This window comes from Alnus glutinosa, chromosome 1, assembly GCF_958979055.1.
Source record: "Alnus glutinosa chromosome 1, dhAlnGlut1.1, whole genome shotgun sequence".
NCBI classification, from domain to species: domain Eukaryota; kingdom Viridiplantae; phylum Streptophyta; class Magnoliopsida; order Fagales; family Betulaceae; genus Alnus; species Alnus glutinosa.
The window spans coordinates 8181611-8251107 of record NC_084886.1 but is presented as its reverse complement, the minus strand read 5'-3'; the positions used below and the strand labels follow the sequence as shown (position 1 = coordinate 8251107).

Here is a 69497-nt window from a genome sequence, read left to right as displayed (position 1 = left end):
CAACAGCTCATGACCTTATTAAGACAGCAGTAAAACAAATCATGAATAGAGTGTGGAATGAGAAAATTCCAGAGGGTATCCGTAATATTGTTATTTTAGAGCAAACTACTTTTGTTCTATAGAGATGTAGTCTCTTAATTGTTCCTAGAGGTTCTCTCTAAGTTATTTTCCTATGGGGTTGAATCAATATCAAATTTTATGTAAATATATATATATATATATATATATATATATCGCCACAAATTGAAGTATTTAAGAAAATAAACCATTAAAAGAGAAAGGAAAAGAATAGATATATGCGCATAAATATTGTTCCAACCCGAATCTGAAAACTTTCAAATCTCAATATTCTTAATGAAAACAATATAAAAAGAGATGAAAAACTAATGGCCAACCTTGCTGAATGTTTATCTTTTTATACAACTTTTTTTCCTGGGAAAAAGAAAGCCAAATAATTATTTTGAAAGGTTAAATAATTTTCCACACTCAAGTTAATTACCTTAATTTGTGCAAGAAAAACATTAGACCCACATTCTTCTTATAACTCTTTTATAATTGCTGATACGTGTCAATATATGATTGACATAAGTCGTAAAGAAATTGTATTACTCTTTCCACAAGGGCACCCATACCCGTCAACGACTAATTAATTTTTTTTTTAACACCGTCCAATCACATATTGACATGTGTTAACAAATTCTAAAAACACTGTAAAGAAATTATATTACTCTTTCCGCGGGGGCACCCATACGTACCCGGCATCAATTGGTCCACCTCATAATGGCCAAATTTTAGAACCAAAAAAGTGAAAAATTGTTTGCAGGTTTTATTAAAAAAAAAAAAGAAAAAAAAAAAAGGAATAGTCATGTAAAATTAATAAATAATTTTTTTCTACTTGCACATTGACAATCTTGAGGCCCTATGATTGAAGCACAGCAATTTTTGTAGGGTCAACCCAAATGTCTGTATAACATGGAATATAATTAATTAATTTATTTATTTTGGTTACAATCAGGAATATATATAAGATGATAATGTAATTAATTTAGAAGGAAAAGACAGAGAGGTAGGTTTGGGTCGCTCTGCAAGGGCGCGCACCCATATATGCTTTCCGAATCAGACAATCATTTTATTGGCTTCTCATTGGTTCCATAAACAAAAAAGCTTGGTGTAAACTTTTTTTCCCTTGAAAGATGAATAGTTTATACTTTTTTTTTTCTTTTTTCTTTTTTTTTTTCTTTTTTTGGTGGATGAATCAAAAATTTTATAAGATCTGTAGTAGTATACACTAGCCAAAAAACCTCAAACAGAAGACATTATCCAGAACGATCTATACAATCATTATTACAGGAAAACAACAAACCTATTCTAATAACTTCTGTAAATTTCAACTAATTACAAGCTCTATACATTTATCTAGTTTCTTAAAAGATCCCTTAGCAAGGATTCGAGTACGAACTTTTCATGTAATCTGTTTAACTATAGACTTATCAGTTCTCAAAAAGCATTTCTTTGTTGTCAAAGATAATAAATGTATGCACCTAAATAAAGTTTATCAAGACTAGCCTGTAAACCTTTTTCCGGGAGTGTAGCAATGATCCAAGTCATAATTTTCTCTCATTCAGACGGAATGTCAGTGAAGAGGCACCCAGACATCAATATAGGGCTGATGTGATAATGGGGTGAGATGAGGCTAGGGTGTAATTTGTAACATTATTCTTATATGAAGTTAGTAAATTATTAAGACATGTATGGATGCAATCACGTAAAGTCTTACATGGATTATTTACTAAGTAAGATTTAAGCTTTATAATTAATTTTAGAGAGCTTTGACTATTTTTTTTTTTTAATTATTGGACTAATAATATAAATGTAACTAGCACTTTTTACTGAACTCATTACAGTGAAAACATGGATGTTTCTTTAATTTAAAACGATTAAACGAAGGTCGGAAAGAAGCAACACCCTCAAAGTGGTGATTTACTCCCCACTTTTCTTTTATTTGCTTCCTACTGTCTCTAAGCATAAGCGTGCTTCCATCCCCACCCTAGCTAGGTATGCCAAAAGTTTTCTAGCCTTTATGTTTTGGCATACCAAAAGCTTCTACTTCTTTTGGCATGCTCGTGTCATTACTTCTACGTATTCTTGTTGCATCACTTGAGCATGTCATTACTTCTATGTATTCTCGTTGCATCACATGAGCGTATTAAATTTCATAAGCGCAATGGACCTCCTGCAAAACAAAGAAAGTGATCACTAGAGCCTATCGGTCCTTCAGGAAATTGGGAACACTCTGATTATTAAGTTAGTCTTTTGTTTGAGAGAGTAATCGAATGAAGAGTTTGAGAGAGAAATAGAGTATCTATCTGTCTTGCCTTTTGGAGATCGCGAATCAGGCTTGGTGGATGCTTTGGCCCAATATTGAGTGAGTTGGGTATTCGGGTTGTTAGGCCCAACAATCGACGATGAACCTCTTGCAAAACAGGGAAAGCAGCCGTAAACGTAGTAAGATATACACTATTAAATACAACAAAAACAAAACTTTGACGGTCTCTCCATTTCAGTGTTCTAGAATTTAAAAAGACTGGAATCGAATCGAATTGGTGAAGTACTTATAGTAAGGGGATAGGCAATCTTCTGATATCTGAAATTATTAATTAAAATAGTCAATCCCCTATTTTATTCTTACACTAAAATATGCTTTGTAATCGCTAGAGAGTAAATTAAGTGTTAGTTGATGTATTTAGGGGGGGTGGATGTATGCATGAAACAGTAAAAAGGTGGGGACAGAGAGAGAATATATATGAAAGAAAAAAATAAACAACAGCGTATCTTTGAGTCAGCCACCTTAGGCACGCTGTCAATTTTCCACAATTATGACGATGATGTTGCAATTCATGTCTAGGAAGAAAAAAAAAGATGAGAGAGAGAGAGAGTGGATTTAGAACAAAGGAACAGAACATGGAACCTTCTCTAAGAACCACCACTATTGTTACTAGAACTAATGAGCCATGCACCCATCATCCTCCCTTTATAATAAAAAAATTGGTTTTAAAGAAAAGGGGGATGAAGGGTGCATTTCTAGCATTTTTCAAAACTAATAGCAGCCTTATTATTATTATTATTATTATAAATATATATATCAATAATTAATATATAGATATATTTATTTATTTATTTATGTATTTATCCTAAGTACATAGGATTATGGGAATGATAAATTGATATCCACTTGCTCTAAGCATAGGAATCCAATAAAATGAAAACTGCGTACCTAAAACGTAGGTGGGAATCAAACTTGCATTTGAGTACGAAATCAAAAAGAAAGGCTCTGTTTTAAATGGGTTTTGAAGAGTATATTTTTTAAAAAAATATACACATATTTTTTTAATGTGACGTAAAAGTGAATAATGTTATATATATATATATATATATGTTGAGTGTTTTATGTTTTGATTTATTGTTAATGTTTTTGTTTTGTAAATAAAAACCAAAAGCGGGAAACTCCGCTTACCCCGTAAATGTTATGGTCTTTGCAATGTTAACCTCTAATTATCGAAAGTTGCAACGTCTATATCCCATTTTTTAACTCATTTTAATTACACCCATACGGTTTAGGGTTTAGGGCCAAGCCCATGGCTGGCCGTGGATTAGCAAGGAACTTTTACTTTTTTTATTTTATTTAAAAAATGAGAGCATTTTGGACATTTTATCATTCCTATTAACAAGAGTGATATTGCATAGGCTAAAACATAAAATACCGATATTACAACTTTTGATAATTTGAAGTTAACATCGTAAAGTTTTTCCAGACAAATAACAGAAAACAAGAATTTTAACAAATCGGTGACTTGTGACGATCAATTATATAGGGAATAGCGAACCAACACCTTCATTAATTTTGAAAACTGGCCAAAAAAAGAAAAAGAAAAAAAAAAAAAGGATAAAGATAATGGGCTAATGTCAAACATTGATCTGGATAATGTGGGATAATTAATCACTACCGGTAATGGAATTTCCTTCTTGATTAGCAATGATGGTACATACTGTTTTATTTCTTAAATTTCCATTATTTTTTGTTCCCATTTCGGTTGGAGTGGAGCATACTATTATACAGTACAACTTTGACGTATTGCCACTATCCAACATTCAATTCCCTTAAGATGTCAATGCTTGGGTTTGTCCTTTTTTAGTGGCCATCTTGAGACTTTGAGCGATATTTTTTTGAACTGTAATTTGGCTAAGTATTGTTGGGGTCTTTCTCCTTGGTCTTTCAATATTTCATTTTTCTCTTCCAAGCCTATCTCTGAGTAGATTATGGCTATTATTTATCCCTCTAATAGGCTTGGCATTCCTATTGCTGAATTTATGAAGTTTCAACTTTTTGCAGCAACCGTTTTGAATCTCATTTGGCTGTCGAGAAACAAGGTTATACATGAAGCTATTCAGCCTAATGCAGCTAAAGTTTTTCAACAACTTCAGTTCACTTTGGACTCTCATTACTCGGCTTGGCAGGCCATTGCTCTTCTTTCTCTTTGGACTCTTCCTTGTTACGGGTTTCTCAAATGTAATTTTGATGTGGTAATTCGAGACAATTTCGCTTGACAACTACTGTTATTAGTAATTCTAATGGGAAATCATCCTACCTGTCACCCAAAAGCTTTCTAACACTGATGTTCTTATAGGATAAGCTTATGCTGCTCTTCTTACTACTCAATTGGCAGCTTCTGTAGGTATTGGGAATTTTCTTCTTGAAGGAGATGCTCTGCTTGTGATCCTTGATGTGAATCAGCCCCATATCTTTTCTTCTTGGCATTTTGCTCCCTATATTTCAGATATTAGATTAAAATTCTCTTTCTTTCAAAGCTGGAATGCTTCGAAAGTTTCTAGATGTGTGAATCTTCATGCACATGTTTTAGCTAAATGGGCCGCTACCCAACTTGTATTTGGTAGCATTCCCACAGGTTCTCCCATTCTTTCTTCCATCAGGATCAAGAATGGAATAGATCATCTCTCGTAACATTTTCCCTATTCAATTGAAAAAAAAAAAAAAAAATTCCCTAAAATTAAATCAATGGGAAATTGGCACTTATACCTCAATTGTGAGAGTAAGTTATATACTAGGTTCTTATTTCTTGACGAGATGGTATCTATCAATTCTTTGATTTTTTTTTTTTATTATTATATTTTATAACAATAGTTGATAAAAGGGTTGATGGACACGATCGCATCAACCTAGTAAAATGGGGAGGAGAATGTGATGAGGTGTACTCTATATAGCCTTTCTCCAATTTTATTGTCATTTCAAACTTTAAAAAGTTACAACTAACCTCTCAAACTATTAACTCATTTTATTAGGGTTTTTGGTTAAATTAGACATACACACGTGACCCAAAATAATGATAATGCCTTTGGGTTAGGTTAAAAAAGAAAATAAAATACTTGCAACAAAAAATTAAGGGCATTTTGGTATTTTCACACATCTCACGGGGCTATAATGGATATTTTGCGTGTTTTCCGTATGAGTTAACAAAAAATTATAACAGTGAAAGTTAATAGTTTGAGCGGTCAATTACAAATTTTTAAAGTTTGAAGGGACATAGAAAAATAGAAACGTAGGTAAGTTTTGTTTTGGGGGGGGGGGGGGGGGGGGTGTTGTTCAAGTAATGTAGTTTCCCCTTAAATCAAATTGTTCAAACAATGATGAATTACTAATGTCTAATGATTTGTAACATCGATATGTAGAGATCTTGGAATATATATACATATAATATACATTTGATTCCTACTTTACACGGCAAAACAAAGGCATGCATGGTTATTAAGTGAGTTATCCTATTTGAGTGGAAATCAGGCTGGTCTAATTAGAAGCCGTCTATGTGTTCTTATATCTTATTTAGCCAATAATTAAGCTTCTTTCAGAAATGAGCAGCCCTTGACTAACTAATAGGACATTGCTTAACAAGAGCCTAAAATGCCCTTGATCATGTGCTTTACTTATTGTGGAGCAGCAGGCTTTTTAATTTGGAAGTAAATTAAAGAGGCATAACCAAGAAAGTTGCTTAATATTGGCAAATTATGCCTCCTAAAAAAGCCATTTCTTTTTCATGCAGTATACAAGTAGGCTTGGCCCCACTCAAATCTACTTTAAATTCCCACAACCCCATTTGATCAAATCAAAATCCTCATTAAGAGAGCATGTTCGCAGAGAAGTGGTCACATCCGGTGCCGGTTAGGTGATTTCCGGCGAAGCTGACCACTACAGCTTTCAAGTGGGGCGAGCATAGGGCAGTAGTCGTATAAGTGCAAAGGATATTTTAGAATGTGCTGTCGAGCATCAGTACGAGCGCATGAATTGATTCTTCATCCTGCCTTTTCCCTCTCCATAAATAATGTCATCATGGGCTTCCATTGATACTCACTCACAAGGCTACACACATCATAAACAAGAACTCCCTTTTCTCTCGGAAAGCAATCCACAAAGAGAGATGGTGAAGTTCTCAAAGCAGTTTGAAGGTCAGCTTGTTCCTGAATGGAAAGAAGCTTTTGTTGATTATTGGCAACTCAAGAAAGACCTCAAACAAATCCATCTCCCTAACAGTGATACCACACCCACCACCACCAAGCAACAAAATAACTCCTTCTTGTCCTCCCTTAGGAACTTCTCTTTATTTGGCCATCAACATAGAAACCATGGAGCAATTCAAGTATTCTCTCTCTCTCTCTCTCTCTCTCTCCTTTTACGAACTGCATATACACTACTGTTTGTTTATTGTGAGATCATCATTAATATGTATATGGACTAATTAATGTGGTCTATCTCCTATCAGGTTCATAAGAAACTTGCATCATCGGCAAGTAGCGGAGACATGTATGAGACTGAACTCCTGGAGCAATTTGCTGATACTGATGCTACCAAAGAGTTCTTTCATTGCTTGGACTCCCAACTTAACAAAGTGAACCAGTTCTTCAAAACAAAGGAGAAAGAGTTCTTGGAAAGAGGGGAGTCCTTGAAGAAACAAATGGAGATTCTGATTGAGGTGACGACAGCATTCGAACAACAACGGGGCAAAGGAGCTATTGCCCAGGACTCCTCCGAGGATGCCTCTATTTCATGCACCATATCATGCGGTACATAAATCAACTCTGTCTCTTTCAACTGCAGTACTGATGACAATGATAAAAAGAAAAATGTGTTTCAACTTCGATTCATTCCTGTTATTTAGTAAGCATAAATCATGTCCATCTTTCAATTAAGTCCATATCATGCATATCATGGTATAGTCTATAGAAATGCATTCAAACACATACGCGTACGTATACATATCATAATATGCTCAACATAAGTTCTGTTGTGATCTATTTCATGATTTTTCACCCTTTTTCGCATCGAAACAATCTTGATGATCATATATAATTTGTACCTCAATTTTTCCTTACTTGGCTACAGAAGAGGAATCCGTGAAGGACAGAACAGAGCAAGAGCAGCAGCAAGAGAACAGAGCAGATGACATGGAAAGAAATGATATGCCATCTACAGACGACTCTCCTAGATCATTCAACTCGGGAAAATCGATGCTGATGAAAAGAGAAGATGGAAAAATGAGGACACTCTCGGGGCGTGCTTTTAATTGCCAAGGAAAGAGCTTGAGGATAAACATTCCTCTGACAACACCCTCTCGTACCTTCTCGGCAATTAGTTATTTAGTTTGGGAAGATTTGGTGAATCAGTCTTCAAAAAAGTGCGGTCAGGAAGGCAGTAAACTCCATGTTAATCGAACAAAGTTGCGTCATGCAGAGAAGATGATTAAGGGAGCTTTCATTGAGCTCTATAAAGGGTTAGGCTATCTCCAAAATTACAGGTATAATACTCTTTAACTCCGAGACCAAAATATCAAAAGGAAAAAGAAAAAAAAAAACACCATTGGATTTTCATTTCAGTGATTATCTTACATGTTCTCCACAATGATTGCAGGAACTTGAACATGCTCGCTTTTAGTAAGATTTTGAAGAAGTTTGACAAAGTAAGTGGGTGACTCTAATTTTTCGTTAAATCTTCCATTTTGATTGGCATATGTTAAAGAAATTAAAAGGGATTTACTTGGTTTTTTTCTTTTCAGGTCACCGGAAAACAAGTTCTTCCTATTTATCTTAAAGTAGTCGAGAGCTCCTATTTCAACAGCTCAGACAAGGTAAATCATCAAACCAAATAAAAAGGCACCAACTGATATGTCTTTTTCGTATCATGCTTTCTATGGTAAAGAACAAACTTGAATGATATTATGATTGGATCATGTTAAGGTGTTGGCCACCATCTATCATTATATTTCATCTGAAAAATTTGCCGACAATGACAAGTGGCCACTGATCCTATATTTCATGTCTGCACTTGCACACGAGGGATAGCCTCATAGATTCATCTAGATGGAACTTAGATATGCTTGTCTGACACTTACAAGCGTTTGAACAGAACTGTTTATAATTTTCTAAATAGTCCCAGAAATGACAGGTCATAAGCCTAGGAGATGAAGTTGAGGAGCTTTTTATCAAGCATTTTGCTGAAGAAGACCGACGAAAGGCCATGAAATACCTTAAGCCACAACAGCGTAAAGAGTCGCACTCTGTTACCTTCTTCATCGGTAAGTTAATTCCTAGCAAATTCTAAAATAACAAAAAAAAAAAAAAAAACATTTTGAAGTGACATTATTTGAGAAATCAACCATTCAAAGTATACATGGACCCACTAGTACTCCACTAAGCTTTGAAATGAAGAGCAGTGGCTGGTCTACTTTTTTGGGTGGGTGATAAAAGCACACACCCCATGCTACGCTGTTGTTATGTTGGAGACAAATTTGACTGTTCTTGAACCTTAAAAAGCTCATCAACACCTATAGGGCAGTACAACATAGTTTCCTGAGTGTGGTACCATGTTTGCTGCATGGACATCTCGAAATGAGAGTCAGTACACATGTATGACGTATGCTATTGACACTAGGACTCCATGACTTGCTATGAAACACCATTAACTTCCCTGTAATTTTTTCAAATGTATATTGTTGCCGTCCACCATAGCTTTGTACTATGGCCCTGGCCCCTGCCCACATAAAGTTTGTTAAAGATAAATCTTATTGTTTGTTCTAAATCAATATCTATTAGTATAAGATAAAATTGATACAATTTATTAATAAATCTCTTCAAATATAATATATTCAGGGCTATTCACTGGATGTTTCTTGGCGCTTTTTGCCGGATATGTTATCATGGCTCATGTTAATGATGTGTACAGAAGGCAGTCACAACCAGTTTACATGGAAACAGTCTATCCTGTACTCAGGCAAGTACCCCCCTACACAAGATTTTCTTAGAACACTGCATTATATGTGAAAGGCGGCTGACAGAACAAACTTACCACATTATTGCAGTATGTTCAGCCTACTGTTTTTGCACTTCTTTCTGTATGGCTGCAATGTTTTCGCGTGGAGAAAAGCGCGTATAAACTATAGCTTCATCTTCGAGCTATGCCCCACCAAGGAGCTTAAGTACAGAGATGTGTTCTTGATCTGTACGGCCTCAATGTCTGCTGTAATGGGGGTCATATTTGTTCATTTGGCACTAGTTACAAAAGGATATTCTAATGCCCAAGTCCGAGCTATCCCCGGTCTTCTCTTATTGGTAATTTCTTGATCTCAATGCAAAGAAGAAAAGACCTTTATCTGTTCAATATTTTTTGGTACGGATAACAGACCATTAATTTCAACATTTCCTGCATGTCAGATGTTCTTGCTGTTACTCGTGTGCCCCTTCAATATTGTCTATCGATCGACCCGTTACTGTTTCCTTCGTGTGATAAGGAACATCATTTCATCACCACTCTACAAGGTACTGCATACTCCAACATTTCATCATCACTATGTCACATAGATCGTTCTGAGAGGCTTATTCATCATGGAAATGGAATCAAATGCGGTCATGATAATTCCTATGAAGATTTTGTTCTGAAAATCATACTCTAATTCATTTATCTTATGGTCTGTAGGTTGTCATGCTGGACTTCTTCATGGCTGATCAACTTTGTAGTCAGGTTGGTTTCATTACTAAACAAGAGCAACAAAACTAGGGAATGTTAATTAGAAGATCTAAATGCTGATTAAGATACCCTGTATCTCAAAAATCTATAACGAAATGCCTTTATTATTTTTGAATAGGTTCCAATGCTCAGAAATCTTGAATATGTGGCGTGCTACTATATAACTGGGAGCTTTAAAACTGAGAACTATAATTATTGCATGAGGGCCAAGCATTACCAGGATCTTGCTTATGCAGTTTCCTTTCTACCATATTACTTGAGGGCAATGCAGGTACACTATTAACCACTCCAGTTCATTTCCTAAATTAATTGCTTGATTTTCACAAATTTTCTCACGTTATCTGTTTAGAATGATTTTTTTCTCCAAATTGTGTTGGAGGACAGCTGACATCTGTCCTTAGAGCAGGATCCACGTGAGAATGAAATGTTCTAAGGACAAATATCAGTTTAATAGACTAGATTGGAGGAAAGCTTTCTCCAAATGTAAATCTGCCATTTTCTTTTTTCTTTTTTAATTAAAGCATAATTGATAAAGATCCCACTTAATTGAAATTGCAGTGTGCTCGGCGATGGTTTGATGAGGGACAGACAAGCCACCTTGTCAACCTAGGCAAATATGTGTCGGCAATGTTAGCAGCCGGAGCCAAGGTGGCCTATGAGAAAGATAAAAATGTTGGATGGCTGTGTCTTGTTGTGGTCATGTCCAGTGCTGCAACAGTGTACCAATTGTACTGGGATTTTGTAAAGGACTGGGGTTTGCTACAAATGAATTCCAAGAACCCCTGGCTTAGGAATGAATTAATGCTTCAGAGAAAGATGATTTACTACTTGTCTATGGTATATACTGTGGCCCTTTTCTCTCTTTCTTAGCAAATTTTAGTAAAAGCCAATGCCCCATGAGCCATTGGCATACAGTTGCCACCTCCAATCAATTTGTCTATTTTAAGATTATGAAGATAAGACACTACAAGGTGGACAATGAACATATTCTTAACAAAAACACAGATAACGACGTTTTACAACTTAAAGTAAGATTCTCGATCTAGTCCATTGAAGACAAGATAAGAACGGAGAATTAAAGTAGATTTCTTTTTTGGGTTGCAACATTTGGCCCTTCCATTTTCAAAACAACAATTGAGTGATACTCTTTGGTATGTCATGCAGGGGTTAAACATGATTCTCAGGCTTGCTTGGTTGCAAACTGTTCTCCATTCAAGGTTTGTACATGTTGACTACGGAGTCACTGCCCTATTTTTAGCAGCCCTTGAAGTCACTAGAAGGGGGCTGTGGAATTTTTTCAGGTAATATGCAGATCCTTTCATTTCTATTTTTTCAGCATACCGTTTTGTGCACAATGATTTTAGGATTGAAATCATATATTATCCTTCTGCTCTAATGAAGAATTTGTTCCGATGGTTCAGGCTGGAGAATGAGCATCTAAATAATGCAGGCCATTTTAGAGCAGTTAAGACGGTACCACTTCCTTTTCATGAAGTGGACGAGGAAGACTGATGCCCATTGGCAACAGTTGCAATGGAATTTGATTCGGGATCATAAATGTTTTTCGGACAAACACATCCAAGAGCAACCTTGTTGTCCTCTCTCAAGTTGATGTTGAAAGACATGCATCAACATTCTTCATATTGTTCATTGGAATGTGGGAACAAGGACCAAGGTTCATACTTGTATACAAAATTTTTATTCAACAATGAAGAGAAAAGTAATGCAAAAGCACAGCTGTGTTAATATCTAGCTGATGCCTTATTACAAAGGATTGTCTCTCTTCTGCTGACATTCTGCCCTGCTTGAAACAGCCTTTCCTTCTGGGGACAAATTTGGCACCCTGCTAATACTGTTGTGCAACTAATTTGCATAAAAAATAAAAAATAAAAAAATTCCCCATGTAGATTGTTTTCTAATGGTTATACAGTATGCTGATAAAACATGAGCAGTGCAAAAAGAATCCAGACATGTTCCTATGAATAGACAAAAATTGTAACACCGGATTGTTCACTTCTTAAATGTCTTGTGCATGCAAAAAAAAAAAAAAAAAAATTACAAAATAAGCTCATTTTGAGATACCACTGACCACACCACAAAGAAGAAAGTAAAACATTCTGATTTGTTATGGAACCAAACAAATTAAGTAATAAAATTTGATGTCCATGTGATTTTTGAATACCAAATGTCCCCAGTGAATCAGATGAGTACTTTTGTGAATAACTATTACACTGCCACTTTGGATGTTCTTGGCCCCAATTTCATCAATAACCTCTTCAGGTCCCATTTCTTTGTAGACAAAATGCAGAAAGTAATCCAAAAGGAAAAAAAAAAAAAAGAGTACACAATTGATCATTTTCCACCATGATAACCTTGTCTCCTTTTGAATGGAGACTTTCTAAAACAGTTTAAACGAAGCCAATCAGCCAGTGAAAGAATGGGAACCAGGAAAGGAAAGAGAAAAAGAAAAAAGAGTCCAAACCACCTAATCAATAATCAGTCTCACTGATGCCGGCATGCATAGTGTACACTGCATTGTTAGTTATTATAATATTAATTAAATAATTAAATTTATTAATTAAAATTTTTAAATAAATGATAATTTAAACATGTTGTCAAAAATAAATAAAGGTTATGAGTTCGACCAAGTAAAAAACAAATATTTTCTATTTTTTAATGGTTGAACCCAAAAAAATCAACTTTAGTGACTTTACAATAAAGAGCTGCCCATGGCCATGGGGAAAGCGATGATCATAAAGAATTGCAGCACTATATGCACAAATGAGCTATAAGGCACCAATCCCTCCAAAACAAACAAAAAACTGTTAAAGGCACCAAATTTTCATAAATGCTTTTTGATAAAGATGGAAAGGATCATGACAATGGATATATAAACCCCTCAGTATGATCCAACCAAAAGGGTGTATGAAATGAATAAGTGATTATGGTAAACATACCAAAACTCTAGCATAGAACAAACCTTAATTATGTGACTTCCACCATAATCCACATCAAAGCATTGGTATAAACTATTTCAACAACAATATGTATGGTATGAAGTATTCCATTCAGAAAAGACTAAGATTGTTGTTATATACTACACTTTTATATTATTAATTCCTTCAACGGATAAAGAGTAATGCTATAAATATATTTTTATTCTAAAATATTGATGTGATAGTAATTATACGATAAAAATATAATTTTTAACATTACTCACGAGTAAATATACCGACCGGTCTAACACCTCCTAAACAATTAATTTCCCCACGTCAGGATGGAATTAATAGACCCAATTTAATCATCTTGTCCATTTTTCTTATGTTTCATAAAATAATTAACATAAATAACCGTACACTTTTAACACTGAAAGAAAGCCAAAAGGTGTATAAGCTAAAGGGAAAGTGTATCATAACTCCTTGAATCAGAGCGCGATTTGAAACTAGTCCCTCACTTTTTAAAAATAAATGTTGACTCCTTAATTTTTTCGTGAATTTGAAACGAGTCCCTCCGTCACTTTTCCATCAATTTTCGCAACTTCTGTTAATGGCACGTTAGCCTTTTTGCCTCATTACCTTAAAATATTATTATTTTTAATAATTTTAGTTAAAGAAAAATAAAAAATAAAAAGAAAAAAAGGAAGGGTTGGGGAGGGGTGGCCGGCACTACTTCTAGGGTGGCTCACAGGTTTTCTTTTTTCTTTCTAATTTTTTTTTTTTAAATAAAATTATTAAAAACATAATATTTTACTCCTTAATTTTTTCGTGAATTTGAAACGAGTCCCTCCATCACTTTTCCATCAATTTTCGCAACTTCTGTTAATGGCACGTTAGCCTTTTTGCCTCATTACCTTAAAATATTATTATTTTTAATAATTTTAGTTAAAGAAAAATAAAAAATAAAAAGAAAAAAAGGAAGGGTTGGGGAGGGGTGGCTGGCACTACTTCTAGGGTGGCTCACAGGTTTTCTTTTTTCTTTCTAATTTTTTTTTTTTAAAATAAAATTATTAAAAACATAATATTTTAAGATGATATAGCAAAAAGGCTGACGTGGCACTAACGAAAAGTACAAAAATAGATAAAAGGGTTATGGAAGAACTTATTTTAAATTAGCAAAAAAATTAAGGAGTCCAACATTAAATTTAAAAAAGTGAGCCACCAATTTCAAGAGTCCCGCTTCGACTCATTGAGCTATTATACGCTTTCCTAAGCTAAACTGCGGACCAAAATTGACTCACACCCCAGCTACTAAAACCAGACCTCCAATGGCGGTCACAACTGGGTGCCGTTTCTCTCCCGCCCTTCCTTCTCTCTCCTCTCCCACACAAAACCCTCATAAACCCATTACTTCCCTTATATGCCCCAGCTCCTTCAAATCCATTTTCGCTTCCAGGCCAAACCCTTCCATTATACTCTCCAGGTCACCAATCCCATACCCTTTCTGGGGTTTCCCTTTTCTGGGTTTCTTCCAATTTTTTTTCGTCTTCTTAGTTTTGGGATTTGTTTTTGTCGACTCCTAGTTTCTCTGAAGCTTTAGAGCGTACTATAAACTCTCCTGGTTTCTCTTTCTCAGGTCCAGAATTTCTCATTCCACAGTGGTGCCACTGAAGCGAGTCTACCGGCTGTTGGCAATTTCTGGATTGGTAGAAGATAGTTCCGAGACGCAACCAGAATCTGAACCGAATGTTTCGGGCACGGTATGGGAAATTCTCATCTTTTTGTATTCTGTTGCGCCATGTGATAATTCAATCAGTAGCTGAACTTCAAATTATGTGTATCTATTTGAAGGAGAATTTCATGATTTCAATAATTTAATTCGAGTTGACCGGAATTCTGAAATTAGTCATGGAATGGAGAATTGTTGTAGACAACATTTTAGATTTAATTTGAGAGTGAGAGTAGTGATGCATGTTTAGGGAGTCTGAAGCTGATTTGTACTGACTTGAAATGACTAGCACATGAACTCATGAACATACCCAGAATACGGGATTCAATTCATGGTGCACTGTTTCCCTGGGTGACTAAATTAAGAACCCTCACAAAGAATTTATTATTCCATTTTTGTTTTTGAAGGGGATCTTAAAAAGCAATAAACCCAACCTGTTGGGATATTAAATTCTGGTGGGGGAAAAAAAGATGCGACAACCATAACAAGTTAATAGATGAATGCAAATGGGAATTAAATGGTTTTGTGTCAGCATTGAGGTCGCCTGTCAGTTTTACAGCTGAGGAAGCAATTGCAACACCTCCAGTGAAGGTTTTTGCGGGAACGGCAGATTCTGTGAAGAAGGGTTTCCTTTGGAGGGGGATTCTCAACCTGAGCCCTGTAAAAGTTTCTACTCCTCATTCCTCGCTTTTAGAGTCGGTCGTCTTGTCATCGACTCGGGAGTTCAAGGATGATGGGGCAAATGGTTTGTCCCAATCTCAGAAGTGGCTTGTAGGGTTTGATCCGTTTGGGAAGGTAGTTGTATGGAAGCAGGATGATGAGATTTGGGATAGGGAGGCCGGTGGATACACGTACCCTCTAGGTGTTCTTCCTCCCAGCATGGCTTTGGATTGGGAGGTGGATAGTGCTAAGGGTGAGGATTCATCCTTGGCGACTCTGGATGCCTTGGAAGAGGAATTTCTTCGGGAAATTAAGGTTGCACGCCCGAAGTCTAAAGGCAGGAGGGAGATTTTGAATTTGGTTAGTTCCATCAACTACGGTGATGCAAGTGCGTCCTCTCGGCGTAGGAAGGGGAAGGCCTACATGCGGTAGCGGGGATTGCTTCTTGAAGGTTCGGGGTTGAGGGTTTTTGGTTTTTTGAGGGCTTGTTTTGGGTTCGTCTTTCTTTTTGTGGGTTGCTTTGGCTGTTCCTGTGTATACTTCTTGTGTACTTAGGGGCACCTTATGGATGGAGGGTTTTTTTTTTTTTTCGTCTCTAAGAAATTGCTTCAAACATCGGTTTCCGTGAAAGATGTAGCACTTAAAAAAGAAACTTATCCGAGCATTGCTTTTATTTAAGCCATAGATATGAGCTTTATGAACCTGTTGCAATCCTGCCTCATTCTTGGGTAACAGGGTAAGTGGCATATTGCATACCCATTTTCATTCCACATCTCACATTCATATTATAGATGACATAACATACTTTTGTAGTCTATTGCTCCATCTGATCTTTTAGTAAGTAGCTAAAGTTCAATAAATCAAGTGGGGGGGCTATGTTGTTTGGGATATTGGGGAAGATTTTTCAAATTGGAAAAGTTTATGATTTGATAATAATTGGAATTCGAATTGATCTCTTACCCAAAAAGAAAATAAGGAAATAAAGAAATTCAAATTGACTGGAATTCTGACATTAATCATGGAACAAAAGAAAAAACAGTTTCAGAACATATTTGAGATTCGATTTGAAAATAACAGTAGCGGTCCATGCAATGAGAGACTGAACAAATTATTATTTTTCTGAATTGACTAATGAATTTTTGAACTTATCCAAATTACAGGATTCAATTCATGGTGCATTTCTGTCCATGGTGACCAAGTTACACAACCAAAACAATTGTTTAAATATTATTTCGTTTTCTTATGTTGCTTTTTCTTTCTATACTGCATCTTAAAAGCAACGAATCATACCTGTTAGGATATTAGATTTTGGGGAGAAAAAAGTATAACAATCCAATAGATGAGCGTAAATGGGAATCAAGTGATTTTGTGTCTTTCCTGTGTTGATTTCAAAAGTGATATGCTTTTAAATGTACGGAAAACATGCATTTTTTTTCCTTCTCTAAGACAATTCTTAATATGGAACGATAGGATCTGATCTTTGCTTTTATGTAAGCAATAGATACAAACTCTATAAGCCTGTCATAATCATACCTCATTCTTGAGTAAGCCGCATACCCTGTACTCATTATGCATATTGCATCTTACAGCATACATGTTATAGATGACAGCATAATTCTCTAGGGTATTACAGTCCCCCCCCCCCCCCCCCCCCCCCCCCCCCCTCTCCCCCCAACCCCCACCTCTTTTATGTTGCTATAGAGATAAATTGTTCAGTTACATCATACATTCATACATATAATGTAGAGATACACTATGATAGGCGGTGTCACATCAAAGCGGATGGGGCATCATCCCTTTTTATGTGCAATGGTGATATCATTTGTAGATCTAATTATTCAAATAAATCATTTGAATTAGTTTAATAAATTCTATATCTTTACTCATATTTGTATGGGAAGGAGTAGGTCATATATGAGCAAAAAAAGCAACCTTTTTTCTAATAAAAGAAGTGTTGAATTTATGATTTCACTCTCTCATATGTCATCCAAGAAGTATTTAACCTATTGAGGTTCGTGACTATACATAAAATAAGGTGTAGCCCCATTAATCTTGATGGGGTGCCATCCTATCATTGTTTATCGTTAGTTTTTTTTATCAGGTGTCAGACTTCCTCACGTAACATCGATGCACTTTAAGAGAATATGACTCATTTTCAATCTCTAAATCATTTAAAATATTTGTTGGTTTTGAATATTTGGCTTATTGATGAATAATATGAATAAGCATATTGAAAAAGCGCCTGAATTTCCATTGAATATTGAGAATATAGAAAATAAAGTGAATACTGGAATACTTCAACAAACAACTCGAACACTGTATGTTTAATTTACTTTGGTTTTTTAATGTTGTTATGTGTAGGAGTTTCTGTTTCAGGTCTTTCCCTTGTTTGTTTAGTGTCATCTATGGACATTTACACCCCCCCCCCCCCCCCCCCCCCCCCAATCTCCCCCCCAAAAATAATAATAATAAAAAAATAATAATAATAACAATAATGATTGTGTAGCTGCTGCTCCACCACTAAAGCTACCAACCTTTTCACTTCTCTGTATCTCTCTCTCATAAGCTTTTGTTTTGAAGAACTTTGTTATTGGTAAGTTACACGGGACTTCACCCTCCACCCCATTTTTATGGAGAGAGGTGTGATTGGGCTTGTTTTAAAGAAATTAATTGCTCATATTAAAAACTGTGTGTTCCTTTTCTCTAATTTCATCATATGTTGCTGTTGCAAGAAACCAAGCGACATGCACTTTTTGATAGTCTTTTTACTATTTTTTAACCTGTCTTTGTTTCCTGCATGTCCTCTATGCAGGGTGCAAACATGGATATAAAACTTCCAAGAAGAAGTTTGCTTGTACAATTTACTTGTGATGTGTGCGGTGAAAGAACAAAGAGGCTCATAAATCGATTAGCCTATGAGCGGGGACTTATTTACATACAGGTACTTATCTTTTTTCCTTTTTATTGCTATCGTGATGGAATTCATGTGATATGTTTCTCGAAGATGGCAAATCTGTTGAATATTCGTTCCCTTGAATTGTTTCTTCAGGGCCATTTTATCATTGTGATACTTCTTTTTCTAATAGTATGTAATGGGAAAGTGGGTGTCTGTAGGGATAAAAATGTAAATTGGTATTTCTTATTGTTGGGGAAGTTGACAAATAAGATTGCGTGAAAGGCCATTGATGTCCTTCTGGTTGGCAGCTGCCAAAATTACTACAAATTTAACTTAGAAGTCAGGGTGTTGAAGTAATATCAAGCACTGGGAAGAAAGCTGCAGTTTTTATCACTTATTTTGAAGTAAACTTTTTCAGTAATATTTGGGGAATTAGTTCGTTTCCATAAAACTTATAGCTTATGAACATCAACTTGAATATGCATAAGAAGAAGTCAGATTTTTATTACAACAACTTGCATTCTTCCTAATCTTTCATTAATAGCTGAGGTGGCACTGTGGAATTTATTTCCAGTTGCAAAGTTTAACAATCCATCAAAGAACAAAGTCAAAGGTATTCACTTATTTACATAAAATCAATTTATAACGTTTTATGAAAACCTCTGCCATGAATTTTAAGGTTCTGTCTCCACTGGATGGTTTAAGTCCTATGTAGCTGGTTGATTAAGGATATTTTTGGCTTAACTAAATTTGCAGGCTAAACTAGTTGTGTTTTCAATGTGAAGTTGTTCCCAATTCTCAATTTCAAACATACGATTTTCCTATGTTCCTGTAACCAACTGGTAGTGCTTTTCATTAGTGTGCAGGGTGTCTCCGTCATCACAAATTAGTTGACAACCTTGGTCTCATGGTTGAGTATGACCTACGGGAGGATATCAATATGGACTCGAATACTGATAAAGTTTGATATGTGGTGATCAATTCAATATGTTATGAATTTTCTTTTGGATAGTTCCAAGTTTATGGTTGTAACTCAAAATCTGTCTTCATTAAACATTAACCATTCAAAAATTGGAACTACAAGAACCTTGCAATTTGGCTCAATCTCCTTATTATTCGTTCCTGTATCTAAGAAATTTTTGAATTGATCTTATCTTATACAATGAAATAATCATCTCTTCTCAGCACAACAAACAAATCAATGGCTCATTATATAAGATTTCTAGGAATTGTATCATGTAAGAGCCACCAGAATTGCAATTGCTACGCCAGTGCTCATCCACGTTCCAGACCTTCCTCCCTGCTGATGCAGTGCCTGTCCTCCATTCTGTGAGTTAAAGAAAAAAGTAAGGGTCACTAAAAACATTTAGATGTGACCAATTGCCTTGTGCCATATGCCTTATAGCCTAGCGGTACTTCTCTCATTTAGGTAAGAGGTTTAGGATTCTACCAGCATTGGGTACGGGATTTGTGGGGATAAGGGAGTCTTCTATCAATTTTGAAAATAGAAAAAAAAAATTAATAAAAAATAAAATAAAATAAAATAAAATAATAAAGAAAGAAAGAAAGAAAGAAAAAGGATGCAATATGCAACAACCCTGTTTATTCAGAATTTTATATTCCGTTTTAGAAATTAGTTCACCAGCAATTCAGGAAATATAGTAGTAAGAGCAATTCAACATATTAAAGGCAATTACCATATTTGGTGACGGTGCTGGTGTTGTTTCCTCCGATTCTTCCACAGTAGGAGGTGCTGGGGGGCTTGGAACAGTTGGTGCTGGTGCTGGTGCATGATGCTTCTTGTGCTTGTGCTTATGCCCGTGATGCCTCTTCTTCTTGTGTTTGGGGGAAGGTGGAGCAGGTGAGGGCGCTAAGGCCGGTGCTGGAACTGGCGCCTCTTTAACTGGTGCTGGTGCTGGTGTTGGTGGTGGTGGCACAGGTGCTGGTGCCGGTGCTGGTGGCTCCTTTGCAGGGGCTGGCGCTGGTGGTGCTTGGACTGGTGCTGGTGATATCTGTGGTGGTGGTAAAGCTGGTGCTAGGGGTGGTGGTGAAGTGGCTGGCGGTGGCGGCAATGCTGGTGGCTGTGACGGAGTTGAGACGGGTGTAATTTTTGGTGGTTGTGGTGGCGGAATTTGAGGGGGTGGGACAGTTGGACTTAAAGTTGGTGCAACTTTAGGAGGTGGTGCTGATATGGGAGTTGTGGCAGGTGGGGGGGTTGCTGCGTTTAGTGGCGGCTGTGTCGCTGCAGATGGTACGCTAGATGGAGGTGGTGTTTTAGTGGGCAACTTAGATGGTGTTGTAGGAGGTGGTGTTGCAGCTGGCAAAGTGGTTGGTGCGGATGGTGTGGTAGGAGGCGGTGTTGCAGTTGGCAAATTTGAGGGTGCAGCTGGGGTTGTAATCGGCAAGATAGACGGTGTGGCCCCTGGTGCTTGTGCATTGGTAAGGAATTGTGGAAAGCTAAGACAAACTAGAAAGAAAATGCACAACATTGTAGCCATTTCTGTGGGTGATGAGAATTGATAGGAAACAATGGTGGTTTTATATAAATGACAGAGAGGGAGTTGTGGGAGTACAAGCAGGTTGGGTGTAATGTTGGAGGGAGAGATGTCCTCGTGTGATTGCTACGTCCCTTCTAATGATTTAAGCAAACAAGGTTGTTAGTAGCTTTTCAGTCAAATCTTTTCTGTCATCGCTACTGTTCTGTTTCTTTGTTGTCATTATTATCATTTTGAGTGTGACAGACATTGGGCAGCCCCATATTTTCCAGGGGACAGAATGTTATATTTGTAGGAGCAATGGAGGTGAAAATTTTCTGGCCCTTCATCGGTGAGAAAATTAATGGGTACTTGGTTTATCACCGACCATCCAGCCATTACACTGATTAACAGAATTTTCTTTCTTGGGGACTACATACTTTTCCGGCTAGAACACAAAATTCTTACCAAGGCTAAGTGCCAAGAAACTCTTACCAACCGTTTCATCTGTATATATCACCATATCGATCCCAACATCTGACCTAAACGTGGGTAACAAGTCACCATCCCATTTAAGGTGTAAATCAAGGCTCCGGGGCTCCTTCCCATCGGAAACCAGCATGGCATTAGTTTACTTCTCTAATTCTTTCATTTCAAGTATATGGAAGTACATCCTTCTGTTGCTTTTTTTGCTTTCTCTTGGGTGATCACTCGGGTTAAGCAACTCTAACGCTGAAAACTACGCTACCCAATCATGTGCAAAAGGAACCCGAGAAATCAATGTTGTTTCCTTCATCCAATTCTATCTGTCACCCAATGTCTGTTTTTTTTTTTCAATTTCGTAGTTGTCTAGCCATTCAAGATCAGATAAAATCAAATTGCAGTCTAGGGATTAAATCAACTCACAAGATATATTAACTTTATTTCATTTGAAGGATGGCCATCTTTTTCAATAAAATTTATACAGCTCGAAGAAATACAGGTTTCAGTATCATCCTTACAAACAGAAAATATGGAAGATATCATGCATCTTTGTAAGGAATTTTGGAGGATGGTGTGAAACAGGAAGACATGCAAGTTGGGGAGCTGGCTCTTCTTTCTCTTCTGGCTCTTCTTTCTTCCTTCGCCTCAGCTGGAAGAATTGCCGCATTGCATCTGCACAGTCGGAAGCTAGCACCCCTCGACGAATTGTCATTTTCGGGTGGAATGGGTGGACAGGAGCAGCTGGCTTATCTGACAATTCCAAGCCATTCCCACCTTCCCCTTCATCAGGGAAAAGTCTGCCAAAAACAAGTTACACGTGAAAATTTATTTTCAAGGACATTATTTTCTTCCCAACAGTTGTCAATCAAAATTATATTTTTGGTCCACCAACTCTATATTCTATATAATATTGTATTATTTTCTTCACTACAATATTGTTCCATTCTATTGTGGTCCCTGCAAGAATGTCTCATTCCAATCTTAAGCCACAAGCAGGACGGATGCACATAAGAAAGTAAAAATTTACATCAATGTTGCGCATAAGATGATGTCTGTAAAGTGCCTCTCAATGACATGAAAGATGTTTCTGTGGCTACAACATAGACAGATATATACCATCCCTAAAACTTAGAAAGAACAAAAAAAAAAAGGGCAAGTATATCCCCTAATTCCTAATCATAAATACAATATTTTAGTCCCAGAACAAGTAGGGATTCATAACATACCCAGTTTTAATTTAGGCTTCAGACATACTTCGCATTCCAGTTCAACAAAACGAATAGGCTAGAAGTAACTGGTTCAGTGATTCATAACATGCCCAGTTTTAATTTAGGCTTCAGACATACGTCACATTCCATGTGCGGTACATAGAGAGTGACCAACCTCTCATTTGAAATTGGAGGACTATATATCTGTTAGGTACAACAACAAATAAATCTTTTCTTGTGGATTGTGGAGGATTTGATTGTAGAAGACATGAGTCTGCTTATTCGTAGGTGTAGTATGACCTTAAGGTAAACTATCAATGAAGAACTACTTTCATTCAATTTTTGATACTATGGTGTTTTGTCCACGCCCTCAACATGAAATTGGAAATTCTGAGTTGGTTTCAGAAAAAAGATTCAGTGGTCCAGATAAACTAACTGGAAAAAAAGCTGCAAATTCTTTTGATTCAAACCATTAGAAGCTTTAATTATAATAAGATCTTATTACATGAGATTGCAACATCCAAAGGCTGACTAATTTAACCATCGTTTGACAAGCATGGGACAAAACAAGCAGCAACAGCATGTAAATTGCATACCTAATCCAGCTGCCATCAGCTCCCAGAAGCTTATTAGGAGCTCCCCATACGAGAGTGTTAATTCTTGCTTGTAGTATTGCTCCAGCACACATGGGACATGGTTCAAGTGTTACATAAAGCGTTGTCTCCTGAGAGTGGGAAACATTATTAAGTTGAAGCATGGTGCCATCAAATAGATTCACAGGGAAACATCAATTCTTATAACTTTGTTCTAGTTTTAGTTATTTTTAGTCTTATAACTAAAACTAACAAATAGATATTAAGTCTTCTAGAGAGACTAGATCATACAGTGGCCCCATATGGTTCATGCCACTGGCATCAAATTCTTGATAACTTGGTTACTGGAATGGTAGATTTTAAAACAGTTCAAAAACCAAAGTATTAGATAGTGATAAGTGTAATGACCAGTATGGCCATCATTTTCTTATTTATTTTAGAGTTTTTTTTTTTCCTTTTCCTTTTTCTTTCTTCTTCTTCTTCTTCTGGTGCTGGGAAAACAAGCAGTCATCGTGAGGGTAATTAACAACTACACATTGCTTATAGAACTACTTTTTAGTTCAAGTTTACTGGATGACCTATGAAGGCAATTTCACTTTGGTATCAAACACGATCCAAAAATACATCATTTTTGAAAGATAGCAACTGATTGAGAGCATCACTTTCTTCTTATATTCCAGAAATGGACCAATGGTAAGCGAAGAAGCCTGTTCAAAACTATAATACTATGGGGGAAAATGTACTTAATAAAGTGAACCACAATGAAAGAGTATCATTTCAACAGAGGTTTCAAATTCGGCCATAGAGAACAGCATCTTCCAATAAGAGGCATGAGTGCTCACTGAGAATCATCAACTGGCCTTTTAGGCATCCAGCAAAAGCTCTTCTCATAATCTCAGGTCCTTGGAAGTGAAAGAAGACTTAAACAACCTTTGGCCTGGGCATTAGCAGCTTGCTGATATAGTTATTGAGAAGACACAGTTGCTTACTATAAATCTTGTTGTCCATTTTTTATTTTTCATTTTTTGATAAATAAGACTACCAATCATCCTTACAATCAATTGGCATAGCTTAAAATCAATTCTCACCAATTCTTCAAACAATTAGTTATTTCTGATGTTATACTTATATTTCGCATTCTATATCCTTGCCATCATCCATAGCATTTCAGATGCAAGTTTATGTTTTTTACTTTATATTATAGAGCAAGTATGATTCAAGTGTAATGCAAAGTTTCCTAGCCATTATATATTAACCCATCAACGAACCACCATTTTTCTCATATTGCCCAGATTAGCAGTAGCCCTGATTTGCACTCTAATCAGCAGTGTAAAGAAATTAAATATGCCATCCAGATCTTTCAATGTAAAAGTAGCATTTAATTCCAAGAGCTTGGTTCTATTCCACAAGAGAGATGGATAAAGCATACATGCCAACATTGAATATCTCTCAGCACTCAATTAAAAGACGATGCTGTATCACCCATTGGTGCAAAGTGTGGGGGTTTAAATCTTAGACACATCGGCATTTCATCATATATAAATTAATATGAGAATTAAATTTTAGATAAGAAACATTAAAACAGGTTTCTAAAAATTAGGAAATTACCGCAAGCCTCCAAGTCCGAAGCAAGTTTGAAGCCTCACGTATGCAAATCATTTCTGCATGGGCAGTGGAGTCCCGTAACTGTTCCACTCTGAAATACATGTGTCCATATAAATACCCAAAAGAAAACATCTAACCAAACAATACATACGTAAGCTCATAAACCTTACAGGTTGCATCCACGAGCAATAATCTTCCCATGATGCACAAGTACAGCCCCAACAGGCACCTCCCAAGAATCAGCTGCCTTCTTGGCTTCCAACAGTGCCTCCTTCATAAACATTTCATCAATTCTTCGCAGCTCACTTTCAAGTTTATATGCTTCTTCCCATTCATCAAATCTATCTTTTGGGACTTGCTTGTTCCGCTGAAGCTTCCTTTGTTTCAATTTCCCACCCTTTACGTCAGTCCCTGAGATTTCAGTCAATCTTGCACTAACTGGTTCCTCCATCTGCTCCATTGAGCCACTTCCAGATGCAGCAGTTTCACCGGCTCTTGAAGACTCTTCTACAATGGAAGAGCTTCTTATTCCTTTAGAAGGTGATGGTAATGATAATCCCATTATTTCCATGCCAGAACGGGTATCATGAAAACCTTTTGCATCACCACCAAAACTCAGATTTTCCTCCCCAGAAGCCAAGGAAATGCCTTTTGATGCTGACCCACTTTCTGATATGCTTAATAAAAATGATGTATCTGCTTCAAGATAACTTATTTCATCTGTCAATCTTAATGTGTCAGAAACTTCTCCCTGACTTTGACTGGAACTTTTCCTGTGTAGTTGCTGATCAGAAGACATGACTTCTAGTGGCATGCTTCCCTTTTCCATTTTTGCATTCTTGTCATTGCTTTCCTCCTGCCCCTGGCCAGAAAACCATGTCTCGCTACTAGCAGACTTGTTTGATAAACTCCTTTCACCTGATCTCACAACCGAATTAGGGGATTCGGCATGTGAAACCCACCTTAGTCGGATTACATCAGTAATGATATTCCACAAGGACCTGCCAGATCTCTTCACAATGGCATTCCCAGTTGTTGCATCCTTCGGTCCTTCTGCCTGGGGAGCTTGCTGAACAGATGAGTCATCCCACATTTCATCAGAAGGACCCTTTGTCCCAGAACCCCCAGGTGAATTCCTCGAGTCACGCTCCTTCAACTGAGAGTCATTGGAAACAAATTTACTCGAACTCTCTTGGCTGTACTTCTTATCAGTTACCAACCTTATTTCAGAATCTTTCTTCTCCTTCTGGATTTCAGAAGTCAAAACTTCATGCCTTACCTTCTCTACAAACTCACCGACATACTGCATGGATGATTTATCTAGACGATCAGCTGAACCCAGAGCATCTTCAGGGGTTACAAGGTTTAGAGGCTCCCCATAAGTCTCACTACTTCCATCTCTACCAAATGGTTTGTGGTGCAAAGCAGGAGTTCTGCCTCCTGAACGTGTATAATAGGCACTAGAGCCACTTTCTGAAGTTTCACCTGAAACCACTGGGGTTGCATTTGCGCTAGTCGTCTCAACATGCAGTGAACCCCTAGATACCAATTGAGAGGGTGGAGGCATTAGCATTTCCTTTGAGCCTCTCTTATCCTCCTCCGCATCAACTTGTTGTACTCGACCCTGAGAAACCAAATTCAAAGATGCTTGGAAACTTGAGGCCTCTTCTGAGGTTTCTTCACAAAAAGTTGATAGTTTAGTAGGTCTTTGACCCTCTTTTATAGATTTAATTTGCATAACCATTTCATGAGTTTGATTATGTCTTTCTCTTGTTTCCTCAACTGGTTTTGCAAGTGTTGTCAAAGTACTTTTTTGATTAATTCTCGTTCCAGAAGTTCTTTGATCTGTAACTATTTCTACATCACTAGCATGAACCACTGATATATCAGTAACATCTTCAGATCCTTTAGTAGATTGAATTCTCAGAGGAGCTTTTTGATCTGTTTTGGGACGTAGCCCTTTTGCTTCTGGACTTGAAGTGGAAACCAAATCTGAATTTTCTTTCTTGTTCTTCAACCTAGTTGCAGGCTGCATTATGGAGGCCTTTGCAGTATTACTGTCATGGAATTCTGATTTTTCAGTGACTTGCTGGGATTTTCTTACTGAGTCAATCTGTTCACTGATCCATTCACCTGTTTGGTGGCGTTGCTCCTCTGACTGCAGCACTGAACTCAGAACCAAATTTGTATTGCCTTCCCGATTCTTCATTCTAGTATCAGATCGCCTTTGCCAATCAGAGGTCTTTTCAGTATTTTGAGTATCAGCCGGTTCAGTGAGTTGATTGGAGTTTCTTTTTAGATCGTCTTTTTCGATATTAATGCTCACTGTTTTGCAATGTTCATCTCTGGCTTCATGTACCAAATTCGCAGCTATCACTAAGTTCCCTTCCCTGACACTGGATCTTTTTTTTAAGGAAGTTGTCTCAGCATCACTGGCAGGGAACTCGGGCAATTCTGTAAGTTGCTGGTATTTTCTTCTAGATTCAGATAGTCCAATGACTTGATTCTCTGTTTGATCATATTGCTTTCTGGTTCCCTTATCCAAATTCATCACTAATTCTGAATTCTCTTCATCCTCAATTTGTTTGTGGGAATTGGATGACTTTCTGTAATTACTTCCATGGGTTCTTGACACTTGTGAATGTATTTGTGAGGATTCGCTCCTAGACTTTGTTTCTTCAACTGATATTTCAGTAAGCTTCTTCTCTGACTTCTTCCTCCAATCCCACTCAACACCATTCCTCAGAGCAGTATTTCTCGGTTCTGAGATTTCCCCCCGTCTGTCTGCATCATCTTTGTGCCTCTTGTACTCTTCTGCCATTTTCCCCTCATACCTGTACTCCCCACTCTTTCCTGAGTCCCTATACCCATTAGACGATTCTTCCACAAATTGCCCCTGCTTATCCTCAACTTCAACATCACTCTCAAAATCCCCCAAAGACGAAAATGAGTGATAAGATGAACTAGAACCTCTATGATTCTCACCCCTCGAAAATGTTCCCCTTTCTTCATTATACCTACAATACTCCTCCCTCGACTCAAGTGCTACCGACTCCGGTTCATACCTTGAATTAGTCTCCTGCGAAGCCAACCCAACATTTTTTTTCTTTGCACTATAACATTCACTATCATAACTCTCCCTCTTCTCCAGCTCCACTTGCTTAGATGAACTCACATTTCTCTTTCTACCACCAATTTTCCTCCCCTTTTCCACCTCGTCTCTCTTTGATGAACTCACATTTCTCTCTCTACTGCCAATATTCACTCCCTTTGCCACTTCCACTCTCCTAGATGAACTCAAATTTCTCTCTCTATCACCAAAATTCCCTCTCTTCTCCACTTCCACTCTCTTACGAGAATACCCGCTTCTTCTTCCACCACCAAAACATTCCACACCCACATCCTCACTCAACAGGCTCAACACTGCTTCGGCATCACCAAAACGACCCGAATGGTGGATTTCACTCTCCTCCTCTGAAAGCATACAACTACATCTTCCGTTTCTTCTCCTCCTACTTCTATTACACACACTACTCTCCTTGAGAGGGCAAGAAACCTCATAACAACCCTGGTCCAGACCATAAACCGGAAGCCGGTAATAGAACCGGCCTCCAGCACCCAAGATCAGCCTTCTAGAAGCCGACCATTGAAGTAGGGTGGACTGCCTCAACCCATATAAAAAGCTAGGACTTGTGGGCACCCTATGCGTAGAAAATGCACAACATGCGCAACAACCAGAACATGATGATGACTGTAATGGGGTTCTATCAAACCTCTCATTCAACAAGTAGGAGTAGTCATTGAAGGAAAAAGAAAGAGGGCCTTTGCTCCTAAGCGAATATATGGTTGAGCTAATATACGTATTGTGCATATCTATACAGAAAGAGAGAAAGATAAAAGCTCACCTTGATGTGAGAGGTGGGTTATGGAGGGTTTGGAGAGTTGTTGGAGCTGAAGCTGAGCGTGAAACCATTTGGGACAGAGATAGAGCGGGTCAGAATCGCATAATTTCCTCTTCGGTCGCAACAGAAATGATTCTGCTGTTGTTTGATTGGGATTTCCATCTGAGCTCGAGCAACTGGGCTTGTTGGGCTTCAATGGGTCTGTGCTTTTGTACAAAAGCTGGGCTCCTCGCTTGAGAATGGAACCAATTCCAAGGTTTATATTATACCTTGGTAAATCCACCCAATCCTAGCCCAAGTTCATATCTACATTTGTGATTTATATTCTTCTAAAAGATTATTTATCTCTTCAATGAGTTTTGGAAAATTAGAATGAAGAGGGAATTGAAATGATCATTTACTTCGGGAGCGTTTTAGATTGCGATTTTGTAAACTAAAAATGCGATTTTAAACCAAATCTCATAAAATAAACCGTTTGAGAATTGCATTTTTAAGGAATTGCGATTTAAAAACGAAGAAAACTATTTTTTTCAAATCGCAGGTAAATGAGTACTTTTTAAAAAATACAAAATTTTAAAGGTTAACCTGCGATTTTAAAGGCTAAACTGCTTTTTTTAAAAATCACTTTTTCAAATTACACATTTTAAAATCGCTATTTTTAAATCGCACTTTTCGAAATCGTAAACTCAAATGGCCCTTCATATCTCTATTGTTTGTGGATCACGATTCTCTCCATTTCTACGTTTTAGAGTGCAAATAATATTTTAGTATGATGATGTGACACCATGTATATTGTTAAGTGCAACGAAACAAAATATTAATAGTAAAATATATCCTTATTTGGACATGCAAAGAAAGAGAACAAAAAAAAAAATCTTATTTTCTTTAAATCTCTTTCTTAAAAGGAAATTTTATTCTTCTCTTTGAATTTGAATTGAATATGTTTCTTCCATTGATAGCATAGTAATTTTTTTTTATTATTATTTTTTTAAAAAAATGTTTAAGAAGGAATGGAAACGAATTTGACTATAGCTGATGTTATCATTATTTAATCCTTTGCTAGAAGAAATATCTTTTTCTTTTTCTTTTTTTGATAAAGAATAAATATCATATTAAGCCTTGATTTTTATTTTTATTTTTATTTTAATTCTCTACATTATTTGGTTTACATTGTCTTGTTTATCGCACCTTAATTTCTCTATAAATACCTTTTAATGTAATACAATTCAAAACAATAAAGATGTAACCCTTAAGGCACTTATCAATGGTGGATCGTAGTTATTAAAAAAAAAAAAAACAATAATTACATATATAAGAGATTTTACGTAGTTATAAAAGAATTCCTTTATCATACTAAAACCTGCAAATATATAAAGCCCTACACTACATAAGATATTCATAGATAAAATAACGTATTATAGTTTTATTTTTTTTAACTTTATTCACCTACGTACATATATCCTTAATCATTAAATCCTCAACTCTAAACTATGATTATCCTTAACACTATTATTGAAAAAAATATATTTCAAAAAGCATTTATTTTTAATAAACACTTTACTAAAATAATTAGGCCTGAACCTAGATTATCAATTTTATTAAACGACCTGGCCTCAACGTATTTTGTATTGATATATTTCATGAAATATTTCTTAGAAAAAATGAAAAATAAAAAATTAGTGTTTCTATCATCATCACTATATTTCAATTAAATTCATATATAATATTCTAATTAGAGACATCAATATATTTCATGAATTATAATTGTTCAAAGAAATTACGTACCATAATTCTCTAAAAAAATCCTAACAATATTATTGACCAAGCAAACCTGTTTCTTCTAGAAGATGCCGATGTCTATGTCACGTGACTCACATTAGTGCTCTGCCAGTTTTTCCAACGTGTACGTTGTGTGATAGTTTCTGTATGATATTTATATTTTTATAAATTTGTGTTTTTGTTTTATTGAGTGTGACATGTCTATGTAGTACACATCGATTGATGTTGGTAGGTTATTCTAGTGGAACTCAAATTTCAACGATGTTAACATCGACTTCTTTATACTTAGTTGCTGGGATTTCTTAATCCAACTCATCCAATTATCCTCTCTACAATATGTGGCTGCCAATTGACAACCAATCCTTTTGATGCCTTCATTTACTAGCTATGAAAATTGCATGCCCCAGCTTGAATCGCTAACTAAAACAAATTGATATTATTCAATTCCCACCTATTTTGTTCCCTTTTATTTAAGTATATAAGGCTAACAATATTTCATACTATTCACAAATTCGTTACGAATACAATACAAAATTAGTGAGCTATGATTAAATCATTAAGGAATGCATCTGGCCCGTTTTATTAAACAAGTCATATTATGGTTAATCTATGTAATAATCTACTAGTCTTATACTTATGCATTGACACGACTCGCAAACTTGATATGAAATTAACGGCTGTTTAATTAAGTTAGGATTGACATATGTTTCAACACAACACGACCTAAACTCGACACACAAATACAAATTTACGTCCCTAATTATAAATTCTTTCGTGTTTAGTTTCAAACGTCAATGCATTCCCAGCCAACAAAGGAAAACTTCATGCTTAAGCCTTAAGCTTGACCCCAACCCACATTTTTCTTGGTCTTTCAACTAGTGGGAGTAGTTGGCCAAGAGAAAGTTGAAATTTGTTGAGGATAGTGATTACTTCACCCAAAATGTTGTAGGCTAGCTTGATGTGATCTTCCTCTTTTCTTTCATATATGGGCACGTTAGTAGATAGCCTTTCATTAGTATAGTTTGGTGACTTCCACTTTCAGAAGACAACACCTATAATATGTGTGACATCTAATAAAAGTGGTTCACATAATTGGTGACCCCCTAATTATTCTTCGCATGACAGTGATACAAATTAATTAAGGCTAGAGTGATGAATGAGATTTGGGCAATGACATGCATGCCGTATGATTTTAAAGCTGAAAACATAATTCAGATGGTAAAATGATTCCATCGAAATGGAAAAGATCGATCCTATTCCATTGGCCTTTTGGTATGGCTTTGGCCAACCAGTTGTTTAATGTATTTATTTAAATACGAAAGCACTTATTATTTTAAAAAATGGTTTTAAGAAAAAATAAGAACTATATGTCTATCTTATATGAAGAACCACAACAACCCCTTCACCCATTTCCTACCTAAACACAATATTAGATTGTATCATCAAATTTCAACCATTATAATATTATTCACCAACTTGTACGTTTGAGCCAAATCTGTCCAATATGATTATCTAAGAATATTTCCAGCTCGAGGGCTTATGCTATTTCCTTTACAAAGAGAAAAAAAAAAAAGAAGGGTTTTTAACCTGATCCAAGAACAAATCAGACAGGTTATACTCATTTAGATTTCCATTATAGTAATCTCCATTGATTGGTCGTATTGCAGGGGGTGGTTCAATTCACTGATTGCTGTTTGTCTCTACCTTCCTCAACCCCTATCTTCATATATCTTTAAATTTTGTCTACTTTTGAACATCATTAATCAAGTATGATCGATCTTCTCGTAAAGTTCATCGCAGTGTCAATTGGTCTGCGCATTAATCTCTTTAGATGGGCAGTCACAACTATTTAAAACCCAAGCATTCTCATTTCATCTCTTTCTCTTGTAGTCCTTATTAGTTATTTAAATCCCACCTAACCTTTCCCTTTCTTCCATCCTCCTTTTTGCTGGTCCTTATTTCTTTTGTTTGTTGTTCTATATTTGCTCGAAAACAAAAAAAGCCATTAATATCTATGGAGTGGAATTGGGATTAATTAATTTTTGTGTTCTCTTTTAGTCCGGGATCAGGGTAGGTAGATTCCCAATTTGTGTGAATTCAAGCCGTTCCTTGCATCAAATGGCTTGAAAAATTATATATATTAAAAATCTAGTATATATATTACCAAGACGGCCCCCCAAAAAAAAAAAAAAATCCCTACCTTCCAAATGACTTTTTCTACACTTTTGAATAGACGCGTTTTATATGTTTAATAGATAGCATTTTTCACTCTGTTCGATGCAAGAAACGTCATGAATTCAGATAATTTCAGTTTTTTTTTAAAATTGTAGCGAATCCGTATCCATTCGTCTGGCCAAATCCTGTTTGCTTTTAAAGGTTTTTTTTTTTTTTTTTTTTTTTTTCTTCCTATGATTAATCCAAAGATGTAATATAATAAATGAATAAGTTTCCCATAACATATTTATTCCAAGAACCTTCATAGAAAAGATTTCATCACGCGTCGTTGCAAGGCAAGACTAAAATGTTTTGGCAGCTATTAAAAGTCTTCGAGTCTTTCCATAATTTCGGGCCTCTAATTTTCGACTCCCTCTCTCTCTCTCTTTCACACGCGCATAGAGAATCTAACAACCTACAATTCTACAAAGACAGCCGACACTAGACAGGCAACGTTGGAGTTTTCTAATTGAGTGTTGGGTTGTTTTGTGTTGTGTCGTGGCATGGTCTATAATTGACGAGATGTTTAAATAAAAAATTTGACTTATTAATTTAATTTAATTAGTAGTTGATATGTCAATTATATGCCTTTTATTATTTCATCAATTATAAATAGACATCTTAGTCTATAAATAATTTATTGTAGAAAATTTTATACAACCCACATATAAGAAATAACATGTGTCATTTAAACATATAAGAAGCGTGCGCATGCAATTTAAACAATATGTACTTCTCACATATCAATCTTAGATATGGTTTGTATGAAATTTCTTACAAGCCGGCTTGTAGGAAATTTTTGTCCATAAAATATGTACTACCAAAATATTTTCCTTTCTAATTTTCTTTCATTAAAGAGAGATGATAAGCACTCGCATTCGGCTTAGCAAATTTGCTCTCAATTTTAATTTTAATTTTTTTTTTAAAAAAAAAAAATCATTTTTTTTATTATTATTTTAACTACACACTTTTTTAAAACACCTACATTCAGCTCTTTATTTTACCTATTCACTTTTATGATCCATTTAAATATTATTTTCTTATTCTTTATTGTGAGGAGAGAGAATGTTAGAGATTAAAAAATACTTTATTTTTACATTTGGTGAATAGACAGTACTCGTCAAATTTTACGGAAAAATGCTCAAAATACTTATGGTGCACAACAAGTGCACAGTGGGATCCATTTCATTGTGCCTTGTGATAGTGCATTTGCTGTGCATTATGAATACCTGTATCATTTCCTAATTTTACGAGCAATGTTTCAAGTCAACTCTCTAAATTGCTGAGTCAAATACCGTTTATTTATTTCATTTTAACACCCCAACTAGCCAAAGCAAACGGACAAGAATGTTATAATGTATGGATAATAGCAAGTGCATGGTATAATGTAGGGATATGATCATAGTGAAGAATAAACAATGAAAAGTATTTATTGTCCTTGCCCTTACAAGGTTTGGCATTTAGGGCATGGAGGATTATCTTTGTCAATTTCACAAAATGTGTCACTCAAATCCACCACGCAAGCAAATATACCTTTGAAGATTTTCTACATCTAATATTATCCACCATATAAAAAGTGACCAGTTTTTGTATTAGTCAGAGATGGTTGGTTCTTGAAAGGACAACCCTCCAATTATGTTTCCACAATATAAATGATGGCTGCTTAGAAAATGACCATTTTTAAGGGGCTATCATACCATTATCTGATATTATAATTTATAGTTGTATGATTTGGGCGATTGGACTAAAACTACTTTTTTTTCCGTATATCCTACGTAAGCATTTGAAGGTTTGAAAGGGGATCAATAATGCACAAAATACTTGTTTATTATTCAATTATTATTTTTAAATTAAAAAAAAAAAAATGTATTTGGACTTCATCATAACCAATACAAGAATCAAATTCATCCCCAACGTCAATACGCTCACCCAATCCATCTTCAAATTGACAATCCAAATCACAATTCATACAAGTTCGATCCTCGTCAACATGTTCACAATCCACCTCCCCCTCAAAATCACATTGAGCATCCACAAATTTTTGTTTAATCTCATGATCCGACAAGCTCGATTACCAAAGGGAAAAGGAGGTTATGGTGAGGAACCAATACCAATAACCACATTCAAAGATTTCAATCATCTACCTCGTCCCCTATCTCTATCAGTATTCCTCGCCATGCTCAAAACACTCCCCTTCCTTACCAATCAACCCAAAATCCTTCACAATTTACCCCTAGTAGTGAAACAGGTCAGGGCAAATCAAAATCAGAAATCGTAAGAGAAAATCAGTACAAAAACTAAAACACTCGTCCTTCGATCACCGGGAGATGGGAAGCGCACCCACGCTCCTTCATGGCCAAGCACACCCATCTTTTCTTTTCTTGCGCTTTTCCAAATCACCATCGGTTTTTGGTTTTTAGAGTGCTGAGGTGGCGTGAGATTTTTTATTTTTTTTAAATAGTTATATAAGATGCGCATGGTTCTAGAGAGGATATATTTTGCTTGATTTATATTATTATTATTATTAATTTTTTAATTAGGGAACAGCTTGTCCGACTTATTACTCAATGTTACGCATGTCCCATATATAAATTCTTGCTCTTATTCACAGTCTACCGCAATGGTAGCTGCTTCAAGCTAGTTTTCTAGCTTTGTGGGTAGAGAATCTTTTTCTCTACCCACTCCGACAGCCTTCGGGCTTTGTACCTCACCTTCGGGCGTTAGCATGGTTGTATTTGGGTGCCTGTATTTGGTTCTGTGTGTAATGTTCGTCTTGATTGTAACCTTTTTGGGGCGATTTCTTGTAATGAAGATGGTACTGTGCTTGTTAAAAAAAAAACTAAAAATAAAAAATTAAATCGAATTATTATAAGCCTGCCACATGGATGTGAACTTTATATACAAAAAAAGTTCACGTTGATGAATGTTGCTTGAAAAAAAGAAAAACCCAAAAAAGAAAATAAGTAAAATAAATCAGTTATATAACATTTTATTGCCAAGTTGGGCTATGACGTGGTGAGAAGTGATAGGGTTAAAGATAGCAACGGCGCAACCACGTTGATTGATGAATGTATTGTACGCATGCAACTAATAATGAGCATGTGCCACGTGTCTTCTTCCCTGACGGCATTTTTATTCATAACGTTGACCAAATCCGTCACTTTGTTTCTACCACGGGACTCGGACGGCTGATTGGCCACTTTCTCTCACCCACTTCTGCTCAGAGCCTGACACCTGGATTTGCTGCCCAGCCATGTAATCCCACCGCTTGTAGCTAAATATCTTGTCCACTCCGCATCGGTCGGAAATTTGGATTTGTATATTAGGGCATGTGGGGGATGTTAATTATTTTTTAGAATTTAAATTTTATTTAATTTTTTTTAAAAAAATTTTGTTTCAAATTTTTTAAACCTTTTAAACATAATTTCAAATTTTTTAAACCATTTAGAATTTGTTTCCGACTAGTTTCTGAAAAGTACCATAATATAATTTTTTATGGGCAGTCAAATTGTTGATTCAATTTATTAGAAGTCCTTTGACCAATTGACAAGTGGTTTTTTTTTTTTTGTCACTTAATGTTGATTTTTTCCTCTTTACCTAATCTTTAAACATTCTTAATTTTAAATTCGGTGCTTAATGGTTCTACAACTTTATTTCTAATCGTATTATTTTATAAACAATGCTTTTTAGTAGACTAACATATATAACTTGAGGACATGATATAAAATCAGCCCTTATAAAAAAAAAAATCAAAAGTTGATTTTCACTTTCATATCATCCAAATTATATAATATTGATATAGTTCTACTAATTCTATGGGAGAAGCGTTGGCAACATTGCAAGCTCCAAAATATAATATTACCGATCCGGCTATTGCAAAACCCATAACAGCTTTAAGGGCTTCAGTTTTCACTCGAGAATTGAAATCGCAAAATTGTAGAACAGGAAGAAGATGCTTTACAAGTAGTGCAAGCATTATGAAACGACGACAAAAATTGGTGTCGATATGGCTAATTAATTAATAATTTGATGATGCTAGAATAATGCTGAATTATTTATAACCGTCAACGGGGTCTCGTGGTCAAAAGAAAAAGCAAATAGTGCAACTCATAATAGGTTAGCAAAAAATGTACGTACCTAGCTTCTCTCATGAATGAACCTATAATTCAAGTTTTTTCACATCAATGATATAAATGTGGGAATAATTTTTTTTTTTCTTTTTCTAACATTACTCGTTTTTTATTGACTAGGTCTCATAGAAAAATTCCGTATATGACAAGGCAAAAAAGTCACAATCCGACCCTTCAAAGGGGTTCACATGCATGCACATTTATTTTGCCATTGATAGTTTTCTTCAAATAATAATTTAAAAGGACACGAGAATCCAAATAGACGCGTATTCTTTCCAATTACGACCAAACAATATAAAAAAAACATGCTGCCCAAACACTGCTTCTACAATTCTAGTCGTAGAAAGACGTGATTACGTGATTGGTTTGAACAATACGCCATAATCTAACACTTCCAAGCAAGCTGTACGCCGGACAAGGTCTTAGGTAGTTTTCCGGATTAGAAAATTCTCAAATTATTTGTCATAATTTAAGAGAATTTGAACAAGTAATTGTAAAGACTACTTATGAGATTTATCTGACCAAATAAAAATGGGGCTGACCAATCATTTATCCAGTCGGGTGAATTTTATAAGTAGTGTCTTATAATCTTCTGTCTACATTTCCTTAGACTCGGAAAGACTTTTTTTTTTTTTTTTTTAACAAAAAAAAGAAGAAGCTGTAAACCGGCTGTAATGACATTAATATTTGCCACAAAAAATAATTTTTTTTTTCTTCCACTAATTGTGATTTAAGCAATACCAACAAAAAAATAACAAATCCTAAATAATAATAAAATTAAAAAGTTGCATGTGAGGAGGAAGCGCGGTGGCACATTTGCCTCAGCCTTTGCGTGACCGCTGACTCCTAATAGACGCTGTCGCGGTGGCACAATTTCCCCGCCACGACGCCGCAATTTCTGTTCGTTACCGTATCTGCCTTTTACAAGAATTTTAGTATTTTTCAAATTTAACTGTAATTCTAAATTTCTAATACAGGTATTTTTGATTTGTGAAGTTTTCCAGCTAAGGTTGTTTCTGTTTGTATGTAGTGTTCGTATTCTTTCTATTTTTGTCTTTTTTATACGCTCTACGAGGTTTCTTATAGAGAGAGAGAGAGAGAGGAATTTATTTCCCTTTGACAGAGAGAGAAGACCAGCACTATCGCCAAGTCTCCCATTGATGAGCTCCCGAGCTTTCCCGCGATATCAATAATCTATTTCGATCCCATTTGCTCGTCTAGATCTCGCCGTCTCCCTGTTGACAATCCTGGTCCAGAAGATTTCTCGATTTCCCCGCATTCCTAATTATTCCAGGAATTGTTTTTTTCTGGAAAAAGGAACAGCTGGAGGTTGAAAGTCCCACATATACACACGCACGCGCACAACCCAAAGAGGCCAAATGCGCGTGGACAAGTGGAGCTTCTCGAAGTCAAAATACGAGATCCGAACCAAGTCTCCGTTCAAAGCCTTGGGTTTGCGCCATCCTTCGCAGGAAAATTCAGCTATGCGCATATTCATACTAGGACGAGATTGTCTGGGCTATATTATGGGCTCGTGGTACGGTCTGTTGGATAATTGGCTGATTTTTAAGGCTGTTTGAGAGTCTTAATTTAATCATTGATATTTTTTTGGGGTTACTGGGTGTTGTTGTTCTGGGGCGGAGATTACAGGTTGTTGCTAAGGATTTGTTGGGTCGTAGCCTCGTAGGCATTACTTGTTTTGTTTAAATCCGTGTGGTTTCTCTCGTATTACTCAACCTTGCATTCCTTCATTTTTTTTTTCCTTTATTATTATTTTTTTCTCTCGAAGTTTTTATTTATTTATTTTCTTGTTGTCGCTTCTTTGTTTTTTTTTTTTGGTTTCATTTATTTATTATTATTATTATTATTTTCAAATACTGGGTTTGTAATAAGCTTCTGTTCTGGGGTTCTGCTTTTATAGATTGGTATTGCTTTTTATTTTTTATTTTTCCTCTTTCTGGGTGTTTGTGTTAAAAATTTTGTGAACTTTTGGGGGGTTAATAGAAACTGTGTATTTCTCAGAGAGGAAATACTTTTGTAGGAGGTGATTTAGTTCTTCTTGGTCAGTAGGTTTTGAAATTTTTAAGGGGTGTGGTTCTGGGTATTTGTTTTAGGCACTAATCCTTGAAGAAGCTGCATTTACTAGTTAGAGAATTTGGTTTGGAAGGAGCAAATTGTAGTTGCTTTGTTGGGGGCTTCTCGGTGTTTTTCTGATATTGGTATAGGGCTTAGTGAGAGCTTGCAGTTCTTGTTGTCGAGGGAATAAGAATGCCGGGTGGTGGAAAGAGAAGGCTGCGTTTAAGCAAGCTCTACTCATTCAGATGTGGGAAGACATCTATGAAGGATGATGACCATTCACAGATTGGGGGACCAGGGTTTTCCAGGGTCGTCTTTTGCAATGAACCGGATGGCTTTGGGGCCGGGATTCGTAATTATGGGGGCAATTATGTTAGGACTACCAAGTATACACTTACCACCTTCTTGCCTAAGTCATTGTTTGAGCAGTTTAGGAGGGTGGCTAATTTTTTCTTCTTGGTTACTGGCGTCTTGGCCTTCACTCCGCTCACTCCTTATACAGCTGTTAGTGCTATCATCCCTTTAATTATCGTTGTTGGAGCAACCATGGTGAAGGAGGGTATTGAAGATTGGCGGCGAAAGCAGCAGGTACCATTTTTTGCTTGTCCAGCTTGGTTATATTAATTGATCCTCATCTTATGGATTTAATTGTTTCCTGAGGTTTTCTATCTTTCTTGTTCAAATTACAATATGGTTTGAATAGAATTAAAACAAACCATACCAATTGAAGAGTGTCCAGCACCTCAAAGTACTGGTAGACGATTTTGTTTTTTGTCGTGTACTTTATTTTTTTAATATCTGAAAAATGTCTTGGAAATCTGTGAATCAATGAGCGTCCTAAGGCTCAAGGCATCAACGACTTTGATGAATGTTTTTGTGATGTTAGCAAAAAGATTTGTAACAAAAAGTATAGATCCTCTGTGAAATCTTCTTAACACGCTACAGAGAGGATATGGGCAACTTGAAGTCATCTGTTTAGATTCATGGCATATGACGTTTCTTTGGGTAGGTGATGTGTAATTTGACAAAAGTGTTTGGATCACATGATCTGTATAGGATGCTAATATTCTCTCCTGCATTGTTAATTTTGGCACCCTCAGCTCCAAACTCGAATTATTTCGAAAATGGAAAAAAAAAAAATATATATATATATATGTTTCTATTTACTTAGAATCACTAGATCATATCCAATTCTTCTCCTATCTGCACAATACTAATTATATGACGTCTATATTCTCTTGCTTGCGGTCAAAGATCTTTACTGACCAAAGTGATAACAATGTATACATTGTTTGTTCTTTCTGGCAAGCTGTTACATCTGGATTTTTAATTGTGCAGGATACTGTGGTGAACAATAGAAAGGTTAAAGTGCATCAACGTGATGGAGTTTTCGATTATACTGAATGGAAGAACCTGAGAGTGGGGGATATAGTAAAGGTGGAGAAGGACGAATTCTTTCCGGCGGATCTACTCTTGCTTTCATCCAGTTATGATGATGCAATCTGCTATGTTGAGACCATGAACCTTGATGGGGAGACAAATTTGAAATTGAAGCAAGCATTGGAGGTTACTTCAGACTTGCATGAGGATTCCAACTTCTGTGACTTTAAAGCTATTGTTAGATGCGAAGACCCCAATGCACATCTGTACTTTTTTGTTGGAAGTATGGAGTTTGAAGAGATGCAATATCCCCTGTCTGCTCAACAAGTTCTTCTCAGAGACTCTAAACTCCGAAATACAGAGTACATATATGGGGCTGTTATCTTCGCCGGTCATGACACAAAGGTTATGCAAAATTCTACTGATCCCCCTTCAAAGAGAAGCAAAATTGAGAAGAAGACGGACAGAATTATCTACTTCTTGTTCTGTGTTTTATTTCTGATGGCATTTGTTGGATCTGTTCTCTTTGGCATTGCAACTGAAGATGACTTAGAAAATGGGAGGTCAAAAAGGTGGTATCTTAGACCAGATGATTCTACAATTTTCTTTGACCCCAAAAGAGCACCAGTTGCTGCACTTTTTCACTTTCTGACAGCCCTAATGTTATATAATTACTTTATTCCAATCTCCTTATATGTGTCGATAGAAATTGTCAAAGTTCTTCAGACCATCTTCATCAATCAAGATATTAACATGTACTATGAAGAAGGTGACAAACCGGCATATGCCCGCACCTCAAATTTGAATGAGGAACTTGGCCAAGTTGACACGATACTTTCTGATAAGACTGGAACTTTGACCTGCAATTCAATGGAGTTCATCAAGTGTTCCGTGGCTGGGACAGCTTATGGTCGTGGTGTCACAGAGGTTGAGAGGGCTATGGAGGGAAGAAAAGGCTCGCCTGTGGGTAAGGAAAATGTAAATGGATTCAACAACATAAAGGATACTACAAATTCAAAGTCACCCATAAAAGGCTTCAATTTCAAAGATGAAAGGATCATGAATGGAAACTGGGTTAATGAGTCTCATGCAGATGTCATTCAGAAGTTTCTTCGTGTGTTGGCAATCTGTCATACTGCCATACCTGAAGTGGATGACGAAACGGGGAAGGTTTCATACGAAGCTGAATCTCCAGATGAAGCAGCATTTGTGATTGCAGCAAGAGAACTCGGTTTTGAATTCTTCATACGGACCCAGACAAGTATATCACTATATGAGTTGGATCCAGTGTCTGGCAACAGAGTTCAAAGGTATATCTCATTGCATTTCTTATAAAATGAGAGAATAGAATTAACATATATGCTGTACTCTTTGGCTGCCATTTGTAATGCCTATGGATTCACCTGAATACCCAGTTCACACGGCACTTTTATGATTTTGCACCCACTTCGCACTGGGCACATCCATTTTGGTATTGTCATTGTGATGTGCGTCTTGTGGTGGACACAGATCTCCAGGGAACGGGGTTAGATACTCCCCCTGCCCACTCTTTCTGTGGCTGCATACACACGTGCATGTGGGGTATTTGCTTTATGCTTGACTAATGCTTTAATCATAAAAGGCTATATCTTCAATGAATAATTTCCTTTTGCAGGTCGTATAAACTTCTGAATGTTTTAGAGTTTAACAGCTCAAGGAAGCGGATGTCCGTGATAGTAAGAAATGAAGAAGGACAAATACTAGTACTTTGTAAAGGTGCTGATAGGTAGGTGATCAGCTATCCTGAAACCTCAGATGTGTCATTATCTACTTCTTTCACCCTAACTCATTTTCCCATGCAGTGTCATGTTTGAAAATCTTGCCAAGAATGGTAGGGAGTTTGAAGAGGAGACCAGGGAGCATGTGAACGAGTATGCTGATGCAGGCCTGAGGACCTTGATACTTGCCTATCGTGAACTTGATGAAGAAGAATACAAAGAGTTCAATGCAAAATTCACTGAGGCAAAGAATTCAGTTAGTGCAGATCGGGAAACATTGATTGATGAAGTATCAGAGAAGATTGAGAGGGATCTAATTCTTCTTGGTGCAACTGCTGTTGAGGACAAACTCCAAAATGGGGTGGGTTGAAACTACTAATTACTAATCAATGTACCTGTTTAATTGATTATGGGGTTTGGAAATGACGTTTCTTCTATTGTGCTCTTCAGGTTCCTAATTGCATTGACAAGCTTGCCCAAGCGGGAATCAAGATTTGGGTTTTGACTGGAGATAAGATGGAGACTGCCATCAATATTGGGTATGATTTCTGGGTTTGAGTGTTCTGACTTTGAGGCGAGGCCTACTTCTCATACTATTTTTGAAGATATCTAACTTAAATATATAAATTTGCAGTTTTGCTTGTAGTTTGCTTAGACAAGGAATGAAGCAGATTGTAATCAATTTGGAGAGTCCCCAAATTCAAGCGTTGGAAAAGGCAGGAGATAAGGCTGCCATCACCGAGGTAAATTTGTATTTAAGTTTTTTATTCCTTTTCTTCAGATGAGAAAGTTTACTTTTTGAGAACAGAACTTATAGTTTTGGCAAGCAAGTTTCCTTTTACAATAGGGGAGCCTTATGAGATACTATGAGGTTAATGTGACTCTGGCTGACCAAATTCTGATGTGTTTAATGATTATGTAATGCCTGACTTATCAACCTAAATTATGTGATTGCTTCACTTTAATACCCACTGTATGAGAAATGCATATTAGCCTAATGAAACTCAGTGGTCTATACATATCATCTTTTGCCATTTATACCTTTTCAGTCTTTTAGTATATATGTTCAATTGTGGGCAATCATATCTACAAAAAAATCTTCTTTAGGCTTATCTTTATTTTGGTAGTGCCAATTACTAGCATTTTATTGGGTCACCACTAGTATTTTCTGGGCAGGATTTTCTTTATATTAGCTTCTTTTTTTTTTTTTTTTTTTTCAAAAGCTCCATTGACTCTGTCTCTTCTTCCCATTTCTGCATCTCCTCATGTATAAATAATAAATGGAGATGGTGCTGATGTGGCATTCTTTCTGGAGGTAGAAAGATTAATGTCTTAATCCTGATGGCTTATAACTGAATCTGTGTTAAATGAGAATTGTTCAAGTCTGCAAAAGGAGGAAGGAATAAAGGGTAATCTACCAGATAAGGAATGGAAAAGTATGCATCTCTACAGAAAACCATGCTTGTTCCCAGGACTTACTAACAGAGTGTATGTCCTTTGTGCTTAACATGGGGTCAACATATTTGGTGAAGCTCTAGGCTTCAGTTATAAATGCTGTGATCCTTGGTGGAATTAGAATCATGATATCTTATAAATTAATGTAGATATAATATTGATGGGAGAATTCTGATTCATTATTTAGGCATCGAAGGAAAGTGTTGTACGTCAGATAACTGAAGGGAAGGATCAGCTTACTTCATCAAGTGGGAGCTCTGAGGCATTTGCTTTGATCATTGACGGGAAATCGCTTGCTTATGCTTTAGAGGATGATATGAAGAACACATTTCTAGAACTTGCAACTGGTTGTGCATCTGTTATATGCTGCCGCTCATCACCAAAACAGAAGGCGCTGGTGGGTTTATATTTTATTCAGTGTCTTTAATATCTTCAATAACTTTTCTTCATCATCTTTTTTTTTTTTAAACATAACTAGCATTTGGAGTAATTTGATTTTCCTGCTGGAAAAAAAGGTTACAAGACTAGTAAAATCTGGAACGGGGAAAACGACGTTAGCGATTGGTGATGGTGCCAATGATGTGGGAATGCTTCAAGAAGCAGATATAGGAGTTGGAATTAGTGGTGTTGAAGGAATGCAGGTACTCAATAGATTGTTCTGCGTTTTTATGTTGAATCATGTAGAAAACCTTTGTTACTTAGAAAAAATATAATGTAGAAAACCTTTGGTTTTTTTATTTTTTTATTTATTTATTTATTTTTAATTGTGTTTCTCATTCCTTATACACTTTTCTTAATGCTTATTTTTTAATTCAGGCGGTCATGTCAAGTGATATTGCAATTGCACAGTTTCGATTTTTGGAGCGGTTGCTACTTGTGCACGGACATTGGTGCTACAGAAGGATCTCATCAATGGTAATCATTCTTATATGTGGATTTAAGCAGTCATTTTTTTAAAATATATATATTTAAAAGAATGAATTGAATTGAAGCACCATGAAAAAAAAAAAAAACTACATTGGGGCATGCCCCAGGCAACAGCAAGAATTACAATGGGGGAACCTCAAAGCACTTGCTAAAGCAAAAGAAGCAATGCAAGCTCAAGAACTATAGACATCCAAAGACAAGCCCCAATAACGGGATAATTGACTATTATCCTGGGGGATTTAGGCAAACTTGAGAATTCAAAATCTGGAAAAAGTTACTCATCTAAATTTTTTCACAAATGTAAAGCTTTGTATAAGGATCTAATTACTATGGTCATTCTTGTATTGGCAGATATGTTACTTCTTCTACAAGAATATCACATTTGGTTTCACTCTCTTCTTATATGAGGCGTATACATCATTCTCTGGGCAACCTGCATACAATGATTGGTTTTTGTCACTCTATAATGTTTTCTTCTCATCCATTCCGGTGGTTGCTATGGGAGTTTTTGACCAGGACGTTTCTGCAAGGTATTGCCTCAAGGTACGTCAACCGCCTAACACATGGATTCAATTATGTCTATTTTGATGGTTAATGATAATACAGTCTCAAGAATTATTATTATTATTATTATCTAGAATGAGATCAAAATGTTATACATGCATCATGCCTAGTCCTACCAATAGTCCACTAATTCCTTTTAAGGGCCCCAGGGTGGTGTTGAGTTTTTCACTTTTTGGATAAATAAGTATGGGGATTGGGGGCTCCAAGTTTTCATCACATTGAGAACACTTGGGGAATCCCATTCTGAAGCGCCATTGGCCAAACAGGCCATTGTGCTTTAAGAGTTGTTAGTAATTTCAAATGGTATGTACTGCTATATGGCCATTATTTGGGACTGTTAGATTACTCAGTGGAAGGCAGAAAATTAAATCTATTTTTAGAATGCCACTAGTGGCAAACAACCAACGCCTCCTTATTTATGACTGAAGTAACATATATTTAGCTATGACTTTTGACATATTTGTTTTCTTATTAAATGCTGATGTACTGATTATTCCTTGTTTTCCCTGGCAGTTTCCTCTATTATACCAAGAAGGGGTGCAAAATGTCCTTTTCAGCTGGCGCCGAATACTCAGCTGGATGTTAAACGGGTTTTGCAGTGCCATAATCATTTTCTTCGTCTGCACAAAATCGCTGGAGCTCCAGGCTTTCAATAATGACGGACAAACTGCCGGGAGGGATATTTTAGGGGCAACAATGTATACATGCATTGTTTGGGTTGTAAACTTGCAGATGGCACTCACTATAAGTTACTTCACCTTGGTGCAACATGTTGTCATCTGGGGTTCGATTGTTTTCTATTACATTTTCCTCTTGGCATATGGAGCCATGTCTTCTTCCTTTTCTACAACTGCTTACAAACTCTTCGTTCAGAACCTTGCCCCAGCCTCTTCTTATTGGCTTGTCACTCTTGTCGTGGTGATCTCAACCCTAATACCATACTTCTCGTACTCAGCAGTTCAGATGCGCTTCTTTCCTATGTACCATGAAATGATACAGTGGATAAGGCATAATGGCCAATCAAATGATCCCGAGTATTGTGATATGGTGCGGCAGAGCTCGTTACGAACAACTACTGTCGGCTCCACAGCGCGCTTGGCAGCAAGGACAAACCGCTTGAGAAATAAGAACAATAACAAAAGGTGATATTTGTGAATTTGTTCTTTGATGGTTAGCTGCCAAAAAATGCCGGTCGGAAATATCTGGCAGACCTTAGAAATTTGGCGGCCGGATATGACTCCATCTGATATGAGCTATTTATTGGTTCTACTTGGATCAGAGGTACGACACAGAGATTACCGTTGCAAGATGACTGTGTACAGTAGCATGACTCACCTGTAGCATATCTTAGGGAAAAAATTCCCCGAAATATTTGAAGTTTTTGCCTTTGCCCATATGAAGCCATGTATTTTGTATTTTTGTGTTAGTTAATGTCATACAGAAAGGAGTAAATTCAATGTAGGATTGGACATTGATGCTAGCTTATTACAATACGAGAATAGAGCCTACCCTGTTCTTCCTGTACTATTTCTTTTCAGCTCTTACAAAATACAGTTATATATATATGTTCCTTCTTTGTCCATGTTTGCTTTTTCCATGCTTTTGTTTCGAACACATTGAATCTAGTGTGATTTACATGTATAACTTACAGAGTTATCTGGTCAAGCTTTTCAATGATGTATTACCTGAATCAAATTAAGTGAAACTTCCATAAAAAATGAATAAAAATAAAGGGCTTTAGCTTGCATCCTGTCTACTGTCTAGTGTCTACCCCTAGAAAATGCATGTGGCCTTCTGATTAATATTGTTGAGGATGCATTTGAACATTTCTCTTGAAATATTTTTATTTCGGAAATGATCCCATTGTATATTAATCGCCTACGAGTGATCAGTTCACTAGATCGAACCTGTTCCTTACAATGGGTAAAGCCATGCTTATTTCATTTTCCAATATCTTTTTCTTCTTCCTAGTTTCTTCAACGTCTCTAGATTTCTTCTTCTCCATTCTTTGCGTTTCTTCTTTCATCTTTCTTTTTGTTAGGGTCATTATCTAGGATTTAGATCCCTTGAAATTTTTTGCTGCTTGAATTTCAAAGAATTCGAGCAAAGAATGAAAGAGGAGTGTGGATCCTGAGGTGTCTGAATAGGTGGGCTTTGGCTCCGCACCTTGGGAGCAGACTTATTTGGACACCCTGAAACTTGCACATATTTTCTCTAATTCTCTTAATCTTGTTCGAATTCAAACAAACAATTACAAGAAATTTCAGTCCCACTTTCCAAACAAAACTTTCACCTATGTAATATTTTGAAGGCTAAACGCATAGAGTAATACTATATACCACACATTTATCTCACATTTATCTTATTATGCTGATATGGTATGGTATAATTGCCATTATATATATATATTAACAATGATTGATCTAATGGCTACTACACCCTATCACATCAACATAGTAGGATAAATGTGTGGTATATAGTACTTTTCAAACGTTTAAAAAAATAAATTGGATTATTTGTTCAAATTTGGTGAATTTACACAAAATTTAATGAATTTGACTTAGGTGCTGAAAAAATCAATGCTTCAAAATTAATTTCACCCAGAGAGAGAGAGAGATTAAATTAGACCGTTTACAGCATTACTAGTAGACTCATTAAAATAGTGTTTTTTTTTTTTTTTTTAATCTATTTTGGTGAGCCAAATCACTAAAAACCACAACCAAATCACTAAAACCCACAAAACTCCCCAATAGCCTCACCAAAATGATGATTTTTGTTTGGTTCTACTAACTACTAAGAAGTGGAAATGGATGTTTGGTAAGTTTTGACCCAATAACACAAGAACAAAGGGTTCTTCGCATTTATGAAAACTCCTTTCAAGTTGTTAGTTTCACCCTAGTTTTACTAAACAGATCGATGAGGGGAATGTGCTTCATCAACAAGACAATTCTGGAGATATATGGTTATGCTTATTGCTTGCCTTTTGTCAGTTTTGTGCCTTATTTATATATGTACAGTACTATCTGTTGAGTGCTTTGATAGTTTGATGCATTAACAAATACTTTAGGTTGAAACGCTTGCGGTTAATTCAACGCATCTGATAATGATTCTAAAAGTGACATCAATTTTTTTTGATTTTTGAAATGACTCAAAGATAACGGACATGAATCTTTCTTTTAGTATTATTCCATATTCATGTACCTTTTTTTTTTTTTTTTTTTAATCCTATATATTAATTGGTTATCAACAAATATCATAAAAAAAAGGAAGGAGAAATCTTCAAATTACCACAAAAAAATAAAAAAATGAATTGAGTATTTTATTTACATTAAATGTCCACATGCAGCACCTTTGATATGCTAGAGATATATATGAGTCAGTGATTTTGATGTAATTAACAAAAAAATATTAGAATTAGTAACAAATTAAACTAACGATATTAATACAGAGAATATACAACTAATTGTGTTAATCAATGAGAGGGATTGAGGTTTCTTGGATTTGGTTCTTCTCGCACCATTTTTGTGCAGTACAGCTAGAGCCTAGAGCCTAGAGCCTAGAGCTATCTCCCCCTTCAATCACGTAATCACGTACACAAACAAAAACAGAAGACCGGGAAAAAAGAAAAGGTCAACAAAATAAGCAGGCCAAAGGGAATTTTCAAGGAAGGAATTTCCTGATCCGGCCGGGCCAAACCCTAAAGGTGCCTGGAGCCTACGCCTACGCCTACGCGACAGCGAGGCCAAGAAAATCGGAGGCGGACTTGGCCATGATGATGGAGAACTCGTTAAAGCTAATGACACCGTCGCCATTGGTGTCGGCCTCGCGCATCATCTCCGTGAGCTCGCGGTAGGTCAAAGGGTGACCCATTTTGGCCATGGATCCGGCGAGCTCGGCGGCGGTGATGTAGCCGTTTCCGTCGCGGTCGAAGGACCGGAAAACCTCCAGGAGCTGCTCCTGGTTGATGAGCACCTGCTCGCTCATGTCGGGCATGATGGCGCCGACGAGCTCGTCGAACTCCACGGTGCCGTTGCCGTTGGCGTCCATGTTGGCCAGCAGGACGTGAAGCTGGTCGCCGGAGGGCTTGAGGCCAAGGGAGCGGAGAAGGGCCGCCAGCTCCAGCTGCGTGAGGCTGCCGTCCGAATCCATGTCGAAGCGCATGAATATGTCCTTCAGCTGCTTCAGCTGCTCGGATTGGAGCGTGGCCATCATCACGAAAATGGGAGATCGAAGAAGAAAGATCGCAGACGGAGTAGTTTTTGTGGGTTTGGTTGGTTCTTGGTTTGTTTAGGACGTGGGGCTTGTGTTTTTCTTTTGTTTTAACGACGTTGGAATGGTTCAAACTGTACGTAGTACATCTGAAGCGCGTTGAGACAAAGTAAATATTATAACCCAATCAAATGGTGACAAAATCATCCTGTGAAGCTTCAACGAAGACAGTCAAGCTCATGGGAATATGGGATGCCATGTGTGAGCTAGTATTTTTTTTATTTAATTATTTCAATTGACTTGGATATTTGGATCGAATTCTTGGACTTCTCAATTATTGGTTGCATTCATGATCGATCAATTGATTTTTTATAGTTCAATCTTTTATGTATTTTATAATTGGGATAATCGCATTATTAGTTTTTGGGATTGACTTAAATTACGAATCGCTTTCTATTGTATAAAAAGTTCATTGAGGGTCCTTGTAGTAAACTATAATTACGAATCATTAATTCTTTGAACCAGTTTTTCGTCACTAAGCTGACATAATCTGTTAGTTTGCCACGTTATATCAATTGTGAGACAACCTCTAAATATCATATGTATTGCAATTCACTAACAGACTCTGTTAATTTGGTGGACGGAAAACGGGTTCAGAGAGTGATTTGTAATTATAGTTTACCACAAGGACCCTCCATGAACTTTTTAAACCACAGGAAGTGATTCGTAATTTAGGCAAACTCTAAAGACCAGTGGTGAGATTATCCTTCATAATTAGCAAGTGTTCAAAAATACCCAAATTATATGGGTCGGGCCGGGTCAAGCAGAGACGAGAGAAGAGACCAGGACGATTTCATCAATACCAGAATTTTCAGATCCTACTATATCATGTATTAATGGCTCTTTGGCATGGCTGTCTAAAGCAGATAGATCAAATACAGTTAGCAATTAATCTGTTGATCTGTTCATCTGAATGGCAGACAAACTAATTAATTAATATAAATTTCTGCTATGTATTACTGAAAGAGCCAATCATTTCAATTATTTGATACTCTGCATTAATATTGTGATCAAATTCACAACTTGAGAAGCTCCCTGATCCCTTCATACCCCAGAAGCTTCCAAATGCAAACTCCCCCTTCTGGGACAGCTCCTCTAACACCTTCTCAACTTCTTCCATACATGACCCACAACCATGGCGGCCTCCATCCATGGCCAACCTGCTGTCAACTTGAATGCTAAAAGACCCTAGGCCTACAAAATCATCTTTGTATTTACCCATCTGATCCCTTCCTCCGCCTGTTATCTTCTTATCTTCCTTTCTTTGTCGCAGCTTCTTCCTTGCATATTCTCTCGTCTTTCGCACCAGCTTGTAAGGAAGCTTGAGCAAGACGAAGATGACAATCTGTAGGATCAAGCATTGGCAGCAACAACATATGACAACACAGTCTGCGGCGAGCATGTTCATGTCCTCCTCCATGGCTGTGAAAGCTTGAAGAATTAATTAAGGAGTTGTTGATTGATAGATGGTGAAGAAAATGTTTTGAAGGCATAAGTTCCTTCTCCTATTGGGAGGTATTGGGAAGGGTGAAGCAACCATAATCATAGGTGGCAAACCTACGAAAACAATTATCAGTTGTCTTGCCCTCAAATTAAATATGAAGAGATCGAATATCATATGTCAAGGAAACATAAGCTGTCATACAATGATTATAACTTGAATTCTACTTTTCAGTACAAGCTTTCTTGGACAACTTCAAGCCTTTCCTAGCTTTGGGTATCATGGAGTTTTCTTTTTAAGGAATGTTATTTGTAGTATTAGTCTTTCGCTTAGCATTAAGATTTTTTACAATTTTAAATAAATTGTAGATTTTTAAATTATAGAATTTAAGCCGTTTTTAGGTATCGAAACGAATGAAAATTGTCACCTTTTAAAAAGGAGACATGCTATCGAGATAGCTAGAAATAATTTTTCTCTCAAAAAGTTTTTTTATTCACTTTTGCAGATCAAGACGCTTCTTCTTCATAAATTTAAAAGACAGTTTTTTGGTCAAAACTTTTTTACAACATAAAGAACAAAAACCGGATGAAAATATACTTAATTCTCAACTCTAACATGCCTCATTTTTAAAAGGTGGTATTTTTCAAGCATTTCGATGCTTAGAACCGGCCTAAATTTACAATTTCTTTAAAATGGTAGAGGATCCTTATCCTATTTTCAGAATAATTAAGGTATGAGTTCTCGATTATATTGCAAATTTTTCCTTTATTTTATTTTATTATTATTTTTTTTTTCACTTTTCTAGAGAAAAGCAAAGGATAAGATTGGAATACTAATATGGGGGCAAGTAGGTGAAAACATTTAATCCTTTTCTTCTTACTTTTTATTTTGGGATGAAAAAACATTTAATATATCATCGACATGATACACATACATGTTTTTGTATATTACACGTACATCTTCTTTTTTTTTTTTTTTTTTTTTTAAATTAACCATATTAGTTTTACAGATTCAATAATTGATTTAAAAAAGAAAAGTACAAGAAATATATAAGAGGTGGAAAAGATAAGATAATTTCTCATTCTTAAATCTAGGTTCTGGTATATGAAATATCTTTCTTTCCTCCTATCTTGCATAACGGTTTTTCTTGCTTTAACACGTACGTACGATTAGTTCTTGAGATATTTAAAGACGCAACGGCATCGTATCTTGCATGACAGCTGACAAGCCCAATATGTTCATATGCGAGGGAATTTAGAATTATCATCCCTCTCCCTGATTGTATAGCATGACATAAGCCACCATGAAACTAAAACCATACAGGTAACTGAAGACAGCTTTTGGTTGTCATAATCATCAAAACGTTGAGGTCTGCTGGCTGATAAACCCATCTGGCAAGTTCAAGTTGCTCAATCTAACTGCTTGCTTAAGAGATTACATCAAATTTAGTTGCTGAGGCATGTTTTTGTGTATGTCTTTCGTTTGAAAAGCTTCCACACGCAGTTCGATCACATGTTGATTATATATTTCCTAGTCTTGGTCATTCTTACATGTTACTCTTCCCTTTCTGCTTCTTTTTTCTTTTTTCTTTTTCTTTTTTGTTCTTTGTTGGGGCTTGAGGGATATTTACATGCTCTGTTATTCAGTATTCTTTTCCTCCATGAAAGTGAATACAAGAGAAGAGAAGAGAAGAATCTAACAGTCTCCCACCAGTTATATGACTCACTGAAAAAAATGGCTTTGGTGGAAACAAGATTCTTTTCATCTGCTAATTACACGAGCAAAATTGAAGTACAAAAGCACCAAAATTATATGTGAAGCTAAAATGGAACCTAGTTACAAGAATCAAGGGTTTAAATTTCGGTCTCTACAGCTGATAGATGGGTACGAAAGTGCATCTCAGCTGAGCCAAACTCCGCAATTAAACCTGCTTGAACAGGGCTCCGGCTTGGCTTGACAAACCCTCCTAGTTCAATTTTATCATTTCTCCAATATTTACCATGGCATTCTTAACTATCCAAGCTACTTTGCCTAAAAAAATCTGTACTATGATTTTGACCACCAAATGCCATTCTCCGAAACAATCTGATTTCTGCAGATTGTTGTGCGGAATCAAATATCTCGCTTTCCCCCACTCTCATTCCATTAGTTAGATCAGCAGCAGCTAAATTATCAAAGGCTCTAACAACCTGAGAAGTGAGAAGCATAAGAATGCCAAGAAAGATGATTTCCATGCATCTGTATCCGAACATCAGGAATGACATAAATAACATTAAATTCGATTACCTGTCCCATTCGTGGCCTCTTGGCAGATGAATGTCGCACACAAGCAGCGGCTATCTCAATCATACGCAACATTTCACTCTCAACAAAGTTCATTTCGAGCCTTGGATCGGCCAAATCTTTAAATTCCTTAGTATCAAGTGCATGACTTAGCAAAGGCCGGGCCTGAAAAATCAAGTGGGTTTTTGGTTAGGAGGGGTTGACTCTGGAAGATTACAATGTGGTTGAGTGCACAGGTTTTCTTTCCAAGTTTTCACATATGTTTGATACATTTAGTTCTTCTCACATTACTTTTATGCATGCATGTAAAAAAAATTCAATTAAATCACAAAATCTTCTGTGCAAAGAAATTCAAGTGTTCCTACCTAGATATGAAAAATAAGTCAAGGAGTAATTTAACTGGTTTGCAACTTTCTTCTAGAGTTAGATACGCAACTTGTCTTTCAAACTATTCCATGATTGCACACTGTCTGGGAATACAACGAACAAAGCTTCTTCAGAATTCAGGCTTTCTCTAGTTATTTCGCAAATATAAAATTTATACAAGCATTTTTTAATCAGAATTGTTTGTTAGAAGAAAATGTACATCATTGCTAGACTACCTACACTAAGGTCTAACGGGAGGTCAAGCGTCATGCTGTACACCCTAACCTCACTAGTGTTAAATTCTAAAATAAAAAAGATGAAAAAGTCCAAAAAAAGAATGATAATGGAAGTGGCCTAATAGTGCAGCCAGTCAAACAGACAAATATTCCTTCTGTCAACCTTTTTCTACCGAACAAAACTGAGTATTCATAACAGAATAAATGGTAAAAGCAGCAAAAAATTATATTAGATTCAAAGTCGAATCATGACATATTACTCAAAAGTGACAACTGCAGCCAAGAAGATTAGTTTAACGAATCATTGATGCCTTCCTAAATATTAGTTTAGCAATAACAAGTCAAGATACTTTTGTATCCAGCAGTGGAAGAAAACTTTTAACAAAATTGCATTTAACATATTTACCCATTCAACCAGACTCTCATCTCCCAAGGGTTGGGATGCATCCACAGGCTTCCTTCCAGTTATTAGCTCCAGAAGCACAACCCCAAACGAATATACATCAGATTTATCAGTCAATTTGCCACTTGATGCGTATTCAGGGGCCACATATCTGAAACCAACCAATAAACACGGTCAATACAAACTGGATCTGAAGAAAAAAAGTTTTCCTGAAGCAAATATACTTCAACTAGTATATACCCCCAGCCCTTGATTGACATATTGTGACATACCAGTAAGTTAGTCTCACATTAGGTGGGTTGATTGTAAAAGTGTTGCATAGGCGCTACGTCCTATATGATTCCTTACGAGGTAAGACTGAGCTTTATAAGTGATTTCAATAAGCTTCAATTGTAACTTTGACTAATCCTCTTGGAATAATAGCGCAAATATGGTTACTGCTTTTTTCAGGTCATGGCATATGTTGTTAGGGTAATCTAGTAACACCATGTGGCGCTAAGGCACTAGACAAGAACGTGACAGATTTGAATATGGGAGATTGTGACACTCCAAAAAATTAGTCCCATATTGAGTGGATTGATTGTGAATGTGTTGTATGGGTGCTAGTCTTGCATTGGTTTATTACTAGGTAAGACTGAACTTTATAAAAAATTTCAGGAAGAGAAATGCCCTCTGCACAACACGTGCACAACTGTAGACACATGGAGTGTGACTCATGTGGTGGAACCTATTCACATGGGTCCCACCTCATGTGTCTACAGTTGTGCAGGGATCACTCATCTTTCAGGGAGCTCAATTGTAATTTTGATTAGTCTTTTTGGCGTATAGTATAAATGTGACGAGCATTTTCCCTGAGTCGTGACACATGGACTAATAATAAATAGGTTGCTTACCCAAAAGTTCCGATGACACGGGTGGTTATATGTGTATATGCTTCTAGAGCTAATTTGGCAAGCCCAAAGTCTGAAACCTGTAAAGTGAAAAGTAGAATCTATAGGCTCCAAATCTACACAAAAAAGAGTAATTCTGATTGTAGCTTGAGAAAAACTCCTGCATACCCGAGCTTCAAAGTTGTTATCTAAAAGAATGTTCGATGACTTGATATCCCTATGAATAATGCGAGGATGGCCTGTTATATGCACAAGATTAAACAATGTAAATAACAAGTATTGACAATAAAATGGAATCTGATCAACAAAAACATTATTGCAGTAATCTAATGTGCTAAAACTTGGGTGCACTTGCCAAGGTAAGATCATATAGTTATTAAGTTTCAACTCTCATTACTAGTCAAGCCCACGTTCCATGTATGCTTCTAAGAAAATAATTTTCTAAAATGTCATGGTTGGTATTGAAATAGAAACTTTATCCCCAAAAGATCATTGTGACATCTAGAATTGAAAAATGATAACAGGAGATAACATGCCTTTTCCTGGTCAACCAATATTAGAGAAAAAGCAGTCATCATTTTTTAACAAACAACAAGAAGCCCACTAATCTTTTCATCCCCTACCTCCTTCAATGAGGTTGGATTATATTCAGGGTGAATATAAGTGTCTTTCCTCATTAAACAACTGCATATTAAGAGGATTAAATTAAGGTTTGACCAATAGGCCATTGTTTCAAGACATCATAGCCCAATCTTTTCCTGGGACTGTATCTGGAGAGGCTAAAATTAATAGATGTTGTTAATAGGACTAATATAATACTAAACAAGGTGAGTGGTATCGTTATATTTGAAAAGGTACTAGTGTGAAGGGAATCTGGTTACTATCGGTATGTTTAGTTGGGCGGCAACTGTTAAGGCCATTTATTTTGAGTTACGGATAGATAAGGACAAAACATGTTTGCTGGTTGTGTAGAAAATAAGTACAGATAATTACAGTCTTCATGGAGATAAGCTATTCCCCGAGCTGCACCAGCAGCAACCTTCACACGTGTTGCCCAGTCCAGAACCGGCCCACCTTCACCTACAAAATGTAAGGAGCAAAGCACAGGATCAGCAACCAATTATCACAAATTGGTACTCCAATAATTTTGCTATGGATTTACCATGAAGATGGAAATAAAGGGTATTGTTAGGGACGTAGTCGTAGATAAGCAGCCTTTGGTTCTCAGAAATGCAGTAGCCCTCTAAGGAAACCAAATGGCGGTGGTGTATGCGACTAATAATCTCAACTTCAGCTTTAAATTCTCGCTCACCCTGACCGCCACCAATTTTTAGCTGCTTTACTGCTACCTCTCTCCCATCCGGTAGGTATCCCTTATACACACAACCAAATCCACCTTCACCCAGAAGATTCTGATCTGAAAACCCGTTTGTGGCCTTGACTAGTTCTTCATACGTAAACCATGACCTTGAATTGCCTAATCCACCTGCTTCTGCTGGAGAATACACAGAATCGCTGCCAGAACCACTTTGCATAAGAGGAGCTGAAGAATGTGTCTTTGTAATGGATGAATCTGGACAAGTTACAAAAACTTAATTCATTTAATGCCCTCACATTCGCAATCATTTAATTTCAATTTTTTTTTTGAAAGAAACAACATGAATTAACTATCACCTAACTGATTATAGCTACCCAATAACTTTAAACTACAGTTTGACTTCTGTGTAAGGTTGAACCACTACTTCTGTCCTCCAACATTGGTCTTGGTGTCAATTTTGTCTCTCAATATTTAATCGTGTCAATTTAGTTCCTTTACTTACTAAATTATGTCACTGAAATTGTCCAAGCCATAAAGCTTCATTGGCATGGAAACTTATATCACATAATTTAGGTTATGTAAGAGGCAAGGTACGAAACTGCACCCATGTCCCTCTTCGTTTTCTTCCTTTTATCGCCCTTTTGGAGCTCCTTCACCTGAACTTGCTCTTTTCTTCCCAGTACTGTTTTTTTGACAACCCTCCACCAGCAGGTGCTCTGTTGTTATTGATCTTGTTACTTCCATCACCGTGTCAGATAAGCTGTCTGCCCTGCATTGACATTTCAGCTAAGTTATGTGATATGAGTTTCCATGTCAGCAAAACTGATGACGTGGACACTTTCCATAAGCCATGTCAGAAATTCCTGTCCTCCAGCTGCCAGTCACATTGACACAATTATGTCAATGGACTAAATTGACACACGTAAATGTTCATGGACGAAATCGACACAATAGCCAAAGTAGGAGGAAGAAAGTAGTTGGTTAACGATAAATATATAATAGATACAACCTACTGTAGTTGTATACATATAAAAATATCCAGATGAACTTCTTATTATCTCTTTGGGTCGAATACTTCATCCCCCTCTGGATTTTGTTGAAGATACACAAATCCTCCTCTTCTAAAAATTATTCAGACCATTCATACCTGGCATACACTGTAATCCAATTCATCATTCATGCAGACAAAAAATATTAATGACACTACTAAATAATGTCATACGCCTTAAATAACCTTATTTTCATTATTATAGAGTTCTTGTAAACCCTTTCTCTGGGGTGCGTTTTGTAAAGGTTTTTGAGGTGAGGTTTTTTTTTCTTTAATAGTAACAAGAAGTAATTGATATGATATAAAGTAAAAAGAAGTTTTGAACTTTTTGTAAGGAAAAATGAAAAAGGATGTTAAAAAGTAATTGATGTGACATAAAAAGTGAAAAATGTTGTTAAAAAGTGATTTGACGTGATATAAAAAGTGGAATGTTTTGAAGGTGACTTTGTTCGGGGAAAAATGAAAGTGTTTGCCAAACAAGCCCTATACAGTATACCCACCATGCAGATTATTTATTTATTTTTTTTCCTCAAATGAAGCATATTCTATTTTTTTTTATAAGGGTAGAATTGCCAATTTTCATTTTATGTTGACAAAATCATCTTGGGAAAAAGTTCAATTTCAAAAAATGCGAGGGAGTCCCCGTATTTTCACCTAAATCAAAGGAAGGTTAGAGTATTTTACCCTCTTTCTTTTCTCAAGGAAAGAGAGTGAGTAAAAAAAAGAAGAGAAAAACTTCACTTATAACCCCTAATCTTTCATCACTTTTGAAAAAAAGTACCCAAATTTTAAAAAGTGTCAATTTAGGGTATCCATTTTCAATTTTTTTCAATTTCAACTAGGGGTGGGCGTCGGGTAACTTGGTGTCGGAAACACCATTTCCGACTATCGACCGGAACTGTCGGTAAAGTCGGGTAATTCCATGAAGACTTATTTTCAAAAATATCGGATAAATCGGTAATTATCGGTCGGGTAAATCGGAAAACTCATAGTCAAGCAACTTCACTTGCAGTGCACCACCAGATCGGAACAACCGAACAACAGATCGAACTACTAAAAACAACAACCGAACAACTATGAAAACCAACCAAACAAATACAACCAACAACTATCCTATGAAAACAAAGAAAACAAAATGCGGAATGTCGATTCCCGAATCTTATCTTGAGAGTTTGGACGAGTTGAACACGGTGAACTCCTGGACTCCAGAACACGAGTGAGAGAGAGAGAAGGACAGGCGGATGGGCGGGGGCTGTGGGCGGTTGGGTGTCACGGCGTGGGGCGGGGAGGAAGTGATCCTAGGCTAGGGTTCAGGAGACGGTGTCGTGAGGGAGTGAAGTGTGAAGATTGAAGAAGTGTCTAAAGTGAAGTAGGGTTTTGAGAAAAAGTATTAAGGATGCATTTATATGTTTCCTTAAACAGCGTTGCTTGGCTCATAATATTTTTGCCTTTGTCGGGTTGGGTCGGGTCAGTTACCGTCAGAAAATGGATTCTACTGATTAACGACCGACACTAAATTCGAAAATATTTTTTATTCCGATTTTCGATTCCTTTTTTTTTTTCGGTAGGCAGTAGGCAGTTCGGTGGCGATCAGCGGATTTTCGGTAGTCAGTAATCGGATAATTTGCACACCCCTAATTTCAACCCTCCGTTAGAATTTTTTGTTAAACCCTATCAAAATTCCCAAAATACTCCTGTTTTTTAAGAAAAAATTATAAATTTTTTAAAGATTCAGGCATAGATATTTTTGCAAATTCCGTTAAATTCTTACCAATACCTAAAACAATTTTTCTTCCCAAAAATAATGGTGTATTTTGAGAATTTTGACAGAATTTAACGGAAAATTCTAATGAAATGTTGAAATTGAAAGATGGATACCCTAAATTGACACTTTTTAAAGTTTGGGTACATTTTTTCAAAAATGATGAAAAATCAGGAGTTATAAGTGAAGTTCTCCCCAAAAAAAATAATAAGCAAACAAACAATAAAACCAAAACTTCTCAGTATCTAACCAACTTATATCACTTAAATGATAAGACATTATGATGGTTGGATTTCAGTTCACATCACTGAAAGGGGATTAAGTTCGGGTACTAGTAAGCCATAATCCTACTCTGAGGAAGAAAGCACATCTAAGAAATCCCATAGAAACCAGTACTCCAAAATTGAATATCTAAAGTGTGAATATCCCTTAGAAGTATAACATGCTAAAAGTACCCAAGAGACAGGAAAATGAAAAAGACAGTCAGTTACATCTAAAGCGATATTTATAAAATTTACCTGATTTTGGGGAAGGGCATAGAGGGGATGGCATGACATAACCACCAAGTCCAGAACCTCTATCTTTTCGCTTCCTTATGCACCAGACAGCCATTCCAATGAGGCTAAGCACTATGATTCCCGTCACTGCACCAATAGCCACTAAGCCTGCAGTACCAATGCTCCCATTACCAGTGGAATTTGATCTTCCTGTTGCAGTAGGATTAGTATTGCTTGCAGCTGGACCATTTGATGGTGGGATTGGATTTTGATTAGGAGATGGGGGAGACAGGGATGGTGGAGAAACATGTGAGGGAGGAGGTGGTGCCAGTCGTATGGGTGATGGGGGCACTGACTTTGCAGGCGAGTTTGAAGGTGAAGGAGTTGGTTGAGAACCAGGTGGAGGAGTAAGACTAGGAGGTGGAGGTGCATTACTGGGAGGTACAGATGCTGGTGGAGGAGGTGAATTTGCAGGGGGGGTTGATGCTGGTGGTGGAGGTGGACTTTGAGATGGACCAGGTGCTGGTGGTGGGGGTGAATTTTTAGGTGGTGTAGATGATGCTGGTGGTGGTGAATTCTTGGGTGGCATAGTTGATGGTGGTGGTGGTGGTGGTGGTGAATCTTGAGGGGGCTTTGAAGGTGGGGGAGGTGAATTCGCTGGTGGTGTTGATGATGGAGGAGGAGGTGAGCTCACTGGTGGTTTAGATGGTGGTGTAAGAGGTGAACTTGCTGGGGGACTAGGTTTTAAAGGTGGCGGAGGTGAACTTTCTGGAGGGCTTGATGGTGGAGGTGGTGGAGAATTAGAGATGGATGGAGGAGGATCATTGGATGATGGAGGTGACGGTGATGTAGGAGGATCTGATAGAGGAGGAGGTGGTGATGTTGTAGGTGCCAATGGGGTTGAATTCTTAGAAGGGGGTGATGGAGGTGATGTTGGAGGAGCTGTTGGGACAACAGGAGGGGATGAAGTTGAAGGGCTAGCAGGGTCGGGTGGATTATCACTGGGCTGCGTTGATGGGGAAGTAGTAGTAGAAGGGGACGGAGGAGGAGAAGAAGAAGAGGTTTGTGGGGGTGGACTGGTGCTGGAGGGTGGTTGTGGTGGTGACGAAGTGGTGGAGGGTGGTGGAGAACTGGTGGAAGGTGACGTTGTGGTAGAAGCTGGTGGCACGGCCGAGGGTGATGAATCCGGAGATGGCACCGTGCTTGCCATCTATACAGTTTTAATCGAATCTGATGATGACAGTCTAGCTAAATATATCTCATATCAGAATCATTCATGAAACTTTCACAAAATCCTCTTAATTCTCATGCAGAAGCCAAACCAAGTGACCAATTTCCAATCTTACTCCAACCCCAAGTTTCAAAACTTAAAATTAAAGAAAATTTCCAAATCACCAAACTTTACCAACCAGACCCCAGAGGCCCCACACTGCACTCTCAGCACAAAAAGCCCCGTCCACAGCAAAACCCAAATGAACAACCTGGTTTTAAGAACAACCCGGGTTACAACCACCTTCAAGATTGTAAATCACTTCTAAATGCAAAACCCAGATGAGTTATTACTTCGAAAAGCAAAATCTCGATCGTCAAGGAGGGTATAAGCAAAAACCCAGATCAACAAACTCAAAAAGAAATCGACAATCTATCAAATTTTTATTAATCAACTAATCCCATCAACACCTAACGTTTATCTACAAATTCACAACATAGCAAAATCTTCGGTAAGCAAATGCAGCAACATCCATATCATTTAAAGTGTTTCTGAAGACGAAGAACAGAAATCCTACGTTCTCAAAAACCTTACCTATCTTTTCAGTCTTCTACAACTCTCTTATTTCTTCAGCTTTTGCATTCCCAACTGGATTGTCTTGAATTACAGTCAATCTTCATTCTTGAGACCTCTCCATCTCTCTCTCTCTCTCTCTCTCGCATTGGGAGCTCAACCCAGGGCCGGAATGTGGGGTCATAATTCAAGGATAGCGACTTCTCAAGGAACAGTACAATTCTTATTTCGCTAGTGGAGAGTTTCTAAAAAATCAACCTGCATCATTATCACCAACTTCAAAGGGTTCATAAGATAGCAGTCTGCTTTTTACTTTTTCGTTAAGGTCTAAAGGTCAAGATTTTACCATTTCAATATATTAGTAAATATTAAAGAGATTACGCAACGTAAACGCAAACCTTGTCAGTCTGTCAGCCCCGTCCAATTCTTTGAACTCTTGCTCTGGGCCCGTTTGGTACTAGTTGACATGATTGTCTTATGAGATGTGTTTGATATATTTTTTTTTTTGTAATTTTTATTTTTTATGAAGATGAATTTACACATCTCATAATAGGGAGGGAGATAAAAAAAAAAAAAAAATTGTAAGAGAATAAAACCAAACATTTTTTTTAGTTATAACAAAAACATGCTTAGAGCATGCAAAAAGTGTTTTATGTTGAAGATATATTCCAACTCAACCTATTGAAGGGTCAGCATTCATCCAAAGTGAAACATTCAGCTTTCTTGACTTTTTCTTGACTTTGGTGCCGTGGGGGCTGGGTAGCTGTTCTTGTTTGAATTAATATATTGAATTATGATTCTATCGAATTGTTTATCCGAATTTGAAAGAATTTAAGCAGGTAATTGTGAGAGATTACTTACAAGATTCATCTGATCAAATAAAAATTGGACTGTTCAATTATTTATCCGATCAATTGGGTCTCATAAGTAGTATCTCACAATTATCAACTAGAATTCTTTCAAATTCGAACAAATAAGTTGATAAAATATGCTCTCATATTCCCTGTTAGAATTCAAACTACAAATTGCTGATGAATATTATTATCCCTACCCTAAAATCACCAAGCCATGCCACGTCAAATTCCAAATAAACTCTGTGGTGTACTGGGACCAAGTTGTCCAATAATTGCAGGATCTAAGGGCAACCCGTGAAATCCAACTTGTTGCTTTTGAAATTCCTTTGAACCTCCAATACATCAATCCCACCATCAAATATTTATCCTTTTTACATTTCAAAGTTGAAAACCAATTACTTTCCCTTTTCAGCCTTTGTTTGTTTCTGTGTCTTTTTCTTTTTCTTTCTCATTTACCTTTTTCTTCCGGGGTGTCGGTGGAGCTAAAATCACTACTAAAATCAGCAACAGAGTTCCAACCACACTTTTCACAGCTCAACTCCAGTAGTCTCTCACTGTTTGTTGCTGAGGTGGACATCCATTGGTTCACAGTTCACTGCACGCCCCCGTTCACAGTGGAAGAATCTTGCGGCAGTGAGCCACACATCTTTGATATCTGCATAATATTTGTGCTGCCACACTTTTTTGTAGAGGTCTTTTTCTTGAATTTTCTTTTCTGTTTTCCCTCCGGCTCAGAACATGTAACGTAACACTTTTGTTTTTCCTGAGCAAATGATACACAAAACAAACAAAGGGAAAGGGAGAGGGAAAAAAAAACACACGAATAGGACAATGATCGATCATGGGGTGAAGATATGAGAGAATATATAGTACACCCACTTACATCAATAAAGGCAGCTGATCTAGCAAGGTTGTGTGAATGCCAATTAGCATTACGATGAACTTTACGAAATGACTAAACAAGTGAGAATGTCAATTGTCACTCGATTGGTAGGTCTTTGTTGAGAAAGACAAACAGTGGCGGATCTATTAAGAGGCAGTAAGGGCCATTGCCCCTGCTATTTATATATATATATATATATATATATATATATAAAAACTCGAGTCTTTGTTTGATTCAAGAGCTAAATATATATGTAAATGCCCCACATTTTTCATTAAATTGTTGAAACAAAGAGTAAAATCATGCTTCATTAGCCCCCTTCGTTTCTTTTTTTTCTTTCTTTTTTTAATTAATAATCTAAAACATAGAGTAAATAACAAAGACTCTAACTTTTTCTCTTCCAAAAAGAAAGGATTTTTTTTTTTTTTTTTTTCCTATTTTGTCTAGGAGGCTCACTACAAAGAAAAAAAATGTATTTAGAGGCATTTTTTAAACACCGCTAAGCGCCAAGTGTAGAAAAAAAGGTTGAGAACTTTTTCTTGGCGTTTTCATTGCACCTACAATATCTATGTCGGGAAGTTAATTTACTCGGCGCAAAGTTAAATGACAAGATATTTTTTAGAATTCTAAAAGACTGTAAGATACATTTTTTTTAATTTTTTTGACAATTTTGTTTCGCTAAAATCGCATGATGCAATTTTATACACTTGTGTTTTTATTTCTTAAAAATTTGTACTAGTGCCGACATATTACGTTGTTGATATATCAATTTTAACACATTTATGAACTTTTATAGATATACTTTTTGTTAAACACATTATGTAATAAATTACTTCATTTCTATTCTAAATTGCATTTATCATATTTTTAGTTTGGCTCCCACAGTAATAATTTTTTGACTCCGCCATTGAAGACGAATACCACAACTTGCAAATCACCCTCTAAAATGATATTGTTATGATCCTCTGTAAGTACCTGTCTAATGGCAAGTAATGCAGCCTTAGCCTCACCCATCGAAGAATCCCTTAGTGGTGTTTTTTTGTCCATGCAAAGAGAAAATTTTCAAATGAGTCTTGACAGGTACGTAGCAACTCCCAAAGAGAACGACTCGCAGATTGCCACGTCAAAGTTGATCTTAAGATAGTTTCATGGAGGAGGTGGCCATTTTTCAATCTTGAATCTCTTACTAAACATTGAGGTCCAAACCATAAGATGTTCTCTATGCAGTCTTTTTTCTTTTTTGCTTGCTCCACCAACAAGATTGAATTGGGGGGAGGCTCTCTGTGGATTACCTTGTTTCTCTGAAGCCACGTGAGGTTTGGAGCAATTGCTGCAAATAACATAAACAAGTGAGAATCTTTAAGATTGATATTAAGCAAATTATTAGGGAATAAAATCATTCTTATCTAATTCACAATGTCATATGTCCCAAAGTGACTTGAATGGAGCGGCCAAGGTGATTTCCTCCAGCGAACCTTGGAAAAGTGGCAACTTAGAAACAAATGTTTCATAGTTCCAATCTCTGAATGCATGGCCAAGCTCTTCTTCCTAAAGCTGTACCATTTCCCCCAATTTAGCTTTGACATGGAGGGTTTTCCATGCTATCTTCCAGACAAAAAGCTTAGTCTATCATGAATCTTTGTTTTCCACAACATATCCCAAGCTTTAGAGTTAAGAGGATAATTAGAGGGGGAACTGTTTATCTTCAGTAGAATTTTGAGAAACATGAGTAGTTATGATATTTGGCACCGAGTTTCATCAAAGAGGTGAGTAATCTTTCTTTCATCCCACGTTTTGAGGTTGTAGAGCTGAGGGTAAACTCCTTCCAATAGAGACGGCTTTAGATTTCTCAATTTTGGGTTCTAAGGATAATCCCATATTCTGATATTCTGGCCATGCATTGTTGATCTTGAAGCACCAACCTTTATTTAATAGAGATTTATTGAGTACGGATAGAGTCTCAGGATTTGGGAGTGAAATAAAATTCCTCTTCTTTTCATTTCTGAACCCCCACCATTTTTAATGTGATTGTGACTCTTGGCAGGACTTTCAAGGAGAACCCAGAACAGGAGCCAGTCACCGACCCTTTATTGGACAAAGTCGGACATTCATCAACCTAATAAATAACAAACGAATACAAGACAAGGACATAGAAAGCGACTAAATAGAAGACATTGACCAACAAAGTATGAAACTAACATATATTTGTTTAGCGTATAGAGAGGGCAACCTTTTGGTTAATCATAGGGGACAGGTCAATTTGTTTCATTCATGGAAGGAGCACCCACCACATTCCATATCAACAACTACCAACTGTAAAATCAAATAAATATCAGATATGGGCAAAGCCACTCGCTAGTTGCTTTAAAGGTGCTTCATCTTTCTAAATAATAACCATCCACATCAAATTACAACTGTAATAACATAACTGGCGTTACTACATGAGGAAAGCAGAGTCCTTACATAGCTACAAATGTGGGCCGAGGAATTAAAGAAAAGCTTGAATCATACTTTCAAGGGATAATTGCACTATTAGTTCTTGTAGTATGCCATAATTATTTTTCACTTCCTATGGTTTAAAAAGTTCATGAAAGGTACTTGTGGTAAGCAATAACTACAAATTGATCTCTGACGTTAAATTCCGTTAAAATTTTTGACAAATTCTATTAAATGCCACGTCAGACCAATAAGAATGCAACACGTGTCCATCTTAATTAAAAAAAATATTAATAAATAAATAAATATACTTATTTTTTTTAAAAAAAATATATAAGTACATTTATTTATTTTTTAATAATTTTTTTTTATTAAGATGCACACGTGTCGCATTCTTATTAGTCTAACGTGACGTTGACGTGACATTTAACAGAATCTGTCAAAAAATTTAACGGAATTTGACACCAGGGATCAATTTGTAATTATTGCTTACCACAAGTACCTCTCATGAACTTTTTAAACCATAGAGAGTGAAAAATAATTATGACATACCACAGGGATCAATAGTGCAATTATCCCTACTTTCAACAGCTACATTTGCAGGCCAGAGAACTGTTGCAGGCAGCATAACACTACTATCTCTTCTCTTATTGAATACTAAAACGTATTCTTTTAACATAAGAAACAAAAATTGACGACAATGCTTGACAAGAAGCTAGCACCCAGGATACAATACACTACGTGACAGTTTTGGTTGTTAAGTTGTCAATGTTGAATTTTTGTTTTTGGTTGGTCCTGTAACATAACTAGTATCCTCCCACATTCAAGAACATTCAAGAAGGTTCTATGGTGAACAAGAAGGATGTTTCTGGGTCACAGTGCAGTCCATACAATTCAAAGAAGGTTGGTTTCTGTAACTAAATCAGGATCAATTATGCCCGTTTTCCAACCTTGAATGTCTTCTCGAGTTGATCTCAGCTGCCCAACTCTTTCCTATCTCAGTCTGAAACTTTCCTGACAGTTTAAAAGAAGAAACATGAAGAACAGATATTCTCATTCTCGTTATCTGTATTAGCTTGAAATGAAATTCTACCTGCTGTCGAAAGGAAAAACTCATCCAGAACCTTCCCATGTTCTGCCACAAGAATAACAAACAAATTCAGATAGTCTTATTTTCAAATAGCTAACAGGTGTTATCATCCAAAAAAAAAAACCTACCTGCTTCATACTCTAATGCTTGTAGTATCATTTCAACCTGGCCAGAGGACATGTGTAAGCTTAATTAGAAAATAAAAAATAGAAATTGGAAATTGCTTAAAAAATAAAAAAAATTGGGTAGCAAAAGTTTTGAAAATGTATGTAAATGATGTAAGTTTCATATATTCACATATAAATGCATACTGTTGAGTCTGGAAGGATAGCTAAGCCTGTCAACTGTCGTTTGTAGAAACACATTTTATTTTTAATTTTATTTTTTTATTATTATTATTATTTAACTGGAACTGGTAAAACCAACCATAGTATGCCGTAGCCAGTAACTAAGTGATGCCTTTCTGAGCAATGAGTCATGAATAATTTCAAGTGTCCAATAGCCCATATAAGCTTAGGCCAAATGTAACTTAACCATAAATAACATAATTAAAGAGAGGTAACTGGGTGCATATGTAACTTAACCATAAATAACATAATTAAAGTGTCAAATACAGACCTGGTAATAATGCAGAATAAATAATAGCATTTATTTTTCAAAGCAATCCTTTTAAACTTATGCTTTAAATGACTAAGATTCCAAGAAATCAATGCATTCTTTAACTCTATCCGAACATAACATTAGATACCATCCTCATTGGAAGTTCAGAAAAATAAAATGAAATCTAAATAGAAGTCTACCATAACAAAATGACTAGAGATTATGCGGCAACATAAGTAAAAATTACGTCAAATATCCCAATTAAAGGCTTCTCTTGAATCCAAAAAGCTATCTGTCATATTCCAAATCTAAAATTGGATTAGAATGCCTGTATATACATACTTTGTCAAAATCCTTCACAAGATTAGCCTCTAAAGAAGAATTATTTTCATATTCCTGCCAAAGTTCTTGGATCTCTTCAGCTGCAGATAACAAGGAATCAATCATGGCCAATGTGATGCCAAAAATGAACATTCACACAGTTTAAGGTTTCCTAGACAAGGCTTAACAAGTACCTCTCATCCCCCCACCAAGAACTTTGCACATTTCATTTAAAGCTGCCTGCTCTCTTCTGCTCTTTTCTTCTTTAGGCACACCATCAGATGGTGTTATGTCTCCAACAATAGCTGTCAAAGACCAGAACCCAATTTAAAAGTTTAATTCCGGGTACAAACATACATGCACATTGAGCAAATATTGCCCATGCAACACTTCTTTTTCTTTTGAAGAAAACACACATGCTCTGGATTTCATTAAGCAAAAGAAAGAATTGCACAGATGCTAATATTTAAGATCCAGTGGCCCTCCCCTTTTACTAGTCAGCTTCAATAACATCATGGATCCATATATCAACTTTTTTTGTAAGTAATTTAATCTCATTGAAAAAGCGCTGAGGGGCGCAACCCTAGTACACAGAAAATATACAAGAGAATCCCCTATATAGTAGAAAAAGAACAACATATGTTCAAAAAGTTATAAAACTAAAAAAAAAAATAAAACAAACTATTATGAGCTGCTATCAATGTGTAAAGAGAGTTGAATATGATATTTTTCAGCTCCAACACCGAAGTCTCTCTATCTTCGAAGCCTTGTGCATTCTGCTCTCTCCAAATACACCACATTAAACATAAAGGAGCCAGCTTCCAAACTTCCAAAATGTCACAATGCCCCACCAGACCTCCCCAACTCATCAACACCCCTCTCACCCTTCTAGGCAAAACCCAATCCACACCAAACAAATTACATACCGAACTCCATAAATCTCTTGCTAAATTCACAATAAAGAAGAAGGTGATCGATAAACTCCATGCTCTTCTTGCACATATAACATTAATGTTAAATCACCACTTATCCTAAAAGCTTAAGCCGATAGGAAGTGGTAAATTTAATCACTTAATCAATACTTTAACGCTCCCCCTCACGTGTGGGCTCAGACTTCCTTTTAATAGATGAGACCCAACACGTGAAATATTTAATTGAAATGGGAGGTAAATGACGGAGTCAAGGTTCGAACTCAGGACCTTTGGCTCTAATACCATGTTAAATCACCACTTATTCTACAAGCTTAAGCTGATAGGAAGAGGTAAATTTAATCACTTAATCAATACTTTAACACTTGTTAAGAGTTCCACATTGCCAATGTATACTTGGGTTGTGAGCTTTATAAGCCTTGAGCAAAACTCTTCCCTTAATGTGCCTTTTGTGGAAGAGTAAGGTTCAATGGACTTTATCATGGTATCAGAGCTTCAGGACCTTGGATAATGTTGGGCCTTCCCCCTCGTTGTACATGTGTTTGGACAATAGTGCCACACGTGAAAGGGCGTGTTAAGAGTTTCACATTGCCAATGTATACTTGGGTTGTGGACTTTATAAGCCTTGAGCAAAGCTCTTCCCTTAAGGTGTATTTTGTAGAAGAGTAAGGCTCAATGGACTTTATCAATTAATCCATCACAAATATCAACTTTTATGGGACTAAAATTAGTATGGTCCTCATATTGTGCCATAATGACCCATCACATATATTAACTTTTAAGGGACTAAACTTATAATGGTCCTCATATTGTGCCATAATGAACCATATGGATTGATACACTTAATTTAATTTGATACTCCTAGTTCTTCACTAGGTCAATGAAACATGTTAGAGACTCCACCTCAACTAACTCTGCTTGGCTGTTGCTCCTAAGAAATATGAAAATCTTTTTTCTTTTCTTTTTTTCCTCCTCCATTTCTTTTTTGATTGGTAATTGGGTCATGGGTGGAGGAGAATATGCAGAGACAAAATGGCATAATTCTGTGAAATATTTTGTTTACTCGCCCGGTTCATGATTGGGAGGTGGAAGCAGTTTGTAGATTTTTTGAGATGTTGTACACTCTTAAAGTTAGATGCGAGGGAGAGGATAAAATGTATTGGATTCCGGCGCGAAAGAAATCATTTGAGGTAAAGTCTTACTATATGGTTTTATCTAGACCTATTCAATCTT

General features: G+C 36.5%; 9 protein-coding genes across 10 annotated transcripts in view; 3 read left to right on the top strand and 6 right to left on the bottom strand.

Moving 5' to 3' along the window:
• The first annotated feature begins 6176 nt into the window (after window positions 1-6176).
• Window positions 6177-11858, top strand: LOC133870435 (phosphate transporter PHO1 homolog 1). Its single transcript, XM_062307561.1, has 14 exons — window positions 6177-6707; window positions 6831-7131; window positions 7451-7862; window positions 7976-8024; window positions 8121-8192; window positions 8510-8639; window positions 9214-9334; window positions 9423-9672; window positions 9775-9879; window positions 10037-10081; window positions 10206-10358; window positions 10646-10924; window positions 11252-11388; window positions 11509-11858. The coding sequence occupies exons 1-14, from the start codon at window positions 6393-6395 to the stop codon at window positions 11597-11599; spliced, it is 2460 nt and encodes an 819-aa protein (XP_062163545.1). The 5' UTR covers window positions 6177-6392; the 3' UTR covers window positions 11600-11858.
• Window positions 11859-14266: 2408 nt separating this feature from the next.
• On the top strand, window positions 14267-19412 carry LOC133870420 (uncharacterized). Of its 2 annotated transcripts, none has more exons than XM_062307553.1 (4): window positions 14267-14506; window positions 14660-14783; window positions 18225-18353; window positions 19175-19296. In XM_062307553.1, exons 1-4 carry the CDS (start codon window positions 14352-14354, stop codon window positions 19196-19198), a joined length of 432 nt encoding a protein of 143 aa, XP_062163537.1. In that variant the 5' UTR covers window positions 14267-14351; the 3' UTR covers window positions 19199-19296. The 2 variants fall into 2 exon arrangements, with proteins under 2 accessions (XP_062163537.1, XP_062163530.1); XM_062307546.1 differs by having other exon boundaries at window positions 14268-14506; window positions 19168-19412.
• LOC133870411 (lysine-rich arabinogalactan protein 19) lies at window positions 19403-20840 on the bottom strand. Its single transcript, XM_062307534.1, has 2 exons — window positions 20006-20840; window positions 19403-19635 (listed from the first exon to the last, which is right to left on the bottom strand). Exons 1-2 carry the CDS (start codon window positions 20804-20806, stop codon window positions 19543-19545), a joined length of 894 nt encoding a protein of 297 aa, XP_062163518.1. The 5' UTR covers window positions 20807-20840; the 3' UTR covers window positions 19403-19542.
• Window positions 20841-21679: 839 nt separating this feature from the next.
• LOC133870404 (tRNA(adenine(34)) deaminase, chloroplastic) lies at window positions 21680-28730 on the bottom strand. The gene is made up of 4 exons (XM_062307521.1): window positions 24842-28730; window positions 24675-24762; window positions 23070-23197; window positions 21680-22062 (listed from the first exon to the last, which is right to left on the bottom strand). The coding sequence occupies exons 1-4, from the start codon at window positions 28540-28542 to the stop codon at window positions 21780-21782; spliced, it is 4200 nt and encodes a 1399-aa protein (XP_062163505.1). The 5' UTR covers window positions 28543-28730; the 3' UTR covers window positions 21680-21779.
• An 8857-nt stretch (window positions 28731-37587) lies between these two features.
• Window positions 37588-46437, top strand: LOC133870394 (putative phospholipid-transporting ATPase 9). Its single transcript, XM_062307510.1, has 11 exons — window positions 37588-39360; window positions 40111-41462; window positions 41807-41917; window positions 41994-42270; window positions 42360-42448; window positions 42544-42652; window positions 43552-43761; window positions 43880-44005; window positions 44181-44279; window positions 44643-44834; window positions 45369-46437. Exons 1-11 carry the CDS (start codon window positions 38965-38967, stop codon window positions 45999-46001), a joined length of 3594 nt encoding a protein of 1197 aa, XP_062163494.1. The 5' UTR covers window positions 37588-38964; the 3' UTR covers window positions 46002-46437.
• Window positions 46438-48261: 1824 nt separating this feature from the next.
• LOC133870385 (probable calcium-binding protein CML16) lies at window positions 48262-49204 on the bottom strand. The gene has a single exon (XM_062307498.1). The coding sequence runs from the start codon at window positions 49065-49067 to the stop codon at window positions 48582-48584; it is 486 nt and encodes a 161-aa protein (XP_062163482.1). The 5' UTR covers window positions 49068-49204; the 3' UTR covers window positions 48262-48581.
• Window positions 49205-49883: 679 nt separating this feature from the next.
• On the bottom strand, window positions 49884-50820 carry LOC133865547 (uncharacterized). Its single transcript, XM_062301998.1, has 2 exons — window positions 50085-50820; window positions 49884-49981 (listed from the first exon to the last, which is right to left on the bottom strand). Exons 1-2 carry the CDS (start codon window positions 50542-50544, stop codon window positions 49884-49886), a joined length of 558 nt encoding a protein of 185 aa, XP_062157982.1. The 5' UTR covers window positions 50545-50820.
• Window positions 50821-52304: 1484 nt separating this feature from the next.
• On the bottom strand, window positions 52305-61437 carry LOC133870376 (proline-rich receptor-like protein kinase PERK9). The gene is made up of 9 exons (XM_062307488.1): window positions 61173-61437; window positions 59390-60849; window positions 55906-56316; window positions 55737-55823; window positions 54912-54982; window positions 54747-54823; window positions 53857-54004; window positions 52852-53013; window positions 52305-52754 (listed from the first exon to the last, which is right to left on the bottom strand). The coding sequence occupies exons 2-9, from the start codon at window positions 60576-60578 to the stop codon at window positions 52575-52577; spliced, it is 2325 nt and encodes a 774-aa protein (XP_062163472.1). The 5' UTR covers window positions 60579-60849; window positions 61173-61437; the 3' UTR covers window positions 52305-52574.
• A 4507-nt stretch (window positions 61438-65944) lies between these two features.
• The window catches only part of LOC133870372 (uncharacterized), a 12004-nt gene continuing 8451 nt past the window's right edge, over window positions 65945-69497 (bottom strand). The window contains exons 4-8 of the mRNA XM_062307482.1: window positions 67530-67640; window positions 67357-67436; window positions 66543-66579; window positions 66418-66459; window positions 65945-66338 (exon numbers count right to left, since the gene is read on the bottom strand). Coding sequence (XP_062163466.1) covers window positions 66253-66338; window positions 66418-66459; window positions 66543-66579; window positions 67357-67436; window positions 67530-67640 — 356 coding nt within the window. The 3' untranslated portion in view covers window positions 65945-66252. The remainder of the gene's footprint in view (window positions 66339-66417; window positions 66460-66542; window positions 66580-67356; window positions 67437-67529; window positions 67641-69497) is intronic.

Excerpts from the sequence above, each read along its gene's own strand:
- LOC133870411 (XM_062307534.1), bottom strand. The coding sequence starts at position 20,806 with ATGGCTACAATGTTGTGCATTTTCTTTCTAGTTTGTCTTAGCTTTCCA. Across the intron at positions 19,636-20,005 it reads CAGCACCGTCACCAAATATG|AATGGAGGACAGGCACTGCA; the intron begins GTAATTGCCTTT and ends TTTAACTCACAG.
- LOC133865547 (XM_062301998.1), bottom strand. The coding sequence starts at position 50,544 with ATGGAGGAGGACATGAACATGCTCGCCGCAGACTGTGTTGTCATATGT. Across the intron at positions 49,982-50,084 it reads TGAAATGATTGGCTCTTTCA|ACAGCCATGCCAAAGAGCCA; the intron begins GTAATACATAGC and ends TATCTGCTTTAG.
- LOC133870420 (XM_062307546.1), top strand. The coding sequence starts at position 14,352 with ATGGCGGTCACAACTGGGTGCCGTTTCTCTCCCGCCCTTCCTTCTCTC. Across the intron at positions 14,507-14,659 it reads CCTTCCATTATACTCTCCAG|GTCCAGAATTTCTCATTCCA; the intron begins GTCACCAATCCC and ends TCTCTTTCTCAG. Across the intron at positions 18,354-19,167 it reads GGGGACTTATTTACATACAG|TGTGCAGGGTGTCTCCGTCA; the intron begins GTACTTATCTTT and ends GCTTTTCATTAG.
- LOC133870404 (XM_062307521.1), bottom strand. The coding sequence starts at position 28,542 with ATGCACAATACGTATATTAGCTCAACCATATATTCGCTTAGGAGCAAA. Across the intron at positions 23,198-24,674 it reads TTCGGACTTGGAGGCTTGCG|GAGACAACGCTTTATGTAAC; the intron begins GTAATTTCCTAA and ends TCCCACTCTCAG. Across the intron at positions 22,063-23,069 it reads GCTGATGGCAGCTGGATTAG|ACTTTTCCCTGATGAAGGGG; the intron begins GTATGCAATTTA and ends TGTTTTTGGCAG.
- LOC133870385 (XM_062307498.1), bottom strand. The coding sequence starts at position 49,067 with ATGATGGCCACGCTCCAATCCGAGCAGCTGAAGCAGCTGAAGGACATA.
- LOC133870394 (XM_062307510.1), top strand. The coding sequence starts at position 38,965 with ATGCCGGGTGGTGGAAAGAGAAGGCTGCGTTTAAGCAAGCTCTACTCA. Across the intron at positions 39,361-40,110 it reads ATTGGCGGCGAAAGCAGCAG|GATACTGTGGTGAACAATAG; the intron begins GTACCATTTTTT and ends TTAATTGTGCAG. Across the intron at positions 41,918-41,993 it reads CTTTGTAAAGGTGCTGATAG|TGTCATGTTTGAAAATCTTG; the intron begins GTAGGTGATCAG and ends TTTCCCATGCAG.
- LOC133870435 (XM_062307561.1), top strand. The coding sequence starts at position 6,393 with ATGTCATCATGGGCTTCCATTGATACTCACTCACAAGGCTACACACAT. Across the intron at positions 10,359-10,645 it reads ATTACTTGAGGGCAATGCAG|TGTGCTCGGCGATGGTTTGA; the intron begins GTACACTATTAA and ends TTGAAATTGCAG. Across the intron at positions 11,389-11,508 it reads GGGCTGTGGAATTTTTTCAG|GCTGGAGAATGAGCATCTAA; the intron begins GTAATATGCAGA and ends CCGATGGTTCAG.
- LOC133870376 (XM_062307488.1), bottom strand. The coding sequence starts at position 60,578 with ATGGCAAGCACGGTGCCATCTCCGGATTCATCACCCTCGGCCGTGCCA. Across the intron at positions 53,014-53,856 it reads ATGAGAGTCTGGTTGAATGG|GCCCGGCCTTTGCTAAGTCA; the intron begins GTAAATATGTTA and ends TTGATTTTTCAG. Across the intron at positions 52,755-52,851 it reads AGAGGCCACGAATGGGACAG|GTTGTTAGAGCCTTTGATAA; the intron begins GTAATCGAATTT and ends CTCACTTCTCAG.